The sequence below is a fragment of the Canis lupus genome, chromosome 20, assembly GCF_048164855.1.
Source record: "Canis lupus baileyi chromosome 20, mCanLup2.hap1, whole genome shotgun sequence".
In the NCBI taxonomy this organism is placed as follows: domain Eukaryota; kingdom Metazoa; phylum Chordata; class Mammalia; order Carnivora; family Canidae; genus Canis; species Canis lupus.
In genome coordinates, this window is record NC_132857.1 from 15,304,613 (window position 1) to 15,376,701 (window position 72,089).

General features: G+C 37.2%; 1 long non-coding RNA gene across 1 annotated transcript; it reads left to right on the top strand.

Annotated features, from left to right (window-relative positions):
• The first annotated feature begins 6,261 nt into the window (after positions 1 to 6,261).
• LOC140611696 (uncharacterized) lies at positions 6,262 to 35,237 on the top strand. Its single transcript, XR_012012841.1, has 3 exons — positions 6,262 to 6,662; positions 19,464 to 19,573; positions 34,191 to 35,237. It is a non-coding gene; the product is annotated as an uncharacterized lncRNA (long non-coding RNA).
• Positions 35,238 to 72,089: the final 36,852 nt, after the last annotated feature.

Consider the following 72,089-nt stretch of genomic DNA (forward strand, 5'->3'; position numbering starts at 1 on the left):
ATTTGGATTAAAAGAGTGCGGTTTTATATGCCAGTCAGAGGATTGAAATGATTCAGTGGGAATGAATCAGTGGTTTCCCACACTGTCAGCACATAAGAATCACCTGGATCTCATCCTCAGGTGATCTGGATTGGAAAAAGAGGGAGGCTAGTAGTTTGTCTCTGATTAGTCTAGGTGATTCTGAGAATCAAGCAGATATGGGAACCTCTGGAGGGATGGTAAGTTTTTTTCTCCTCCTACATCTAAAATTCCACGACTATTCTCCATTTATTATTTCCATATCATAAATATTTAGAGCTAGAAAGTATCTTAGAGCACATTTGGCTTGAATTTCTCATTAAAAATAAAATATTTTTATCCATTCCCACCAACCTCTCCTCTGGTAACCATCAGTTTGTTCTCAACAGTTAGGAGTCTGTTTCTTGGTTTGTCTTTCTCTCTTTTGTTCCTTTTGCTCATTTGTTTTGCTTTTTAAATTCCACATATGAGTGAAATTATATGGCATTTGTGTTTGATTGCCTTATTTTGCTTAGCATTATACTCTAACTCCATTTATGTCATTGCAAATGGCAAGATTTCATTCTTTTTTATGGCTGAGTAGTATTCCAGTGTGTGTGTGTGTGTGTGTGTGTGTGTGTGTGCATCACATCTTCTTTATCTGTTCATCTATCAGTGACACTTGGGCTGCTTCCATAATTTGGCTATTATAAATAATGCTGCACTAGACATATGGGTGCATGTATCCTTTTGAATTAGTATTTTTGTATTTTTTGGGTAAATATCCAGTGGAGTGATTACTGGATTGTAGGGTACTACTTTTTGTAACTTCTTGAGGAATTGCTGTACTGTTTTCCACAGTGGCTGCACCAGTTTGGATTCAAACCAACGGTACAAGAGGGTTCCTTTTTCTCCACATCTTCACCAACACTTGTTGCTTCTTGTGTTGATTTTAGCCATTCTGACAGGTATGAGGTGATATCTCATTGTAGTTTTGATTTGCATTTCTCTGAGCGGGTGAAATAGGTAATGGAGATTAAGGAATGCACTTTTTTGTTTTTTAAAGTAGGTTCCATGCCTAATGTGGATCTTGACCTCATGACTCTGAGACCAAGAGTTCCGTGCTCTACCTACTGACTGAGCCAGCCAGGTGCCCCAGGAGTGCACTTGTTGCAATGAGCACTGGGTGATGTATGGGATTGTTGAATCACTGTATTTTACACCTGAAAATAATATAACACTCTATGTTAACTAAACTGGAATTAAAATAGCAAGTGCAAACATGGAAAAGTAGTGGTCAAAAGCAAAAGTTTAAAAGTCAAAACTTTCCAACTTTAAAATAAAAATTTGAAGGGTGTCTGGGTGGCTCAGTTGGTTAACTGTCTCCTTTTAGCTCAGGTCATGATCCCAGGGTCCTGGGATCAAGCCCTGCATTAGGCTCCCTGCTCAGCAGGGAGTCGGCTTCTTCCTCTGTGACCTCTCTTGCTCTTACTCTCTCTCAAATAAATAAACAAAAATCTTTAAAAAAAGTTTTTGCAAAAGTAAAAAAATACAATCTTTTTTTAAAAGTCAATCTTAATTTCTTAGAAATATAAAATATTTTTAGAATTATTTATAGAAAATTTGGAAAATGGACATAAAAAAGAAAAGAGAATAAAAATCATTACCCCTACTCTGACCACTTACTCTCTACACATTAGTATTATAATTTTTAAATTTGAGTATCATTGACATATAATGTTATATTAGTGTCAGGTGTAAAACAGAATGATTCAGTTTTTCTATACATTATGTTATGCTTACAACATAATTATTATTTACACATTTTCAATTTTCCTTCCTTTCTCTTAAATATAAATTTCTTTAAAAATGGGAGTATACATTTATGAATGTATGCAAGGTCTCTAACTTGCTATTTTTGCTTAATATATTTGGGAACATTTTCCATATCATTAATTCTTTATGATTACAGAATCAATGGTTTGGCTTTAACAATCATTTCAATGAATGCCTTAATTTTGGTTACGTAGGTTATTTTCCATTTTTTTTCCTATTATAAATGATGCTGATATTAACACCCTCATTGAAAATTCTTTGCATACATACTTGATGATTTTCTTAGGATAAATTCCCAGAAGATGAAGTTCTGGAATATAGGATAATAGTTCGCAGCATGGGCTTTGAATCATACAGCCTGGATTTGTATCCAATTATTGATTTTGTAAACTTGGGCAAATTTTAGTGTCTCAGTTCCCTGACATGTAAAATGGGATTAATTCTTAGTACAACTTTATAGAATTTTTTCTGAGGATTAAATGAGCAATATACTAGGAGCACTTAAAAGAGTGTGTGGGACAGAGTATGACTTCAATATTGGCCATTATTCTGGCACTAAGGCGATGTACATTTGGAAACTCCTAGTTTTTGAGAGTTATTGCCAGTGTACTTAGGAAATTGTTAGAAAGTTATTGCCATTTTTCCCTCGAGAAAGGCTGTAGAATCATTGCTCCTCCTAGAAGTGTTTAGAGTCCATTTCCCTGCATCTGCACCAATCCTTTCTTCATTTAAGAGGAAGAAAAATGAGGTTCTAGTGAGATCAAATTCCTCAACACTGGTCTCATTGTCAGGCTTTGACAGATTTGGGACAACAGTACAGCTTCATAAACCTGTCCCTATCAGAATTATAAATTAAGAATCTTACATTTGTATATATTAACGTATCTTGTTTTGTAGGATTGATTGGAATGAAGCCTTTTTTCCCCCTCCAGATACAATGTAACTGTGGGAGCACTGGATATAAAAGGGTCATTCTCCAGTGTGATATGTGGCTAATTGATTGTAATATATACTTTCCTCAATAAGAAATAGAGATTGGTGATTATAAATATGTATGGGGAAAAAAACCTCCCTGAAAACATTTAAGACTCATTTATACTTTTTGTTTTCTGATATTATAATAAAAGCCAGGCTTATCAATAGGTCACTAGAGGGCACTGTGACTCTTCAAGTTTTCAAGTTGTACTGTTTGGAAAAGAAATTCTGTTCTAAAGGATATTTTTGACTTCCGTGAAGATTTTTGCTGGCATCCAAAAAAGTGAAATCAAATATGAAGAGTGTGATAAGTGCATAGAAATTGATACAAGACTGTGTATGAGTTGATCAGGAGGTTACCTTTTTTGGTTACAGGAAAATCCAAGTTTTAGGAGCTTTTAAATTATGGAAATGGTGTGTTTTGATCTACCTTCCTTTCAGTGTAAGACAGTGTTTTGGTCTAGAGATTTCTCATTGTTTTCCCCCTCTGGAAACATTTTATGTTACAGCTGTAGTTGTGAGTGTTAACTTGATTCACCAAATGGCATAAACCGATATTTATGAAATAAAAATTTATGTTGTAGTTATTTTAAAGCATTATATAATATTCCGCCCCCCCAACTGATGTGAGCCTTTAGTAGGTACTTTAGAATTTACCTAAGATCCTTTCATTGGCATCCTTATTTTTACTTCATTAAATACTGTGCTGAAGAGAAAGCTCTTCTTTCACTTCATTTTTCCCACTATATGGCTAAGCCTGGGATTATGTTAACAATATCAGCCAGCAGCATTGCTTTGCCCTTCACAGTGACCTTCCTGAAGGACTTCCTAGTGAGTAGTGTGCATCAAGCAGCATCTTTGTTAACAGTTAACTATGATTTCCATTCACACAACATAAAAACCCAGAACATTTGAAATGGTAGTAGCCGGTTTTAATTTGATAAACTTGCAAATGGTTCACCAATTTCTTTTCTATGTTTGTCATCTTGTAGTAGGTTGTTTAGAAAAAAAAAAATCCACACATCATTAAGTTTGAGTTTGTCCTAGCCTTACTAAAGGGACTTGGTTTATTTATTTATTTTTAAAGGGACTTGTTTAAAATAAGGAGTGGTTTTGTACGGTCTTCAACAACCAGGTGCTGGGCTCCTTCCTTTTTTATAAACAAACAAACAAACAAACAAACAAATTCAATAAAAAGACTCTAAGTAGTATAGTTAAAATACAAGATATTAATATTATTTCTAAAATATATTTTTAAAAAGGCTCTATTATTGTCTCTTCCTGGAAGACAATATATCAAAACTTATTTGTTCAAATTGATTTTTTTATGTTTCTTAACCAACCTCACCTTCCTTTTTTAAAAGAATATTTTATTTAAATTCAATTTGCCAACATATAGTATAACACCCAGTGCTCATCCCATCAAGTGACCTCCCTAGCCCATCACCCAGTCACCCTACTCCCCTAACTTCCTCCCCTTCTGCAACTCTTGGTTTCCCAGAGTTGGGAGTCTTTCATTGTTTGTCTTCCTCTCTAATTTTTCCCACTCGGTTTCGCTCCTTTCCCTTATAGTCCTCTTCACTATTTCTTATATTACACATATGAGTGAAACCATATGATGATTGTCTTTCTCTGATTGACTTATTTCACCTAGCATAATACCCTCTGGTTCCATCCACATCAGTGTAAATGGTAGGTATTCATCCTTTCTGGTGGCTAATAGTCCATTGGGTGTGTGTGTGTATAAAATATATGCTTTATCCATTGAAGGACATCATGGCTCCTTCCACAGTTTGGCTATTGTGGACATTGCTGTTTTGAACATTGGTTGCACCAACTTCACCTTCCAAAACAGTTTACCAGTCTCATCCCCTCCACATTTCCCCCTCATCTCCTCAATTCAGAGTTTATGCTAAAATTCTTTAATCCCTTCTCTTCCTCTCTTTCCTTCTCTCAATAATCTAACAGGCTGCAGGACTCTATCTCCAATAATATATATATATATATATATATATATATATATATATATATATATATATATATATATTTTTTTTTTTTTTTTTTTTTCATTTTCTAGAGTGGCGTTTTCTGAAAGTAGCCAAACCTTGTCATATAGCATCTTACTATACCTTAGGTTTAAATCAAATCATTTTTCTGTGTATGGTTCCTTCCTTTCACTGTAAAGTAGAACATTTTAAGTAGCAGTGGCAAGCCCCCCTCTCCCCCCAACAGTATTAGAGTTTCCTTTATGGAAAGCGAGATCAACAGTGAGTGTGTGTTGTATGAGAGCACATGAAATTGGCAGTGAGGGACCCCTGGGTGGCTCAGCGGTTGAGCGCTTGCCATTGACCCAGGGCGTGATCCCGTGATCCCGGGGTCCTGGGATCGAGTCCCACATCAGAAGCTGCAGGGAGCCTGCTTCTCCCTCTGCCTATGTCTCTGCCTCTCTCTGTGTGCTTCTCATGCATAAATAAATAAAATCTTAAAAAAAGAAAAAAAAAAGGAAATTGGCAGTGAAACTAATGGCCAGGTTAATGTTATATTGGTATGGGGCTCACTACTTCAAGGATCAGTTCTTTCCCTACTGTGGCATCTGATCAAATCTGTTTCTGCTTCCTTGCGCAGCGTGGTAATCACAGCTAGGATTGCTGAATACCAATGTATCTGGCAGGCTAAACCCTTCGTTTAGGTATTTAGGGCGCACCCTATAGGGCTCATCACGCTCTCTTGGCCTAGGCAGGATGGGCAACGTGTTCCTTTGGAATTCAGGATGGAGCCTACTTCCGGAAAGGTTATCTTGTTGGCGGTCACTGAGAATTACCGGGCTGCCTGGGACTTTCAGAACCACCCTAGGGCTCCCATAAAAACACTTTAAAAATAATATTTTTAGGAAAAGATGATGGAAGTAGAAACCACGTGATGAAGAATCTTAAATCTATTAAACTGTTGTTTTTTCAATCCCCCTCCCCTCCCCCCCTCCCCCAACTAACGTGTCCCTGCAGCCATTTCACCACTACGGTTGTTGAGCAGGGGGTAATTGCTGCCTTGGGAAGAGGAAGATGGATGGAAGGGAAGTCTAAGTCAGGCCAAGTAAACACAAAATCAGGCGGGGGCTGAGGAAGGGACGGTCAGACAGGCGTGTCGGAGTGTATCCCGCGGTGGGCGGGGATGGTTAGAAGCAAGGGAAGCCCGGCTCTCGCTCCCAGGAAGCCTGCGGGGGGCATGGGAACCGAGCAGCGCCTCGTCGGGCCTCAAAGGCAGTGATGGCGGCGCACGCAGGGCGTGCCAGGGCTCACGGGCCAGGGCAGCACTGCGCAGGCCCGAGCCACGTGGCCGCCTCGAGAGAGAGCAGGGGACGCCGGGAGGGCTGCCGTCTGCGCATGCCTGCGGCGGAGGCGGGGCTGCGCGGCGGGGGTGCGCAGTGGGTCAGGAGAGCCCGGAAGCGGCGGCATGAGGTGCGGGGGAGCCGGCGGGATCACGCCCTGGCGCCGTCGCGTCGCTCCCTGGTCGCCCACGTGCCGCCGAGCCGGCTAGTCAGACAGGGAGGCCTGGAGGTAGCCCGCGGTGAGGCGCCGTTTGCTGAGCTTCTCAGCTCCCTTTTGGAGAGCGGGACGGAAGAGAAAGCTTCGTCGCTCTGCCGTTACCCCCGGAGAGGCCTAGACGACCTGGAAGACCCCCGTCTTCCCTGAGACTGTTTTACAACCGGAAGTGAAGGAGCAGCCTCCGTCGCCAGGTTCGCTTCCCGACTCCGCTGACAGTGGGAACTTGAGCGCCGCGTTGTGTCCGTGAAATGGAAAAGGAGGCCACGTTTTCACGAGACGCGAGCGTAGCGTGTACTTTTTCAAGCCTACAAGGTACAGTTTGTGTGACAGTTAGAAAAGTGGGATGAAAACATTAAAAAAAAAAAAAAAAAAAGAAAGAAAGCTTGATCTCCAAGCTCAATATTTGGTTTTCTTCAAGAAAACACACAATTGTATCACAAGATGGGGGTCCTACTGCGTAATTCCGTGCCCCAATTTTTTATACGTCATGCTTTATTTTGAGTGTTTTCCCGGTTCTTCAAATATTTAATGGCTGTAACTTGATTGCACTCTTCTTCACCTTCCTCTTCCGTTTTCTTAAATGTTTGTCCTGGCCCCATTTACTGCCACAACTGTCTCCTTTATACCTCTCCTGGGTGCATCAGGCTTCCTCTTTTTCAGTCATGCCTGTATTTTGAGGAGCTTTTTTTTTTTTCTTTTTTTAAAGATTATTTATTTATTCATGAGAAACAGAGGAAGACGGAGAAGCAGGCTCCATGCAGGGAGCCCGACGTGGGACTCCATCCCGGGTCCTCGGGATCACGCCCTGGGCCGAAGGCAGGCGCTAGACCGCTGAGCCACCCGGTCACGGGCTTGCTTGCTTGCTTGCTTGCTTATTTATTTATTTATTTATTTATTTATTTATTTATTTATTTATTTATTTATTTAATTATTTTAATTCATGAAAGACACACAGAGAGATAGAGGCAGAGACACAGGCCGAGGGAGAAGCAGGCTCCTTGCAGGGAGCCTGATGTGGGACTCGATCCCGGGTCTCCAGGATCACGCTCTGAGCCGAAGGCAGGCGCTAAACTGCTGAGCCACCCGGGGTCCTCGTGGAGTTTTTTAAATCATGCAGCCATCATTAAGTACTCCAAGACTTTGTTGTGTTGTACATGCTCTGCTCCATTTCTGAATTAGTGCCTTATTCCCGAGTTCCATATATTGGGAGCATATTTGAGAACTAATGTGAGGAGTCTTACCAGTCAAAATGCCCTTAACCACCACAAACTGTATTCTCTAATCTTCCAGCCAAGTCAGATACTTGATAGGGAGGATGGCTTAATTGGGATTAAAAAATCATGACTAAGGAAAATGTCCCCACAACTGTAGGAGCATGCTCCTGTGAGAATTGTTTTTTTTTTCCCCACATGTATGCAGAAGGCAGTTCCTTTTACATGTGGGAAGTTTATTATTGCCATCTTTTTGGAAAATGTGGGTCTATTCTTATTTTCTCTTCTTTGCTTAAGCCACCTGCAATTTCGTTCTCTTTAGCTATGACTGGCGTATATATCTGTAGTTGTTATTTTGTAATCTTGGAATTTATTTTATTTTTTTTTTACCAAGGTAACTTTCTATCTTGACCTTAATCTATGTGAAGAAATGGGTTTAGAGTAAATGACTAGCCACTTTTAGGGGCAATTACTTAAGAAGAGCTCCAGTTATTTTTATATTTGAATGCATAAAGATACCTGTTTTTTTTTTAAGATTTTTTTAATTTATTTATTCATGAGAGGCAGAGAGAGAGAGAGGCAGAGACACAGGCAGAGGGAGAAGCAGACACCATGCAGGGAGCCTGATGTGGGACTCGATCCTAGGACTCCAGGATCACACCCTGTGCTGAAGGCAGGCGCTAAATCGCTGAGCCACCCAGGGATCCCCCGAAATTACTTTTTGAAGAATGAAGCAGGCACTGAAAAGGGAAACATATTGTTCCCCTTCCACCAATGTCAAAGTATACCCTCCCTGTAACCCAGTAGAATCCAAATTTGTCAATTTCTCTAAAATTAAAGGGAAATAATTTTGGATCTGAAATCTTGAACAATGATTACTTGCTGGGCATATGAAAATAGAAGAATAACTTTAGAGTAACTAGAAGGGAAAGTTTATTTTAGAAACATTTTAAGCTTAGGCATACTAACATAATATACAATATACATAATGTATATTGTTATAATTATAATATTAGGCCGATTATTATACAATACTATTAAACAGTATTATTATTATTGCCTTTTTACTTCTTTGGCAAGGGTGGAGATGCTATTGTGATATCTCTTAGGTTCAATTAAAATATGTAAAATTATTTTCAGACTTGGGGCTTTCGTATTACAAATTACATTGTAGAGGTCATCTGTTAGAGCCATATTATCAGGCTTAGCTCCAGGAAAGAAAATTATTTTTATAGCAATTAGGAGTTTAGAACCATGGTACCCAGGCCTCACATTGGATAAAAAGAACTGGAAGAGTATTAATTCAGTTTAGGGTGAGGCGACTCTTAGGATAAACAGCCTCTGGCTATGCCAGTTTAAGTTTTATATATTAGGGAAAAAGTACACGTGTTTTACCTGAATTCAGTACTAAACATGATTGCTTAAAGAGCAGATATAATGTCACATCCGTCAAACATAGATTAAGGGTGTGCTCCGTCCGGGGTTCTCCTGTACTAAGGTATAATTTTTACTTTATGATACTAGCTGGGTTATGAGAAGAAACTGGAAGAAAAAAGAGGCTGTTCTATAAATAATATTGATATAGTACTAAATAGAAAAAATTCTGCAATATATTGTAGATATAAAGAAACCATATGTAGAGAAAACTCCACAAAAAATTGTACCATAATAATGTGAGAAGGGAAGGTAAGATTAAAAGGGGAAGTTAAGGTTAATAGTAACTTTCACCCTGAGGCCAACACAGTCCCTTTTCTTGTATATTATTGGGTTTCTGTACATGTGTTTGAAGAGAGATGTTTGGATCTAGGTTACATAATCCATTGCTGTTTGCTCCAGAACATTGTATAGCATCTTTGGAGCTTTCCTGTCAGCTTCTCTATAAAAAGAATTGTTCTTAAATCTCTGCTGCCTGGAGCTATGCTTCAGCTAGTGTAATTTTTCCATATTAACTTTGCTGATAAGCAGAGCCTACATTATAAATGTAAGTTTGACACAAATTGGGAAGAAAAGGAAATAATATGAGGTTTATTCAGTCTTGTAGAAGTTTTGCCTGAGGAAAAAATGATACAAATGTTTATTATTTAATTAATTTTTAGGCTTGCTCTCACTCTCTCTGTCTCTCCATTTGTGGAAAGTATTTACTCCATCAGTGTACTGAAAGTCTGTTCAACAGACCAAAGGCTAGCCAATATACAGCATTTCTCTTTATTATTTATATATTATTTATATTGTTAAGGTTGAAAAAAAATGAGGTGAAAGGAAACATTTGTGGAATATAGAATTTGAAGAGCATATGGCTATTAGGGATTAATAGATTAGCTGTGCAAATAGAAAATATTCTAAAGCCTTTGAACTTTCTATTTAGTAGTTGGCATTTGCATTCATCAATCTCTTCTAAACCTTTCTTTTACCTTACAACAATTTTGAGTAACAGCCATGTCTCCCATTTTCTGACATCAACTTTACTTACCGTTAACTGATTTCTTATAAAAGATATAATTCAGGAACAGCCAGATGGAGAGCTGCATAGGGCAAGATATAGGTGAGGGGCATGTGGAGCTTGCATGTCACCCTCCTAGTACCTCGATGTTTTCACTAAACCAGAAGCTTTCTGAACCTTATCATTAGGAGTTTTTATGGCGGTTTCATTGGTTGATTAAATAAATCATGGACTGTTGGTGATGAACTTAATCTCTGGCCCCTCTCGCCTCCCTAGATGTCAGTGGGTGGGGCTGAAAATTCCAGTACTCTAATCTTGCCTTGGTCTTTCTGGTGATGAGCACCCATCTTGAAGCTATCTAGGGACCTACCAAGAGTGGCCTCAATTAAAGAAAAGATGCTTTTATTACCCAGGAAATTCCAAGGGACAAAGGAACCAGGGATAAAGACCAAATATTCCAAGTTGCTTCTATCATCCCTTTCATTCAGGAAATTATAGAGGTTTTAGGAGCTCTGTTTAAGGAACTGTGGGAAAAGACCAAAATATATGTTGTTTTTAAATCACATTCTCCCTTTCTAATTTATGATCATAGGAGAAATACTGTCCTTCCTCTTTTTCCCATCACATGTATCAATTATATTTAAGTATCTGGCATATCCCATTAGAGCTTCTTCACTAAAAAAATATTTTCATGAAAATCCCAACAAAAGGAGTAGAAAGGAGAAACTTCCTCATATAGGTTATGTTCTTTTTTCCCCTTGTAATCTTGGCACGTACTGTTTTATGAAGGGTATGATAATGTCCACAAAAGTCTTGTGGTTAGATATAAATATCATAGGTTACAAATAAATTTCCTTTGTCAAACAGGAAGTATGGCAAATGGGAAATAATTATCTTAGAATGTTTTTTGTTTACTTTTCTGCCTGGTTTTAAAAATGTTGCTATTTCTTATTTTGCCTTTGCTCCTTTCTATCCTCCATAGTACATGTCTCTTGATTACAGTCAGTCATACATTTTTTTTCAGAGACTACCTATATACTAGTGACTTCCAGATCTGTATTTCCCAGATCCTAAGTTCCTGATACATAAGGGAGAAATCTTTCAGTTTTCCTACAGGCATTTTAAGCATTCGTTTATTCATTCAGTGCATTTAAAAAATGTTATTTCTTTCATTTCTTGAAATACCATTAACATACAGTGTTATATTAGTTTCAGCTGTATAATGTAATGATTTAACAGTTCTACACATTACTCAGTGCTCATTACAATAAATGTACCTTTTTTTTTTTTTAAGAGTGCAATAAGTGTACTCTTAATCCCCTTTATCTGTTTCACCTATCCCCACACTTTCCTCCCCTCTGGCAACCACCAGGTTGTTCTCTGTATTTTTTTTTTTTTAAGATTTTATTTATTTATTGAGAGAGAGAGAGAGAGAGAGAGAGACAGGCAGAGGGAGAAGCAGGCTCCATGCCAAGATCCCGAAATGGGACTCGATCCCTGGTCTCCAGGATCACACCCCTGGTGCTAAACTGCCACCAGGGCTGCCCAGTTCTCTGTATTCAAGAGTCTTTTTATTGGTTTCTTCTTTACTTTGTTCGTTTGTTGTTTATTAAGTGCGTTTTTTTCTTTTTTCCTCAGTGCATTTTTATTAAGGGCCTGTTATGTGCTAGCACTTAACCTGTCCAGAACTTTTCATTTCTATTTCTCTCCATAAGTAAATACTTGTCTCCAGATAACAAAGAAACCTGGGGACTGTTTTTCCCTTTTCCTTTGATGATAATGATAAAAAGAACTGGTCTAATACTGTGATAGGCATTTGGCATACTTCATTACCTTGTTGTATTCCCATAACAATTTTGTGAGTTAGGAACTAGTATTTTAAAGTCAAGGAGAAGTTTGAATTGAGAATTCTGTAAATTATTTGAGATCAATATGGCTATTGGGTGGGAGAGGCAGGTCTAAACTAAGGTCCTATGCAGTAACAGATTGATTTTCCTTCGTTAATATTACGTATGTAAAGCTCCCTCTTCTCCATTCTCACTGTTCCAAGTGTAGTTCATTCCTTCATCAACTTGGCCTGGGTTTCTTTTCTTTCTTTCTTTCTTTCTTTCTTTCTTTCTTTCTTTCTTTCTTTCTTTCTTTCTTTCTTTCTTTCTTTCTTTCTTTTCTTTCTTTCTTTCTTTCTTTCTTTCTTTCTTTTTTTTTTTAAAGATTTATTTATTCATTCAGAGAGAGCGAAGAGAGAGGCAGAGACACAGGCAGAGGGAGAAGCAGGCTCCATGCAGGAAGCCGATGTGGGACTCTAGGATCACACCCTGGGCTGCAGGCGGCGCTAAACCGCTGCACCACGGGGCTGCCCTTGGCCTGGGTTTCTTAAACTGGTTTCTGTTAGGTTGGTTCATATGTCTCCATTTCATCTTCAGTACTGCTACCAGATAAATCTAAGATCTGATCATGTTACTTGTCAATTAAAAACCCTTCTATGGCTTCTTCATTAACTACATGACTCGGTACATACTTCTCTCTGACTGTTCCTCACACTCTCCTACTGTCTCCCCTCCACTTAGATTCTTTGTTAACAGAACAAAGGTTCTTTGTTTGTAGTGGAGTAGGAATGTGCCCACTCTAGTGGCTGGTTAAAACTGGTCTAAGCCAGTGTTTCTTGATGGAGGTGTTTTGGTGTTTTGAACAGTACAAATCTCCATTGTAGGGGATTGTTTCCAGCATTTCAGTGTTTTTAGCATTTTTGGCCTCTAGGCATGAGATGCCAGTCATGCCACGTGCTTCTTTCCATCATTGTGATGATCAAAATGTCTTCACACTTACTAAAACATTCCGTTTGGGGCCTGGATGGCTCAATTGGTTAAGTGTCTGACTCTTGGTTTTGGCTCAGGTCATGATCTCACAGTTGGGGATCCAGCCCTGCATCAGGCTCTGGGCTCGGCGTGTAGTCTGCTTCATATTCTTTCCCACTTTCTGTCTCAAATAAATAAAATCTTAAAAAAACAAAACAAAACATTCCCTTGGGGTTGAGGTACAACCACAGATCTAAGTTAATCATGGTATTCCTTCCCCCTGCTCGTAGATTCACTCCTAGCTAGTTGTAGTCGTGTGATCCTCTTAGGGACCCTGAGACCTAAGGGAAGTTAGCTGCCGGATCTTCAGGGAAAGCTTTTCATTTTCTTAATTGAAAGGACAGATATAGCTGTTGATGTTCCTCTTTCTTCTGCCTGTCCTGAATGAGGAGTAGAGCAGAGCTGTAGAATCCATTTTGCAACAAGCCAATGTTCCAAGGGTAGTGGAATAGAAAGAAGGGCCTGAATGTTAGCACCAGCACTGGCCTCTATCTCGTTGCAATTCATTTCTTTTAAAAAGATTTTATTTATTTATTCATTCATGAGAGAGAGAGAGAGAGCGCGAGCGAGAGGCAGACACAGGCAGAGGGAGAAGCAGGCTCCATGCAGGGAGCCAGACGTGGGACTCGATCTCCGGTCTCCAGAATTACACCCTGGGCTGAAGGTGGCGCTAAACCGCTGAGCCACCCGGGCTGCCCTGCAATTCATTTTTAAATCCTGTACATACTGAAATGCTCACTATGATGTTACCATTTATTGCCATACAAAGTTATTACAATATTATTGACTATATTCCCTATGCTGTACCTTTCTTCCCCATGACTCATTCATTCAGTGACTGGAAGTTTGCACTGCCAAATCCCTTCACCCATCTTGCCCATCTCTCCCCTACATCCCCTCTAACAACTACCAGTTTGCTTTAAGTAGATTTTGAGAGGAAGAATTATTTTACTTTGAATTATGAATTCTGTCATACTTGGTATCTAATACAGAATGTGTCAGTCCAGAACAAATTAAAACATTGGAATAATTCTTGCTTGAGGATAGCATTCCTGTAGACTCATATTTCTGGCTCATTGTATCTTTCAGTTGTAACTACAAGGGGACTACAAGGTTCATGTCTATAGCCAATTAAACATGTCACCTCCTCAGTTACTTGGCTATCAGCAACTTCATGTCCATTCTGTTTCTTCACCTTTTTCTATAGCTGTACCTGAACTTTGTCTTACCTAATATTTCTTCCTTAGACATAATAAGCCATCCTTCCTACTCTTGCATTAGTCCTTTTTTACTAGGTTTTCTTTCTTTTTGTCTTTTTCTTTTTTGTACATGGGAACTAGTCCTTGACTTATTAGCATTCTCTCTATTGGTTAATTCCTGTCTTTCTATAATTCCCATGGTTCATCATTTCAACCATCTGTAAGCAGTTCCCTAAATTTCCTTACATTTTGCATATCTTTGCCATTTTGAAAATGTTATTTTTTCATTCTCCGTAGAAGTTCTTTCAAAACTTGTCCATTCTTGGGGTGTCTGAGTAGCTTAGTCAGTTAAGCATCTGCTTTCTTTTTTTTTTTAAGCATCTGCTTTCAGCTCAGATCGTTATTTTGGGGTCCTGGAGTCTGGCTCCCTCCTCATCAGGGAGTCTGCTTCCCTTTCTCTCCCCCATTTTATATGTGCACTTGCTCTCTCTCTCTCTCTCAAATAAATAATTAAAATCCTAAAAGAACCAAACAACAACAAAAAACTTGTTCATTCTCCTTGAACTCCAGCTACTTATACCCTCCCCCCAACTGCTCCCTTCTTAAGAGATAAACATTTTGCCATAAAGAAAATCTGTACTATCCCCACCTTCTACTCAATCCCTCCTACTTATAATTCAGAGAGGACCCTTTCTTTTGTTTAGGTATAATCTATGTGAGTTCTAGATCTCATACCCTGCCATCATCTCACGGACCTTGCTCAGTGGATTTTTTTCCCTTCTCCTCTTGTTATGTTCCGTTAGAATTTATATACGGCATAAGTTGCTCCTGTTTTGTAAATATACTTAGATCTCGCATCCATTTGTGGATCCTTGCTCTTTTTCCAATCCCTTTTAGTCACATATTTTGAGAGTTGTATTTTGTGCTTCCACTCCTACTTCCTGTTACTTTCTCAACTAGTTCTATTCCTTCAGTCCACAGGTTCCTTGGCTTGAATGAAACTCCTCTCTCTAGAGTCACTAGTAATCTTGCTAAAGCCAAGAGGCATGGCTCAATCCTTACATTATTTGACTTCTTTCTTTTATTTGATACTTTTGATCCTGACACACTTTCTTCCTTTGACCTCCATGATATTCTAGGTAAAATTTTCCTTTTACTTTTCTGGTTCTTTCTTACACATCTTTGCAAAATTCTTTGCCTGAGGAGTCTTTCCTGCAGTCTTCTCTTTTCATTCTATAGTTCTTTTCTTAGATCATCTGTTTCTAGGACTTAAAATACCAACCATATACTGATGATTCCCAAGTTATTGATTCCCTCTCAACAGTTCTTAACTTCAAACCAGTATATACAGTTGCCTGTTAGATGTTTTCACTTGGCTATCATATAGGTATTTCAAAACAACACATCTTATCTCTTCGCACATGCTTGCTTATCCTTTGTTGTTTCTAATCTCATTAAATGGCATCATCAAAGGAGAAACTTGAAAATGATCTTTAACTTGTCTTTCTCCGTTATGTTCCATATCTAAAGATAATTGGATCCTATTTCTTCCACCTTGTAAATATTTCTCTGATCTGCCAACTTTTCTCTATTTCTGTTGCTATTTTCCTAGTTCAAATTGACATTTAGCTGTCATCTGGGTAAATGCAAGAGCCTTCTATTTCATCTCCATGCTTTAATCTTTCCTTTTTAAAATCTATTCAAATGCACGTATTGTTCACCTGGCTAAAATCCCTCAGGAACTTCTGTTTGCTCTTCTGGCCTAAACTTTTAAGCATAGCTTATCAGGTTCTACTTCTTTACACTCGCCAATAACCACTTAACCCTTTTTATTCTAAGCACTACACATATTAAAGTTCTTCCTATTCATTTTTCACTGTTATATGCTCTTGATTTCATGATTTGGCATATGCTTTCTTCTTCCTACTTCAATTTGTTTAACTCTTACTCATTTTCTTTTTAAAAGATTTTATTTATTTATTCATGAGAGACACAGAGAGATAATGACCTAGGCAGAGAGGGAGAAGCAGGCTTCGTGTGATGAGCCCAATGTGGTACTCGATTCCAGGACCCTGGGATCATGCCCTGAGCCCAAGGTAGATGCTCAACCACTGAGCCACCCAGGCATCCCAACTCTTATCATTTTCTAGATTTCATCTTAGATATCCCTTCCATTAGAAAGCATTTTTTCTTTTTTAAGAGTTTATGTATTTGAAAGAGACAGTAAGAGCACAAGGGTGGAGTGGGGAGGGGGAGAGAGGGAGAGGGAGAAGCCAACTCCTTGTTGAGCAGGGAGCCCCATGGGGCTCAATCCCAGAACCCTAGGATCATGACCTGAGCTGAAGGCAGATGCTCAACTGACTGAGCCACCCAGGTACCCTTAGAAAGCCTTCCTATTTCCACATCTCCACCTCAAGTCTGGGTAGGTCCTAGGGCACTTTGTATCTATATTATCATGACATTTATAACAGTGTATTGTATTTACTTGTTTATTTGTCTATGTCATGGATTAGACTCGGTTTTCTGGAACTGAGTCTGATTAGGTCAGCATGGCATGCTAGGGTCTGGCACATTACATGGTAATAAATGGAGACTTAACACATGATTGAATAAATAAGTAAACGAGTGGGTTACTTGTAACTGATTAAATGTATAGAATGAGTGAAAGTTTAGGACAAAAAACCCTAAAATATGGGTTTGAAGTCTAGGTTGGCTGATGTTGCCAGTCATTGGGAAAAGGAATCCAGAAAGCAGAGTCATTTTGGAAGTGAGATCCTGAAACATTTATGTGGAGCTATCTGATGAGCAACAGAATTTTATAGGAATGGTTTCAGGAGAGGGAAATAAACTAGAAACATTGATTGGAGGTCATCAGCCTATTGAGTATGAGAGAGCCTGGGAGAGGCTGTATAGTGGGAAGAGAAGAGAGCAAATTGTCAGAGTACTTAGGAACACTGGCATTTATGAGGTGAGCAGAACAGCAAGGAACCCACAAAGGCATCTGAGAGAAAGCAACCCACTTGGTGTCATGTAAGCAAAGGGAAGGGGGAGTTTCAAGGAGAGATAATTGACAGCGTCCGATTAATTAGGTGTTTTGTTTTGTTTTGTGTGTTTTGTGTTTTTTTTGGTCATTCAACAAATTGAGTTTCACAAAGGATATTGTGTCAGGTGTTATTCGTCCACCTTGCTTCACTACAAGTTTCTTGAGTGCAGAGATATTTGTACTTTTAATCCCAGGATTTATCCCAGTATCTGACACCCAGTAGAATTTGATAAACAGGTGTTACACATTTGCTCTGGTTAGGTGATGGACTCAAAATGTATGGCAACATAGGCATAAATGATTTCTCTTTATTCTATAAAAATTTTCTTCTAGATCACATTTGGATTTCAGAGACGTCTGGAAAGTAGAATATAGTTGGGTACTTCCCATTGTATAATTTAAAAATGAGTCTGCCTTAGTGAATCTTTTCAATTTTAACATCCTTGACTTTTCTGTTTATTTTTAAACTACCTAGTTTCTTTATCTTACAGACATCTCTAGTTCTGTGTCTTGTTCTGGGGAATACAAAAAGAGATGTGATAAAAATAGGTAATATTAAATAGTATTGATTTAAAATGTTAGAAAGTCCCATCATCAAAAAATAAGACAAAGTATAGAGCTTACCATCAGTAGGGTAGAAGTAGTGGTAGTGGAGATGATAGAACAGGGTCTCTATGTTCTCAAATACAGAGCTTGCCTAACAGTCCTGTGGAGAGAGCACTGGTCCTCAAATAACATCTGTTTTGAATCCTTACTCTTCACTTACTAGGTGGGTGCCTTTGAATTTATCCCAGACTTTCTGAGCTTTACATTCTTCATCTGTAAAAGGATCATAAGAACTTCCCTGTGAACCTCCTGGGTTAGCCAGAGGATCAAATGAGATTGAATATATGCAGCTAGTTTGCACAGGAAAGACTATTATTCTTTGCAAGCACTCATGAAAGTGTCTGATACTTGCATTGTGTTTCTAGTCTTAGATTTCAACCATTTGGTTTGCTATTTGAATACACCAGAGCTGCAGAAAAGTTTGTTATAGTCTAATTGTAACATTATATAATACAATGTAGTTATTTAGAGGTAGAAATGCTACAGTTTAACATAGGTATTTGGAGGTAGAAATACTATAGGAATGCATATACTTTAAGCCTCCTCTAAGCTTCTTAAAAAAATATAAACCAATAGCCTAGGACACAAAAACAGTCTTCCCAGTTTATTCTTCCTGGAGACACCCAAACTCTTTAGAGAGCTGATTGGTGTTCTTACTTCCCACACAGCTGTAGTTGAACCTGTGCAGTTACCTCCAGGGAATTATTTTGGCTTTAGTGTGTTGGATAATTGCCTATTTGGACAACTTTGCCTTGGATAATTTCCCTTTGACCAATCATGGGAGTCATAAATCCATGCACAGGGGGACATATTTCAGAAGATAATATTTGGCCATAGATAGTTGCAATTTCAAGACCCTTTCAAAGGGTGATAATGACATATTTTTACTGGACAATGTAAGTTTTCAAACTTTGAAGATATATTCTGGGATCCAGATCATTTATGCACCAGTATAGAAAATGCATTGCTTATCCATCAACCTGTTTTAAAATGTTAAGGTCATGAATAAGAATGTTCCACAGCCCATAAAATACTTTTCTTGGAGTAATACCTAACCAGGGGGAATATTTTTAAGTATGTAGGAGTTCTACTTTGGTATTCAACTGAGATATAAAATGAGAGAGAAAAAGACCCATTTCTTTCAAAGTATGTTTTCCTTATAATATTAAATGTTTAGAAAAGAAAATGCACAGAAAGATTTGTTTTTTTTATAATCCTTTTTTCATCTCTGAATTTATTTAGTTTTGATTTCATCATGGAAATTTTAATGAATGGCTCGAGTGGTTATCTCATCTGTAAAATCTGTTGGGTATAGTTATAGTTATGTTTTCCAGAAAATACTATGCTAAATGTGGGTCAGGAGTATTTAGAAAAAGGATACAGCTGTATACTATTCCTATGAAAAAATAAACAATGTCAGGAGTCATCAGAGATACTTAGAGATGCTTTCTGCAGGATTTCCAGATTTCAACAAAATTGTTTTGCCCTGAATAATGGTAGGTTTAATCCTAGCCAAAATGCAACTGGGCAATCTGTTACTTCCCATATGGAAAGCAACTGTTCAAGTAAATTATATAATTGTACATTACAACTTTGCTTCTGTCATACATTATAAATTCAATTCTATCCCAAACTGAGACCATTGCATGATTGAGCCAAGTTTAGTGTTGCTTTAACCAGCCTTTCTTGTCGTAGTTGCATCCAGCAAAAAAACAGTGAATTCTCTTTATATTTCTCTTACTTGGCTTCTTGGAAATAGAGATTTGCTTGGACCTGTCACTGGATGTCACTTTTATCCTGATTGGGAGAATCGATCAAGATGATTTTCTAGAGTAGCCTGTTGTGAAGTGAAGAGCCTAATAGGAAAAGGTAATTGTTCATTTTGGATTTTTATTTTCTTCTGAATGAGATGGTTAGTACTAAAATTTATAGAGCATCTGTAAAACCTAAAAATTATTATTACATGGACCTTTTTATTTGCTCATGATGGTGTTCTGCCATGGGAGAGCTGAGCTCATGGTCTCACTGGGCTGGTGCTCGTGAGGCATTGTAGAGCGTTCTCTGTTTTGTCATGTTGGCAAAGGAAATTACACCAGTACCATGATTGTCAGAATGATGCAGCACCTCTGAGGAAAGGGATTACTGCCTTATTAAAGATAGGTTGGGGTGAGCTATGCCAAATGTTGAGTGGGATTTATTGAGTACCCTACAAACACAGTGTGAAATTTCTGTACATTTTAGTTGTGAGAAAACAAGTGTTGGTAAGAAAATAACAAAATTGCAAGTGAGAAAATAATCATTTTCTGGGTCCTTTCATGAGGCAAAGGGATGAAATCTAAAAGGAACTGTCAGGAAAACATTAAGTGAGGCAAGTAAGTAATATTAGTCATGCTTTATAGTAAATTGAAGAGCTGAGATGTGATACTTCTTACAATGTGTGTCTGACTCTTTACCAGTGGTTTTGTTTCCTTTTACTCAGTTTGTGAGGATGTGTTATGAGTGCACAATTATATTCACTTTCTCTAAAATTCCAATGTTTAAAACATTCCAGGACTTCTCAGATTAAAATGATACCTTTCAAGTTATAGGCCATTGTATTAAAATAATAAACTTTAAAATTTTATTATTCATTGCATGAGTGATTTGTTGTTTAGGTCTTTTTAATGTAACTTCCTTTTTTTTAGAGTATAAAATGACCCATGTTTGGAATTGTCAGGTTGTTCACCTTGCAGCAGACTTACAAAGTAAAGTAAGCTCATTAATGCACTCTGCCTACCTTTAAAAGTGGCTCATGTAGAAGAAGAAAAAGCTTACTTTATTTTTTTAATGGAACAGTGTGTTATCTTTCTACAAATATTAGCATTGGGCTATGCAAACAGCTTAATGAATACTTGAGAAACCCTGAAAACTATTACTTTTTGTTATTAATCAATAATTGTCTTCATATATCTTGTGTTATTTATCTCTATTTTTATAGAGCCTTAGAGAATTAAAAGGAAGCAACAAAAGATAATTTAAATTATAGCAATAAATAAGGGTAACTTTGCACTGCCTAAAAACTTAAGAATAATGAATTATGAAAATTTCAAAATAAAGCTACTATGCAATTTTTAATTAGGCAAGTTTACTCATCTTTCATATTTGTTGCCACCACTGACCATAATTTATGAGGATGTCATTATCAATTAACTTCTAGTGAATAAATGATACATAAATTATCATTTGATAAATAATGGTTTATAGGTTGGCAGTTTGATACATTTATTTAAAGGACTGATAAAGTTACTATAAAATGATACAAGATTGATGACTTTTGGAATATTAGTACTTCAGGAAGTAGATAGATGGGTGTGCATAAGTCATTTAAGCATACTCAAAGACATTATGACATCATATTTTTTTTTTAAGATTTTATTTATTCATGAGAGACAGAGAGAAGAGAGGCAGAGACACAGGCAGAGGGAGAAGCAGGCCCCATGCAGAGAGCCCGATGCGGGACTCTATCCAGGGTCTCCAGGATCACGCCCCGGGCTGCAGGCGGCGCTAAACCGTTGCGCCACCGGGGCTGCCCTATGACATCATATTTTAAATTGTGAAGCCAGAACTACATCTGTTAAATGCTAAGCACACTGGAAAATTGGATTTATTCTTGAATGCCTTTTACTTATTTCACCAAAAACCAGCATTCTGAAAATTGGCAAGATGTCCCTTAGATTAACCGTATCTTTAGCCTCAACTTGTGTAGTTCCTTCTCCATCTATTATTTCTTTGAGCCATCTCTTCTAATTGCCTGTTTGTTGAGACATGAACAAGAAGATACCCTTAATAACTTTGAAGATTGTTGCTTTTGTTTTGTTAATATATATAGTTCATAGAAATATATTTTCAGATTGCTTGTTTTGAAGGAGAAATAGGCAAGTGCAAGTGATACATCTTTTTAGTGGACAAAGGCAGATATAAATAAATAAAGAAGTTAGTAAAGCTTAAGTCCATTTTTCTTATTGGGAGGACTGAGAAACTTGTGCAAAAAGGAAGTTACACTTCAATTTTTCTTCTAACCAATAAGCAAAGCAGACAACTGTTTCCAGTTTCTTTTACCTCCCTCACTGTTAACATGGCAGTTTGGTACCTCGTTTTATATTTGGAAGTATTTGCTTTCCCTGTGTTTATGACACAGCAGCAGAAGTGTACAAAGATCTACCACCAGTGGTAATGGTACTTTTGGGGAATATAAAGAGTTTTCTAGTGGATAGCAAGATGTAAAATGAGCTCCAATAATGATGTTACTTTCTCCTCTAATTGAAGGGATTTCCTTAATTTTGAGGGAAGATGAAAAGAGTTAAACATAAAAAAAAAAAAGAATGCATTTCATTATTTTTGAATTAAATGTTAGTTGAAAGCATTTCCCTCTTGAATAATGTAAAGGAGAAGTCACATGAGATTAGCACAAACGTGAGACAATTATGGCCATAAATTAGAATTTTCAGAAGCTCTGACTGATTACTGATTGTAGGATTTATTTTGAAGACCTTTTGGTAACCTCAGCTGTAATGTTTGCTTGCACGGAAGTCTCCGTGAGTTGGGGAAGGAGTCCACATGGTCCCTTTATGTCATAGCCTGCATTTAAAACTGATTTCCAACTTGGGGCTCACACTTTTGTTCCAAACTTGATCTTTTTGGCATCAGAGCTCATGGTCTTATGGCCAATTTGGATTTTTAAGCAAAGAAACTAATTTAAAACGTCTTTTGGATAACAAGTGACTTTTAAAAAATAACATTTTAATGATTTAAATGGAAACAACCAGAAGAAGCTGGATTAAATTTCTCTTAAAGTATACATGTTTAGCGATTAAGAGAAGAAAGTGGCTGAAAAAATGCTGTCTGTTATTTTTCTTCAAAACCCCAAATAGTTGAACAATTGAGTAGCTGAAAAGACTTGAATTGGGATATCTTTGTGGAAAATATTTTTGGTAATTAAAGTACTGCTAGTAAAAGAATGAGAGATAATAAACTTTAACTGAGTTTTTAATCTGTATGGTTTTTACAGATCAATCTTAGTGATAAAAACTATTTGATTGAAGATTGTTTAGAAGAAGGTCAGCCTCATTCAGGAATTTCAGGGACAGAAAAAAAAAGTAGATATTTAGGGAAAAATGGTTTTGAATAAAAGGTTTTTCCTAGATGAGACTTGCTGTTATTGTGCTTTCTTAAGCTTTTATTTTTTTTATTTTATTTTTATTATTATTTTTAAAATTTATTTATGATAGTTACAGAGAGAGAGAGAGAGAGAGAGAGGCAGAGACACAGGCAGAGGGAGAAGCAGGCTCCATGCACCGGGAGCCTGACGTGGGATTCAATCCGGGGTCTCCAGGATCGCGCCGTGGGCCAAAGGCAGGCACCAAACCGCTGCGCCATCCCCTTTCTTAAGCTTTTAATACCTGTTTCTAAATTCTACATTTTTCTTAGCTACCATAGATTTTGCATATGATTGTGAGAGGGTAGGAAGACTAGATTTTTAAAAAAATGTGGGCTTGATTTAGATGGTCAAAAGTTTTCTTGAAGGATGTGTGTGATGGGGAAAGAAATCTAGATTAGTGGAAAATATAAGTTAGTAGACAGGCAGAATTATGGTAGATATTTGGGTTTGCAATGATTAGGTCAATGATGTCCCTCATTTTTAATGTTTTGAGTGAACTGAGAAATGATACAGGAAGGATGGGAGATCAAAGCACCACCTTTATTTTTCATAAAGTGATGTTAGTAGTTGTGGTTTAGCTGTAGGGACAGTGATCTTCCTTGAAACAGATTCCAGAGCTAGGCAGTCTTCCCTACCCAGTCCCAGAGAGCGTAGAATAGACAGGTACTGCCCCACAGTGTCAGAGCTGCCCTAGATAACCATCAGCCTGGGGAGGTAGCACTGACTGTTAGCTTGCCGCAGTCAGATGGTTTCAAAGAGAAGAGGAAGGGGAAAGAGTTGAATATGCCATTACATTTTTCTTAAATTTGCAATCAGTAAGTCTGTGTGCCTCTTTTGGGGAGGAGAGAGTAAAGTTTTGGCAAGAGCCCAAGAATGTTACTTTAATGGGGCTCCCTTCACATTGGAAGGAAACCTCAAGAACAGGAAAGGAGTTAACTTTTTGAAATTCTTATTCTTTTAACCTAGTGGTTCTAAACCAGGATTATCTTCCCCTAGGGGAAGTTTTGTTTTAACAGTGATTATGGAATACTGATGGTGTTGTAATGGAGTATAGTGGGGAGGGGGCGTGTAGGGATGCTAAATATCCTGCATTGCACTGAACAGTCCCTTCTAATGAAGAATGCCCCCCCGCCCAAATCCCCTAGAGACACCCTGAACTGAACTTACTGCGTTATGTCTGCTCCTTGGGAAGTGATCAGCACTGTGTCAAGAGCATTCCTGCTACACTTTCCTGAGATGGGTCTCTCAAGGCAATTCATTGCTTCTTTTGGGTCCTCTTTGAGCTATTGGTGGCAACGTAGATTTTATCACAGGTTCTGAAATGGGTCAAAACTGCACATTATTTAAGTGGACTCCAAAACTCCTTTGTACACAAGACAGAAACTTGACATCCTAATCTAGTTCCAGTAAAAACTATGATGCCCATATTGTCCAATGTAGCTTAGAAATTATAAAATGAAATCAAATTATGAAATAAAATGAAACTACATTAGATTGTACCTGAAACAAAATATAAAAGGAATGCCCTAAATTTGAAGATAAACATTTTCCCATTATAAATTTCTTGGGGAAAAAAACCAGATATTCAAAGATTCAGCTTTTTTTAAGTTAAGAGTCCAGGGGAATTAAGGTTAAATATCAAGTTCTTTTGGAGCTTTGAATTAAAATTCAAAGAAATTGAAGTTTTGTATTGACCTCAAATTCTTATGCTCAGTCTCAGCTAGAAGGTTCTTGATGTCTTGAGTAGAGTTGTTTTTCTTTCCATAGTCATAGCCTATACTATTTTTCAATGAAATTTCTTCAAGGTCTCAAAGGTTTTATTGATTCTGAATCAAATCTCTGAGAGACCTGATTTTTAAAAAAGATTCTAAAGGGCCAACAGAACATCTAACATTATCACACCACTGATTCCTCTCTCAAGTGGATCTTAAGTCCTGAAAACTATCACCTAGGCCAAGTTATTTTCCCTAAAACTTTGTACTTAGTGTTTCCTGAAGGTCTATGCCAGAAACTCAGTGGTATGTTTATTAGCCAGAGGCCCTGTAGGAAATAGGTGGCACACTTCTACTTCGGATGATTTGAGGGGAATTTAATAAGATTGTGGGCAGTGAGAAGACACAGGAAATAGTATATGCCCCTGAGGCTGGTAATCAGGAAGCTGTTACCACCCCTAGAGCTGAAGGGGGAAATGAGAGATTATTGGAATCCTGAAGAGAAGAGAGCTGTGGGAGAGGGAGAGAAACTGGGGAGTATATAGTCCAGTGTCACCCTCGTTCCTTCCTCCAGTCTCATGCTGTTACTTCTAAATGACTGAAGTAGCCAGAATCCAGAGGCCACAGGAGCCCATTAATGGGGGTGCAAAGTGAAGATAGCAGGCATAGTAACTGAAAAATGAAAGTGAAAAGAAGAAAGTCTTGTTTCACTTTGATCTGGGTGCCAGTGGAGCCAGACTTCCATTGTCTATGACCAATGAGTTAAACTTGATTGAAAGAAACCCCTTACCAAGAGCTTAATTTTGGCAATGTGGATTAACTATGTCTGGAGGAAGGAAATATCTATGCATAATTTCTCCCTCTCAGAATGCGGCTGTAGAGACTTCTTTTGTTTTTTTGCTAAGTTTAAAAATTGCAGTGTTGGCAGACCTAATTATAATAACCAAGTCTCACCTGAGGTATTTTTTTTTCCCCCACCTCAGTGAAAACCTGTTAATGTACTATCAAACCCTTTTTATTTCCATATCCCCCTTTAAACCCATGTTCCTGGTATCCTGTGGTGAATCTTGTGTAGTCTCTGTCTAGTGACAGAGCTTCTAAGATACCTGAAAGAGGGTATTTTCAGTCTTTTTTTTTTTTTTAAGACTTTATTTATTTATTCATGGGAGACTCAAAGAGAGGCAGAGAAATAGGCAGCAGGGAGCCAGACACGAGACTTGATTCCAGGACTCTGGGATCACAGCCTGAGCCAAGAGCAGATACTCAATCACTGAGCCACCCAGGTGCTCCAGTATTTTCATTCAGTCTTAAGCCACAGTTGTGTTCTGTGGAATTGTTTAAGGCTGTGAGCTGTGTCTTTAAGGGAGGGTCTACTAGTCAGGCCCATGTTGGTGTTGGTTGGATATCTGGTCCAGATACTTGCTTTTATTTTTATTTTTTAAAAAGATTTATGTATGTATGTATGTATGTATGTATGTATGTATTTATTTATTTATTTGAGAGTGAGCCTGTGAGCACATGCGGGGGGGAGGGGCAGAGGGAGAAGGGAGAGGGAAAACAGACTAGTTGCTGAGCCGGGAGCCAGACTGATCCTAGGACTCCAAGATCATGACCTGTGTTGAAGGTAGATGCTTAACTAACTATAAAAGCCACTTGCTTTTATAACAGTTTTCTTACAGTATAAGGCTAGAAGTCAGTAGTGTTTTGAATTGGAACTCTTCAGGTAAAAGCAGTAAATACTCACCCAAAGGGGATATGGAAATTTCTAAGAAGTTTTTTTGTCTAATTTTAACATAATCTATACCTGTGTAGTTCAAGATCATGCTGCAAGACCCAGTTCTCTGAGTCTCCACCATTGGTCTGTGGCCTCTTTGACTGAAGTATATCATCCATATAGTACTGGCATGATGAATACACTATGGACAAGGTACCATGGGCTCCTGTGGGAATCCATGTGGCAAAGCTTATCCAACTGTTACTTATTTTTATTTTTTTTAATTCTACACTTTATTTATTTAGAACAGTATTAGGTGAGCAAGAAAGTACAGAGAGTTCCTGTGTACAACCTCACCATCCCCATCCCAGACCAATTTCCTGTATTATTAGCAGCTTGCATTAGTGTGGTATATTTGTAACAATTGATGTACCAATATTGATACATTATTTTTAGCTTAAGTTTATATTAGGGTTCATTCTTTGTGTAGTAAGTTGTATAGGTTTTAACAAATGTTAATGACGTGGATCCACTATCATGATACAGAACAGAGTAGTTTCACTGCCCTAAAAATTCCCTGCTCTGTTTATCCTTTTCTCTCTTCTCCAGAACCCTTGGCTCCCACTGATCTTTTTAGTTTCCATAGTTTTGCCTTTTTCAGAGTATCCCATAGTTGTAATCATATAATATGTAGCCTTTTCAGATTAGATTCTCAGAGCTGTTACTTTATTTATTTATTTATTTGTATTTTTTTATTGGAGTTCGATTTGCCAACATATAGCATAACACCCAGTGCTCATCCCGTCAAGTGCCACCCTCAGTGCCCGTCACCCAGGCACCCCATCCCCCCGCCCACCTCCCCTTCCACTTCTCCTTGTTTGTTTCCCAAAGTTAGGAGTCTTTCATGTTCTGTCACCCTCTCTGATACTTCCCACTCACTTTCTCTCCTTCCAAATGAATGAAACCATGTAATGTTTGTCCTTCTCTGATTGACTTACCTCACTCAGCATAATACCCTCCAGTTCCACCCACGTGGAAGCAAATGGTGGGTATTTGTCGTTACCGATGGCTGGAGTAATATTCCATTGTATACATAGACCACATCTTCTTTATCCATTCATCTTTCGATGGACACGAAGGCTCCTTCCACAGTTTGGCTATTGTGGACATTGCTGCTATAAACATTGGGGTGCAGGTGTCTCGGTTTTTCACTGCATCTGTATCTTTGGGGTAAATCTCTAGTAATCCAATTGTTGGGTGGTAGGGTTCAGAGCTGTTACTTTAGTCTGTAAATTTCACCTGCTAGTTGTTTCTCAAGGGTATTCCACTTCTACTAAGAAAGTAGATATCCTAGTTTGCTGGTATAACATTAATTTTAAAGATTTTAAGCATAATCCACAATTAATCTGCTTCTTTATTAGATAAAAACTAAATACTTAATCTACCCACCTACTGCTACAGGATATGGCCTTCAGATTAATGGTAGTATGGGGTGATCATTGTGTAGAAATCTAGTGTTGTTGTAGCACTGAAAGTCTTCACTAACTTTCTACAAAGGTAATGTGGTTATGTGAGGACTCTGAAAGTTTGAACAGTAATAAGGGTATTTACTCTTCTTCAAGAACCAGAACACTATTAAAAGAGCTAAATATCAAATCTTTCACAGATTAGTTGTCTTGTTGGATGAGATGTTGAGATTTTCCAGGGAAACAACATACAAAGGAAATAAGGTCCTTTTTGAAAGGGTTTACTTGATGGTTCAGAATTTGACTTTCTGAATTTGTGTTGGTGGTTTCGATACAGGAGAGCTTGGTTCTTGTCTCCCGGAGTCGAAGAATCAATCTCGCGGACAACAGAGAGTGAGCAAAGCAATAGAAGTTTATTAAGCAGAGATACAGAGAAAGCTCTCAAAACTGAGAGGGGTCCCCACAGGTTAGCCACTGAGGTCTTTTATGGTCTGTCCTTTATAGGAAACTGACCAGGGAACTTGGTAAATTTCTTATGAATAAGAAATTGAGTATCAATTTCAATGATACTGAAATATCAGTTTCAACACCAATGAAATTTCTTATCAATCAGGGTGGATATTTAGAACAAACATGCTGGACTTAAAATAACAAGCTAGATGTTTTTTGCAAATACCATGTGCCCAAACAAGGTGTTCCCTTCTTTCAGGTTAATATCTCCTCCATAACATTTCTCTATATCTGGGATTTCTGTGATTACTTAGTAGCCATTAAAATGGAATACTCCCTAACATTTTGGAGCTAGGGAGCCAGGTTTATTTTTTTCTATTATTATGGTCTTATCTCTGCTTTCTTGGGTTGGGTAGGAGTCTGACTCTGGGCCTCTCTCTTATCTTTTCCTGCCTACCCCTAACTCATTCCTACATCAGTTTGGTTTGGAAATATTTATTTATTTATTCATTCATTCATTCATTCATTCATTCATGATTTTATTTATTTATTCATGAGAGAGACACAGAGAGAGAGGGGCAGAAACAAGAAACATAGGCAGAGGTGGAAGCAGGCTCTCTCCAGGGAGCCTGATGTGTGAGACTCAATCCCTGGATCCCAGAATCATGCCCTGAGCTGAAGGCAGACTGTCAATCGCTGAGCCACCCAGGCATCCCTGGTGTTGGGAATTTATAGTCTTAGTATAATGGAACCATAAATTCTATATTTTTAGTATACTGAAAAGTCTTAGAAATGATTCAAAGTGACAGTCCTTGTTGGTGCGTAAATTTTGGAATTGTGTGCTGGACATGCTAGAGTGGCAGTGGGGTTAAAGTCATGACCAAAAAACTTCAGAGCATCTCAAATACAAAGAGTATGTGATTTAAAGCCAGACAGAACATGCCCATTGAATATTTTCAAATTTAGATGTCTGATAAGATTTTGCTTCTTCTCTGAAATAGCTTCCTCATCTGTGAAATAGGATAATGCCTTCTGAATAGGGGGTTGTTGTAAGGAGTAAATGGGACTCTTATCTATCTACCTATCATCTATCATGCCTGAGTATGTAACATATGGAAGCTAGGGTAGCATGGGTACCAACCCAAGTCTAACTGGGCTTTAGCCATGTCTTTTGAGCTGATTCAAAAGGATTGACAGAACTTTATTCACGAAGACACCAAGAAGCCTCTTGGTAAACATTTCTTTGATTATTTAAGTAAAATGGAAATCCTGATTTTTGAGTAGTATCTTGCAGTTTGATTTTTTTCTGGACCAGTATTTCATATCATGAGCCACCTGGGCTGCCCCAGGTTTGCTTTCCTTATTTTTTATTTTAAATACCTTTCTTTTTCAAGGTTGCTTTGGCTATTCTGAGTCTTTTGTGGTTCCATATAAATTTTAAGATTGTGGGATCCCTGGGTGGCGCAGCGGTTTAGTGCCTGCCTTTGGCCCAGGGCGTGATCCTGGAGACCCGGGATCAAATACCACGTCGGGCTCCCGGTGCATGGAGCCTGCTTCTCCCTCTGCCTGTGTTTCTGCCTCTCTCTCTCTCTCTGTGTGACTATCATAAATAAATAAAAATTTAAAAAAAATTTAGGATTGTTTGTTCTTGCTCTGTGAAAAATGCTGTTGGTATTTTGATAGGGATTGTATTAAGTGTTTAGATTGCATGGGGTAGTATAGACATTTTAACAATATTTGTTCTTCCTGTCTATGAGCATGGAATGTATTTGTGTCCTCTTCTATTTCTTTAATCAGTGTTTTGTAGTTTGCAGAGTACAGATCTTTCATGTCTTTGGTTAGATTTTTTCCTAGGTATCTTATTGTTTTTGTGTAATTGTAAATGGATTAATTCCTTGATTTCTCTTTTCTCTGCTTCATTATTTTTTTAAGATTGTTTATTTATTCATGAGACACACAGAGAGAGGCAGAGACACACACAGGCAGAGGAAGAAGCAGAGCCTGATGTGGGACTCGATCCTAGGACCCTGGGATCATGACCTGAGCCAAAGGCAGATGCTCAGTCATGGGGAGCCACTCAGGTGCTCCCTGGTGCTTCATTATTGATGTAGAGAAATGCAACAGATTTTTACATACTGATTTTGTATCCTGTATTTTTACTGAATTTGTCATTTCTGGCAGTTTTTTGGTGGAGTCTCTCGGTTTTCTATACAGGGTATCATGTCATCTGCAAATAGTGAAAGTTTGACTTCTTCTTTGTCAATTTGGATGCCTTTTATTTCTTTTTGTTGTGTGATTGTTGAGGCTATGACTTCCGGTACTGTGTTAGTGTCAAGAGTGGATATTCCTGTCTTGTTCCTTATGATGAAGGGAAAGCTCTCAGTTCTTTCCCATTAAGGGTGATATTAGTTGTGGGTTTTTCATATATTTGTATTATGTTGAGGTGTGTTTCCTCTAAACCCACTTTTTGAGAGTTTTCCCTTGAATGGATTTTGTACTGTGTCAGATGCTCTCTGCATCTATTGAAGAGATCATATGGTTCTTACCCTTTGTTTTATTAATGTGATGTATCACATTGATTTTTGAATATTGAACCATACTTGCAACCCAGGAATAAATCCCACTTATCATGGTGATTTTTAAAATGTATTATTAAATACAGTGTGCTAGTATTTAATGAATAATTTTTGCATCTATGTTCACCAGAGATATGGGCCTATAGTTCTCTATTTTAGTGGAATCTTTTTATTTGTTTATTTATGTATGTATGTATGTATGTGGAATCTTTATCTGGTTTTGGTATCAGGGTAATGCTGGCCTTCTAGAATGACTTTGGGAGTTTTCCTTCCTTTTATTTTTTGGAATAGTTTCAGGAGAATAGGTATTAATTTTTCTTTAAATATTTGTGGGATGTGGGGCGCCTAGCTAGCTGAGTCAGTAGAGCATGCAGTTCTTGATCTCAGGGTTGTGAGTTTGAGCTTCATGTTGAGTGTAGAGATTACTTAACAAAATCTAAAAAAAAAAAAAAAATTTGGTAGAACTTTTGTTTGTTGGGAGTTTTTTGATTACTGATTTAATTTCTTTGCTGATTATTGGTCTCTTCAAGTTTTCTATTTCTTCCTGTTTCAGTTTTGGTCATTTATGTTTATAGGAATTTATCTATTTTTTCTAGGTTGTTCAATTTGTTGGCATATTTTCATAATGCTCTTTTTATTCTTTCTTTTCAAGTAAGTGTTTGAATTTCTATGGTGTTATTATTTCCCCTCTCTCATTTTTTTTTCCCTCTCTCATTTGTGGTTTTATTTGTTTGAGTCCTTTGTCTTTTTGATAAGACTGGCTAGAGATTTATCAACTTTATTATTTTTTTCAAAGAACCATCTTCTGGTTCTATTGATCTATTGTATTTTTAGTTTCTGTATTGTGCATTTCTACTCTGATTTTTATTATTTCCTTCTTTCTGCTTGCTTTAGGCTTTGCTTGTTATAACATTTTAAATGAGACCTGCATGGCAGTAATGAGCCAGCCACACAAATCTATAGCATTTTATGTAGGGGAAATCAGGAGTGCAAATGTGTAAGAGGGAACAATTTGGTATATTTGAGGATCAGAAGGATCAGAACTGAAGTGTTCTGTGTGAAAGGGAGACTAGATGGAGATCAGGACAGACACACAGACAGGTACAGGTTATATAGAACCTGTTAGGCATCCATGGTAAGAAATTTGGATTTTATTCCAAATGGAAACAATCAGAAGGATTTAAGCAGGGGACTGACGTGATATGTTTTATGTTTTAAAAGATTACTTTGGATCTTGTGTGAAAAACAGATTGTACGAAGTCATGAGGGGAAGGTGTGTCTCATAGTAGCAATCTGGGTGAGAGAAGGTAGTGTCTGGACCAGGGTTATGATGTAAATAGAAGTGGATGCATTTATGTTGTGTCGGGTGATAGAGTCATTCTGCCAGTGGGCTGTATGTGAGTTGGGAAAAGAGAGGAATTAAGAGATGAATCTGAGGTTTTTGACAGCTTGGTAGATGGCATGATAATTCATGATAATTATTTCTTTGCATGGTTGGTGTCTCCACTACCAGGCTAAGAGCTTGCTGATGGCATTAAAAGCATCTTATTCATGTATTTCAAGTACCTAGTAAATACTGGATTAGTGTGGACAAGAAAAATCAATGATAATACTATGGGATAAATAAGAGAACATGGAAGGACATCCAACTCACCTTGGGCAATCTGAAAATGCTTTTTTTTTTTTTAAAAAAAAAGATTTATTTATTTTAGAGAGAGAATATGCACATGTGAGCGAGCAAGTGCAGGGGGAAAGGGCAGAGAGAGAGAGAGGGAATCTTCAAGAAGATTCCACACTGACCATGGACCCTGACACACAAGCTTGATCCCCAGGACCGAGATCATGACCTGACAAGAGTTGGCAGCTTAACTGACTGAGCCACCCAGGCACCCCCAGAAAATGCTTCTAAGAAAGAGCATTAGAGCTGACTTATGAAGGAAGGCAGGGGTTAGGAAGAGGGCAAATTTGTGATTAAATGCAAAATATTCTGTTATAGTGTCTAAATGGAAATGAACTACTTTGTCTTATAAAATCAAATCCCTCCTTCATGGTCATTGAAGACATGCTGTCTTGAAAGAAAGCATGACACTAGTCAGAGTTTTGTATCCTATGAGGTCAAATGAGATGGTACAATGTACAGAGTTTTAAGGTTTGTGTGATTAAAAAAGTGATGGTTAGAACAAAAGCTTAATTTATCGTTTAAATTTATAGGACAGCCTGGGTGGCTCAGTGGTTTGGCACTGCCTTCGGCTTGGGGTCTGGTCTTGGAGACCCGGGATCGAGTCCTGCATCGGGCTCCCTATGTGGAGCCTGCTTCTCCCTCTGCCTATGTCTCTGCCTCTCTCTCTCTGTGTCTCTCATGAATAAATAAATAAAATCTTAAAAAAAATTTAGGTGTTATTTCTATTTAAATGTTTTTTTATGTTTATCAATAGTATTTGCCTTAGATTATGTTTTTTTTTTGATTATGTGTTCTTAAAAGCCAGACACGACGTTAGTTTTTTGTTAGACTACCTATACAGTGTACTGTATTTAGATGCTAAATAAATTTGCTTTTGTAGTGATGTTTTCCTGCTTAGTTCTGCTTTGTCTCTCTGAAGAGATGCTATTTTCTAATAATGTTGGATCAAGATAGCTTGTCCTCCACCTTAGCTTTTTATTTATAAAAATTAAAAACCTACAGAAAATTTGGCATAATAGTGCGGTGAATGCCCATAGCACCACATTTAGAGTTACCGATTTTTAATTTTTTGGAACATGTGCTTTATCTCTTTATACATACGCACACACTTAATAAATACATGTGAAAGTAAGTTGCAGATATTTTACCCCCAGATACTTTGGCATGAATCTTTAAGGAACAAGGACATTCTCCTACCTAAGTTTAAAACATTGTTAAACTGAAAAATTTAGCTTAAACTCAGTAATATTAATTTAATATAGATTTTTGTTTAAATTTATTCAATTTTAACAACTTTTTAAAATATCCTTTAACTGATTCATATTTTTGGATACAGGAGCCAATGAGTGAGAATACACTGCATCTAATTGAGAGGTATCTTTTATTATGGTATGCATTGTGTCTTCAATCTGTTGTATACCTTGTTTGCTCTTATAGAGTTGTTTGCATTATTTAAAGGTAATATTTTGACTCTTTCAAGAAAAGTGCATGACGTTTATTAACTATATAATAAAATAAGCTGCTTTTCCAGCTGCTGCATAGCCCTGAAGCTTAAGTATGAAAATGACTTTTCCAGTAACTGAGTGAGCTGAATTGTTGCTTTTAAAAACGTTTTTTAGTGCTTCTTTTCCAGCCTTTGAACTTTTCACTAAGCATTAGTCATTTTTAATAAAAATACATTTGTTTATAGGTCTTAATAGCATTTTGTCCTCATAAAAATGGAAAACTTCACCAGATTCAATCTGTTGCAGCTCTTAAAAAAAAAAAAGGTAAGATTTGAAATGAAACACTAAACTACCTGCCCCCCAAGTTAATAAATTACATAATGATTAAATTCTCTCTGACTGACTTTGGAATTTCCTAATTTTAAAAACTAATGCCAGGGAAGAAATGTTAAAATACTTTGAAATTAGATTTACTGAAAAGCATCCCCTGCCTAATTATGCTACTCTAAGTACTGTGGTGACATTAACCAAACATTTTCTCCATCAATATAGAGAATTTGGAGTTATTTATTCTTTTGACTGGCTTATTCATGTTCATTGCTGCATTTTTTTCTAGATGAAGCAGTATTATCCAATGTTACCTCCCAAAAGGCTACTTTTATTTTGATTATTTCATGGTTTCCAAATGTGTAGTTTATTGTTTATGGTTATAGTATGAATGAGAGAAGGCACTATTAGGTCATTAGTGGCTACAAGGTATTTATATCTTGATGTTATTTATTAGTCTAGTAAAAATTTTTGACATAATTTAAGCCAAATTGGAAATGGTTATTCTTTTGTGTCTTCCTCGCCTCCATTTTTTTTCTCTCTTAAGTTTTCCAGTGATCTTTGAAGCTGTATAATTTTGTTTTTATTAATGAGAGACACACACAGACACACACACACACACACACACACACACACAGGCAGAGGGAGAAGCAGGCTCCATGCAGGGAGCCCGATGTGGGACTCGATCCTGGGTCTCCAGGATTAGGCCCTGGGCTGAAGATGGCACTAAACCGCTGAGCCACCCAGGCTGCCCTGAAGCTGTATAAATTGTTAAAACATTTTCCTTACTATTTTTCCCAAAGTATATATTTTTTTGTGAGTCACATACTTAAAAAATATATATGTATGTATAAAAACATATACAGTTATAAATTTATTCTTGTCTTTCAGCTTGTCTCCAGGCCATTTTATTATTTGTATTCATGGAAATTTTCCATTCTCAGATCTCTTCAGGCATGTCACCCTCTTTCAAGCTTTTTTTTTTTTCTTTCAGAATCCTTTATTTATGGAGATGTTGAAATTTATCTCAAGTTCTGTTGTATTGATTTAAATTGCTCATCTGTTGAAAAATCCTTGATCAATGAAAATGATCCTATTCTACTTCTTCAACTTAGTGGGTCTGGCTGTCCTTGATGTCTCTAACTCTTGTCTTTACTCCACCTTAATCCTTATCTGAGTGACTATCCTCTAGACCTCATCATTCATTACAAGTAGATTTTCATCTCTGAGGTCTCCCAGATTTGTGGAATTGACAATCTTGCCAAGCCTGAGTTGTATTCTCAGTGAAACACTCAATTTCTCAACCCCTTTACATCCTCTTTATTCAATTTTTTCTGCTTAACATCTAAAACTAACCCTGTTAAGTCTCACTTGCACTTTTTGGAAACCATGTTTCTATCTGTCTACAAGTTTATCCACTAGGTTATCCTGGCAATAACTTGAATTCAGTGTGTCCCAGTAGAACTCATTGTTAATTATCCCAAATGAGAATGGGAACTGTGTTTATTTTGCTTACTGCTGTGTACTGTGCATGAAGTACATTTTTGTTGGATAATTGGACAAATAATTATATTTCCCTCAACCAACCTGGAGATTCTTTCTAACTTCTCCTTTTCCTTCTTGACATTATCCCTTATTTACTGGCAGAGAAGATGTCAAAATCTTTTTTGTTTCAGGGTTTTAGGTCCAGTGAAAAGGATGAAGCTTAGAATTATGCTTCAAAAAAGGGAGGAGGTGGAACCTTGGCTGGTGTTGAGATAGGTAGAAGGGTTCTAATCCTGAACAGATATGGGTTATTTGGGGGAATTTCCTCAAGGTTGAGGAAGGTGATAGTTTTTTGGGAAGCGGTTTTTTTTATGTGGTGGATATGTGTGTCCATTCTCATACCAAGCCCTAAAGAGGTGGCTGAGGGGAGTGTGTGTGTCTGTATCATTGAACATTAGAAGTCTTGGCCTCTACTTTTTTTCTCTTCATGGTCTTGGAGCTGCAGTAGTATCACCACAAAATGGCACAGAAACATATTTTGATGATGGTATATATGCAGTTTTATATTATAATTCCATTAGATAACAATAATTTTCATTGTCCCCTATAGATTTTATGATGAAAATTTGTGAAAATTTGAGGGAATATTTTATAATTTTGAATAATTCCTCTATTAATGTGCATATATGTCATTTTCATTTTTTCTATTTTAAAATAAAACTGTGATTAATGTCTTAATATATAAGGTTTTTCTTCTTATGCATTATTTTTCAGTACTTACGTAATCGTATTTCCTAAAAAACAATACCATTTATAATTGCATCAGAAAGAATAAAATACCTAAGAGTAAACTTAACCAAAGGGATCAAAGACCTTTACTCTGAAAGGTTATAAAACCCTGATGGAAGAAATTGAAGATGATGCAAACAAATGGAAAGATATTCCATGCTCATGGATTGGAAGAATTAATATTTTAAGATATTCACACTCTCCAAAGCAATCTACGGATTCAATGCAATCCCTATCAAAATGCCAACAGCATTTTTCACAATAGTAGAACAAATAATACTAAAATTTGTGTAGAACCACAGAAGACCCCATGTAGCCAAAACAATCCTGAGAAGGAACAAAGCTGGAGGTATGACAATACTAGATTACAAAATATACTAAAGCTGTAATAAAGCAATATTGCACTGGCACAAAAATAGACACACAGATCAATGGAACAGAATAGAGATCACAGAAATAAGCCTATATATGTTTAATTAGTATGACAAGGGAGGCAAGAATTTACAATGCGGAAAAGACAGTTTTTTTGCCATAAGTGGTGCTGAGTAAAAGAATGAAACTGGACCACTTTCTAATGCCCCACACAAAAAGAAACTCAAAATGGGTTAAAGACTTCATGTGAAACCTGAAACCATAGAAACTCTAGAAGAGAATACAGGCAGTAATTTCTCTGACACTGACCATCATAGCATTTTTCTAGATATGTCTCAAGGCAAGGAAAACAAAAGCAAATATAAACTGTTGAGATTACACCAAAATAAAAAGCTTTGCATAGTAAAGGAAACCAACAAAACAAAAAGTCTACTGAGTGGGAGAAGATATTTGCAAATTATGTATCTGATAAGAGGTTAATATCCAAAATATATGAAGAACCTCTATAACTCAACACCAAAAAGCCAAACAAACCAGTTAGAAAATGGGGAGAGAACCTGAAAAGATGTTTTCCAAAGACATACAGATGGACAACAGACACATGGAAAGATGTTCAAGATCACTAATCATCAGGGAAATTCAAATCAAAACCACAATGAGTTATCACCTTACCCCATTTAGAATGGCTAAAATAAAAAAGACAAATGTGTTGGCAAGGATGTGGAGAAAAAGGAACCTTCATACACTTTTGGTGGGAATGTAAATTGGTACAGCTACTATGGAAAAAATATGGGGGTTCCTCAAAATATTAAAAATAGAAATAGTATATCATCCAGTCATTTTACTGTTAGGTCTTTACTCAAAGAAAGTGAAAATACTACTTCAAAAAGATAAATACACTCCTGTGTTTATTGCAGCATTATTTAAAGTGCACCATTATTTAAAGATACAGAAGCAAGTAAGTGTCCATCAATAGACAAATCGTTAAGGAAAATGTGGTATATGTACTATGCAATATTATATGGCCATAAAATGGATGAGTTTGTGCCATTTGAGACAGCATTGATGGACCTAGAGAGTTTTATGCTGAATGAAATAAGACTGAGAAAGTCAACTATCATATGATTCCATTCATGAGTGGAATCTAAAAAAATCCCCAAATAAACAAAAAGCAGAATCAGACCTATAAATACAGAGAACAAACTGATGATTTCTGGAGTAGGGGTGGGGGTTGGTCAAAATGGGTGAAATGGAGAGGGAAACACAGCCTTCCAGTTATGTAATGAATAAGCTAATGGAATAAAAGATATGGTAATAGCATTGTAATGGAACAGATAATAGCTACACTTGTGGTGAACATAGCATAATGTATAAACTTATCAAATCACAGAGTTGTACGCCTGAAACTAATGTAGCATTGTGTAACAACAATATTCAAAGTAAAATTTTAAGTCTGAATAATTTTTTCTTTTCCTGAGAATTTTGTCATGTTGTCACTGCTTTGAAAGGTTAATATCCCTTCTTCCAAGTATCTAACATTCTGAAATGTTTTTTTAATATCCCCTGACTGTGGATTCAATAATTTTACATTTTTAGATATTTATTTGAATACTAATGTTGAATAAAGAGTCAGATATAATCCATCAACATCAGCTTTATATTTTGTTTTGGATAGCTGTTTGTTTTTTCTCTGGAGATCTTAGTATTTCTTGTTAATTATAAGATTTTAATTAATTTTAATTTTCATATGTAGTTTTAATTTTTCACTAAATATGCTACCTTTGTATAGTCCATGTATGAGATAGGTAGCAAATCTCACCATGTTATGTTTGCTATGTAGATTTTAAATTTTATTGTTTTAGTATTTGTCTAAAAAATTTTAATTTAATTTATATTTTTATTTTTTGCAAAAGCAATACATACATATAATGGAAAATACCAACACTACAAAAGAATATACAGTTAAAAATAATTAGAAGCAACAATGACCAGTTTTTGTGTATCCTTTCAGAGATATTTTATATATACTCTAACCTTTATCATATTTACTTTAGCTAAAATTGAAGTGTTCTTTTTTTTTTTTTTTTTTTTTTTTAAGATTTATTTATTGGGCAGCCCCAGTGGCCTAGCGGTTTAGCGCTGCCTTCAGCCCAGGGTGTGATCCTGGGGACCTGGGATCGAGTCCCACGTCAGGCTCCCTGCATAGAGCCTGCTTCTCCCTCTGCCTGTGTCTCTGCCTCTCTCTTTCTCTCTCTGTGTCTGTCATGAATAAATAAATAAAATATTAAAAAAGATACATTTATTCATGAGAGACACAGATTGAGAGGAGAGGCAGAGACATAGGCAGAGGGAGAAGCAGGCTCCTCTCAGGGAACCCTATGCAGGACTCGATCCTGGATCCGGGGATCACTACCTGAGTCAAAGGCAGGCACCCAATCACTGAGCCACCCAGGCATCCCAATTGTAGTGTTCTTGAAAGGGGAACATCTTGTTTTAATTTATATATTTTTTGCCGTTTTGTTTTGTTTTATTTTAATTTAATTTTTTTTAAAGACTTTATTTATTCATAGAGACAGAGAGAGAGAGAGAGAGAGAGGCAGAGACACAGGCAGAGGGAGAAGCAGGCTCCATGCAGGGAGCCCGACGTGGGACTTGATCCCGGGCCTCCAGGATCACACCCCAGGCTGCAGGCAGCGCTAAACTGCTGTGCCACAGGGGCTGCCCTATTTTTTGCCATTTTAATACTGTATACCATACAGGCTTATTGTAGTTTTGATTGGTTATATTTGGCTTTTTTTAAACTGTAAAATAAAAATCTGAGTAGGATTGATTCAAATAGTCATGAACCATTTTGAGAACTAAAATTAGGAGAATAGAAAGGAATTATCCAAAAGGTATGGGAACTAAGTAAGCCTGGAGGGAAGGGGAAAGTAGGAGGCAGGACTGTTGTGTGTATTATTTGAGGAGCATTCTCTATAAATACCTTTCTTCTCCTCTTTAGCACATGTATGTACTTCTCTTATCCATACTGTTGGGTAAGTTATTAAATTCTGTATAACTGATTTCTAAGCGATGCTCTGAGAATTTAGTATCTGACAAGATGTTAATATGTAAGTGATGAAACAATTTTGTGGTAAAAAATGTTTGGGACACGTGGTATGGCATTGATAGTAAAGTTTTTAAGTGAAATTAGTTATTTCTTTTGAGGTATAAGGTGCTAAATATATCCATCTGAGCTGCTAAAATACTTTAAACATATTTAGAATGAAAAGGAAATCTATTACAGAACTCTATCATTTTCTTAACTCTTTAACTGTTAGATACCATCTTTGTATTTGGCAGAAGTATTATTGTTCTTCTTTTCTAGTGTTTGTAGAGTGCAATTTTGGCAGTTCCTGAGGGGAATAGAATTTATTGAGGCAGTTTGTATTTTTAAAATGCAATCACTTGTTATGTCAGAAGCGACTTTGAAATGCCAGAAGAAAATATTTCCTCTTTCTTTGCCTTTCTTCCTTTATAATTGTCATAAACAATGCAAGTTGTATACATAAACTGTGTAATTATTTACTTTTAACGTTTGATTGAATGGCTTTTAAAAAGTCAGACATACTGCCAAATAGTAAAATGTTTATTTATTTATTTCTCTTTGAGTTAAGGGAATGTGGGAGGATAGTGCTGACCTGGTGTGAAAGAGCCTGGTTTGGGGAAGGACAGGAAAAGGAGCAGCCATATTAACACTACTTCCCCTTCTGCCCACACCCTTTGACTAGTAAAATCTTGGATTAAACTATTGAGGAATTTTGCCTCAAATGCTTTTGTGAAATTTGTTGAGTGGGAAGTAGATAAATAAAAAATAAGTGAATAAGAACTGTACATTTACACCTTCCTTGATAGAAATTCTCTGTGACTTAGGTAGGTATGCACCTACACATTTTGAAACTGCTGAACAACCTCTTCCCAAGGATTGAGACTATATTATTTAATGGTTATCTATGTTATATTATTATGTTATATATGTTATGTTGTTATTTAAGGTATCTGTGTATCTGGGAATAAATATTACCATTGTCTTAGCTTTATTTAAAAGTTTTTGTTCCCTCCAGTTTTAGTCTTGATTTTGGAATTGCTGTATTGATCTATAAAGTCCATAAAAAACAGTCATTTTAGTTGATATTTAAGAGTAAAACTTTCATTTATAATGCCTTTACCTTCTTGAAAATGAGAATGTTCTTTTTAAACAATGAGGACACCTCAAGGTTGTAGAACTGTTGATGTTTTTACTTGTCCTGATAATAGAGGAACCAGGGTAAAAGTGATGATTTTGTAATTTTCACCCCTTCCCCATTCATAACATAAACAAACATAAAAAATATAAATTAAGAAGTGTAAGAAACTTCACCTGGACCTAAATGACTCACAAAATCTTGTTCAGGGTGAGGGTATATATATTTCAGGAAATATTCATATTTATATATAAAAGACATTTTCAATATGTTACTTGAAATATTTTTGTTAATGTATATTCATATTAATGTATTTTACACAGTATATATACATTAAAAATGTATTATGTTTACATATTCATACATATATAAATATAAATAAAATTCAAAATATAAGTGATACATAGATCTATGAAAATATTTCTAAGTATTTGTGGTTATATATTTATATACAATGAATATAATGTGAATGTACATACATATATATATATGTTGGGGATGTTTCATATGATAGTCTAGCAAATCCTTAAACCCAAAGAAAATACATTCTTGGCTGATAATATATAAGCATACCTAGAAGTTAGAGAAGGTAATAGTGCTTTATTAATTTTTTTTAAGGAGTATATAAATAAGTTCTGAGAGGCTGAGGGGTGTAGTGAACAGATTTTTTCCAGTAAGATATCATACTTCTTTCCTCTATTTGCCCAAGTCTTGTTACATTAGTATACTCTACAAATCAGGGCATTGGGGGTGGGTGCATGGTAGTGGACTTAATTGTGTTGGTGATGAAAGGCATTACAACATCGGCGGGGAGGGGGTCCCTTGGCACAGGAGAGGGAAGGAGAATAAAAAGAGTTAAGAAGTCAGTGATTTGGGCTGTTTATTAACATTGCCTTTCTTTGGAAAAGATTCTTCACCCTGTCATTGGGCATGGAACTGGCAGCTGGAGTGTTGTCTCTGACCCCTGAAAACCAGCAAATGAGACTGTTGAAGGATGGGGTTGATTGTGCTCCAGCTGCCACATGCCCTGAATAAAAGTCACAAAGAGACTCATACACATCACTGAGCAGGATTGCAAGGAGGAGCTAGGGGATTTTAACTGCTGGTTTGTTCACTGTTTCCAGTGGACTAATTATTAAGAAGCACTTAAGGGCCATAGTGATGGAAATAATTAGTATTTAAAAATTACTAAGAAAACTGCTTGGAAAGATGTTGGGTAGAGTTTTCTTTTAGAGGTATGGTCATTAACCATAGGCTAAGGTTGAAACCCAAGGCTATCAAAGTTTTGCTTTCCCCAGATTGCTCTTTGGCTGTGGGTTTATTAGCATTTAGCTCTATCCCCAGGGTACCTCTTCAGGGCTTGAAGTTCTGTTACACAGTTGCTGTGCCTGGTGTGGGAGGGATATAAGACAGCAACTCAGGCTATTTGGCTAGATATTTCCTGGTTATACCAGATTAAGAACTGGGTGAGTGGTTGCTGAGACATACTCAGGCATTGCTTTACCTCCTTTCTATTTGGATCCAGGCCTTTGGATAGAAGATAAAGAATTATGTCAGAATTTACTTAGTGGTAGTGAAACAACCCAATTTAGTTGTCTTCTAAATCTGCTTCAGCTGACATGAACCACTAGGGTCAAAAGAAAAAGCAATGCCTTGGAACATGAAAGTGATAGAAGGAAACACACTATTTATCTTTCCCACTTCTTAAGACATAAACTCTGTGGAAGTTGTGCTTGGGTGCTCAACATTTTGCAGGGCAACTCTGATCTTCCTCTGACACTTCTACTCCAGTCTGCAAAAGTCCCAATTCCCTCAAGAGTTTCTCATCATCATCTTCAAATACCTATTGAGTGTTTCTCTATGATGGTTCTTTCCTGAAGCGTCTGCCAGGTGGTTTGAAGCATCTGGTAGTTTATAGTCCTTTTAGGGAATTTTGGGATGATTTAATATTTGAAGAGTAACCCTTTTATGGGAATTGCATATCACTTTTTAAAAAGACTTACTGATTATTCTAGAGAAGGCGGGAGAGAGAGAGAGAGAATGCATGCAAGTCCAGGGAGGAGCAGAGGGAGAGGGAGAGAGAAACCCCAGCAGACTCCTCCATGAGTTCAGAGCCCAAAGTGGGTCCAGATCCCAAGACCCTGAGATCTAGATGTGACCCAAAACCAAGAATCTGACGCCTAACCAACTGCACTACTTTTTTTTTTTTTTAAAATTTATTTATTTATTTATGACAGTCACACACAGAGAGAGAGAGAGAGAGGCAGAGACACAGGCAGAGGGAGAAGCAGGCTCCATGCACCGGGAGCCCGACGTGGGATTCGATCCCGGGTCTCCAGGATCGCGCCCTGGGCCAAAGGCAGGCGCCAAACCACTGCGCCACCCAGGGATCCCCAACTGCACTACTTAAGGACCGCTTCATAGCAGTTTTGAGGCTTTCCTTGTCTGTTAATTCAAGTGATTAGTATTACCTGGCACTTATGGTGTGAACTGCATGATGGATCTCAAGGAACTTAGGGGATCACATTGATTTAGCATATATTAAGTAATTAGAGAACATTACAAGACATTATAAACTTAAGGACTTGTGTGATATAAATTATTTATTTTAACTTAGAAAGGGGAGGGTAGAAGGGCAGAGGGAGAGGGAAAGGAAGAGAGAGAATTCCAAGCAGGCTCCTTTGCCCAGTGTGGAGCCCAAGGTACAGCTTGATCTCACAACCCTGAGGTCATGATCTGAGTCTCAGTTGAAGCTCAGATGCTTAACTAAGTGAGCCATTTAGGTGTCCCATGATACAAGCTCTTAAGTGTAGGATGGATCAGCATAACTGAGTGCAAACCCTGATTTCCACCACCTTGAATAAATCACAAGCTCTCTAATCCTCGTGTATCTAATAGGGATACTATTAACTGTCTCTAGAATTGTTGAAAGGATTAAATAACGTACATAAAAGGTGCCAAGCATGTTGCTGATACTCTACATGTCAGATCCACGTAGGATGGGGAAGACTTAAAGGAAATAGGAAAATGTGACTTGGAAGATGAAGAATGGGAGAGGTGTGATTAGCAGAGGGATGATGAGTGAGTATATTTATAAGGAGATGGGAAGGGAAGGTGAGTTAACATAGGCAGATGGGATAATTTAGGTGTGAACCTGGGCCTGACTGGAATGAAAGGTTATACGGAGAACTAGTGAGGTAAAAAAGAATGACTGGCATGACCAGCTAAGAAGTTTGATTAGATTCAACAAGCAGCTGAATGTATATGAATACAAGTGGTGTTTTGGAAAGATTTTTGCAGTGTATAAAATACACACTGATACAGTACCCCTCTGAGGAAGGTACTATTCTTATCCCCATTTTCCAGGGTAGAAATAGTGTTTGGAAGAGGTTTTAAAAAAACTTTACAATTGTATATTTACTATATGAAAATAACAACAGCAATGCTAATGGCAAAATGAAAGAAAAATTAGTTCATGATCTAGCCATCCAAACAAATCAGACTGTTTTCTTTTTCTCATATTCCCAATTGGTTTTAGTTTTTCTTCCAAGAAATGCAAGAAGTGTTATGAATATTATTTGAGTTAATTTTTGCTAATGCTTTAAACAGTGCGTGGCACATTGTGAGCACATACTACATGTCAGCTATTATTTTTACCTTAATACAGACTAAGAAATTATAGAGCAGACAGGAAAGTCCATGTTAATAGACAGTTTAAGATCATTTTGCCAGGTAAATTTTGGGACCTTCTATTTTCATTCAAAACTTCATAATGGTTTCATGTGTAAACTAAATAAAAAGAGAAGTCTCAATCCTTTTTAGAACAGAACTGGGTATGACCAATATACAACTATCTTATCTGCCATTTAAAGCTAAATTTTTTGGTGGCCTGTCAGAGGTTTGCTCTCATTTACCTGCAAATGGTAGGAGAGATAGAACAAATAATATTTTTTTTTGCAAAAATTTATGTCGTATTCATTGGGTAATCTGTGGTTAGGATTTATTGTTGGCTTAAAATATAGATCTAATTATGATATTTTCCTAGAAAAAAGAAGAATTTATTTTTTGATTGTTACCTTCTTGACACTTTTATTTTATAGGATGAATACTCCAAATTTCAGTGTGCCCTAAGAGTGAGTCAGGCAGTTATTGTCAAATGTTCTCATTCTTAAATTTTCCTGGTGGATTATGGAGAAGTTAGCAAATGACATGTTATATCAGTCAGGTTGTAATTATTTCTGGACTAATAAAACTGTGAACTCTTCTCTAACTGCTAACCTGAGTTATTTTTCTAAAGACTTTCTGTTCTTTGTAAAATCTTAGCTGTTGATACCACTTGGATAGACTCATCATTTTTCAAGTGTTGAGGTCTAAGTTGTTGAATAAGCAAGACTAACCTTTGACATGAAAGAAAATTTAGAGGAAAGAAGGATTTCATTTGCTTTTTATTGTCAAGGCCATGTATTACAATGTGAATTTATCAAAAGCATGACTCACATTTTTCACACCTCTGTGTGTGTCCTTTGGGACACAAACATTTAGGGAGATCCACAGGCACAAAGACTGCTTTGTGCTGGGGAAAATAATAAAAAAAAATTAAGAATTTGGAATTGAAAATAAAACTCCTTTGTGCATTTTTTACATAAGTCAGTAAGCTTTGTGGGCTTTTGGGTCTTCTCAGATCTCCTGGAAGGCATTTATGGAACAATTATAGTGACTGGAGTTGCTATTACACCCTTTCTGGGGAGCTTGGGAGGAAAGAAGGTTCATTTACAATGTAGTCTGGTAAGTGGGTTACAATTCTGCTGAGAGGATTGTATCTTTTTCACCTGTAAGCAACAGCACAGAAAATCAGCTGGTAAGTGGATATGGGATTTTTTTTTTAAATTTTTATTTATTTATGATAGTCACACAGAGAGAGGGAGAGAGAGGCAGAGAGACAGGCAGAGGGAGAAGCAGGCTCCATGCACCGGGAGCCTGACGTGGGATTCGATCCTGGGTCTCCAGGATCGTGCCCTGGGCCAAAGGCAGGCGCCAAACCGCTGCGCCACCCAGGGATCCCGGATATGGGATTTAGAACTTACTTGTAAGTTCTATGGAGACATGAATAAAAACTATTGTGTAGATGTTCAAAGCGTTTAGGGTGCTTTATGCTTGTTCCTTCCTTCTTTCATTCGTTCATTTTTAAAAGCAGTATTTTATAACATTTCATAAATTGGTAATTTTATACTTGGTGCATAGAGAGTTATCAAGTGCTTTTGGAGAAGAGACTCAAACCAGGAGGATAGGTAAAGATAAGAAAACTTAAATTTTGTTGTTGTTGTTGTTGCTCTGAATTCACTGGGGATAAACTGAAGAGCTTTTTGAAGCATTACTTTTTTGAACAATGGCACTGTCACTGGCTTTCATTTCACTCATGACTTGTTGAGGAAATGATTTTACCCTAGAGTTGTGTATAACACAAGTCATTTTTGTTGCTCTTTTCCTCTTCCTTTTCTTTCCTTCCTTCTATCCCTACCCCCCTTTCTTCCCTTCCTCTTACCCTCCTTCCCTTCCTCCTTCTTTCTTCCATGTGTTTTCCTTTTTCTTTAATCACCTCAGTATCCACATCTCAGCCAAAGTAGTAAGCAGAGTACAGACTTTGTGACATTTGATTTGGAATATTCTAATTTGCTACCTGGGAGCAGTTAGTACTGTCTTGCTTCATTCTGCTTTGCTGTATACTGCTGTTGGAAAGATTGATTTTGGAGGATTTGCTAGCAGAGTAGCAGTCACTTTTACTATACTTGGAAATGCAAGGAAAATTGAGTATCTTTTTTTTTTCTTTTGCTGACAGTCTCAATGGGTAGTTAAGAAAAAATTAACCGTGCTGTGCAATTTATAATCTTTTGTACTCTTCGAGTTTCATCTCTCTTTTTTTAAAAGTTTTTATTTAAATTCCAGTTTTAGTTTACAGTGTAATGTTAATTTCAGGTGTACAACACCCAGTGCTCATCACAAGTGCACTCCTTAATTCCCATCACCTATTTCACCTACCCTCTCATCCACCTCCCCTCTGGTAACCATCAGTTTCTTTTCTATAGTTAAGAGTCTGTTTTCTGGTTTGCTTCTCTCTTTTCCTATTCTCACTTGTTTTGTTTCTTAAATTCCACATGAATGAAATCATATGGTAGTTATCTTTTTCTGACTTATTTTGCATAGCATCATATTTTCTAGCTCCATCTATGTTATTACAAATGGCAAGATTTAGGATTTCATTCATTTTATGGCTGAGTAATATTCCATCACCCCCCCTCCCCCATTTTCTTTTTTTTTCTTTCATCTTTATTCATTCATCAGCTGGTGGACACTTGAGCTGTTTCCACAGTTTGGCTATTGTAGATAATGCTGCTCTAAACACAGGGGTGCATGTATCTATTTGAATTAATGTTTTTATTCTTTGAGTAAATCCCTGCTAGTGCAATTACTAGATTGCAAGGTAGTTCTGTTTTTAGCTTTTTGAGGAACCTCCATATTGTTTTCCAGAGTGATTTGCATTCCCACCAATAGTGCAAGAGGGTTCCCTTCTCTACATCTACAAGATGTTGCTTTCTACAAGAAACAGCACCTCTTGTTTCTTATGTTGTTGATTTTAGCTCTTCTGACAGATGTGAGGTGATATCTCATTATGGTTTTGATTTTCATTTCCCTGATGATGAGTGATATTGAGCATCTTTTCATGTGTCTGTTGGCCATCTATATGTCTTCTTTGGAAAAATTTCCATGTCTTCTGCCCATTTTTAATTGGATTATTTGTTTTTTGAGTGTTGAATTTTCTAAGTTCTTTATATATTTTGGATACTAACTCTTCATCAGATGTCTTTTTGCTGACTCAGTGTCTTTTGTGTTAAATTCATAGCCCTTTAGGTTTGTATCCCTTTTCCATTCTTTTCTTCAGGATGGAGTATGAGAATGATTTCATGGTTGGGGGGCAGAATTGGAAACCTCTGTCCACATAGTGCCCTCTGGATACTGCCAGCATTTGGAGTAATACAGTCCATGATAAAGTTATGATGTTCATTACAAAAGTCTCCTTTTTGCCAAGCATAAGGTTTGTCCTCTCTTCTTTGTCTTGGTTATTGTATACTTAAGGGCTTAGCCAAAAACAACAACAACAAACAAAACAAAACAAAACAAAACACCTACATAGGTCTTTTCAGTTGGTTGATCTGGTCATTTATTAGGATAGCCCCCAAATTATTGTGAAATGGTTGTGAATGACCTTTTATCTGCATTTCAGGCAGCCACTGTTTCAGAGAAGGGAGGCCTATTAAACAATTGAAAGCAAACTATTTGATCCCAGCTTCTGATTTTAAAATTCATGGTAGAAATAGTAGTTAAAAGAAATGATTGGAAAATTGGCAAGAATTCATGATAATATAAGAGCATTTTTTCTTTCTAGACTTGATAAAGATTCTTTGGGCTATGGAGAAATAATTGGAGAGGAATGGCATTAGAAACTCTTGGAGGTCTTTGGCACAGAGCCACGTGCTTTTCCCTACACCTATCTCAGCAACAGTTTTGTCCCAGGACTGGGTAAACTCAGAGAGGCCGCATGCCCTACTCCTTGGCTGGTTTTCAGGGGTGCTGCGGTCCTTATCCATGGGACGGCAGAGTAGCTGGAGATACTACAGTGTTGCTTGGAGAACGGTCTTACAGAGAATCTCCTTCTGCTCATATGTAGTGTAAGGAGTAGCCAAATCTTTTGCTGTATAGCTAAGAGTAATGTGGGTGTGTACCTGATAGACACTTGTGGAGCAGCCCTGTATTTGTAACAAGGGACCACCACTGGAAAGCAGCACAGATAGATGTCCTCAGGAGATGCCAGCATGGAGATATGATGCCTTCCATGAGTCAGATGGAATGAGGTGCATATCAGCAGAACTCAGCATGGACTGAGGAACATGTGCCTTTCCCTGATGCCATGGAGTAAGCCAAGTAGAACTTAAATTAAGAAGGAGAGAGAACCCTAAATTGAGTTTACACTGATTTGACTAAGAAAGTACCCAAATTAACTGAGTTTAACCTGCATTAGTGGGTATAAGTTTTCTGCTGCCAAATGGAGTAGGGAGTAATTTGAACTTCAGAAAAAAATTACACTTATTTCTGACCCATTGCATAGAGTTCCCAGCAAGTATTAACAGTCAAGGTGATAAAAGCAAAGAACAGGTGCATATCAAGCAGTCTTAAATATGATCCAGTTTGTCTTAGATAGCTTCCATTAAAGTGGAACAGAGCTGGTCTAGAAAAGCAGTATAGTGTTGCTCCATTAGTTATTATACAGGAATGATTCTTACTGAAGAGCACAGAGTGGCATATTAAATGATAAGACATTCAGTAAGTTATCTTTCACCAGTATGATCTGGAATCTTAAGAGTTCCTACAACTTCTTCAGCTAGAGCATATATATGGGTGATGAGATTTACTGGTAGAAGCTTTGGGAGAATTAAATAAATCTCATTCACCCACTTCACCAATTATGGGCAGGTGTTATGCTTTACTATGTTTGAAACACAACAATGAATAGGTCTTTGTCCTGAAGGACTTGACAGTTTAGTTGTGGGTATGGGCAGTATGTTGGCTATTGCTCTACTGTGTGGTAAGTGCCAGAAAAGGGGTGAGAACTGGATGCACTCTTGGGCAGTAGTGAAAGATTTCTTAGACATTTTCTAAATCATGAGGATTACATGATGCAGTGTAGGTGAAGTTCTTGTTATATCACAGGATGTCAATAAACACTAGTTTCTTTTACCTTTTTTATGGGTTCACTCCTTGGGGGTTGGGAGTGCAGGTCAATTATGTAAGCCTTTGTATTCCCAATACTTAGGACAGTACCTGCTGCATGATAAGAACTAAAAGAAATGACTTGCAGAATGATTCATGAACTATTGAATAATTTCTGATATCTGTCTGATGATAACTAGAACTACTTTCAGAAATTATGTATCTGAAAGTTTGTGTTTTCCAAGAAAATGGAATTGTGAATATTGTAGTACAAATTTGAGCCATGGAAAATCCTTTGTGAATACTGCACTAGTCCACTTTCTAGTTACTGCCAGATTGTCACCAAAACACAGCTCTAATCATAACCAACATCATCACCCTAGGAATATACTATGGTTAAAAAAAACCTTTCTATATATTATCTTATTTCATTTTTATAATAAACTTTATTTTTTAGAAGAGTTTTAGATTTACAGAAAAATTGTGAAGGTAGTATATATAGAGAGGTCCCATATACATTCCATACCTACTTTTTCCTATTATTAACATATTAGTACAGTAACTTGTTATAATTAATAAAGCAATATTGACATATTATTAATTATTTTATAATTCTAATTTTATTATTTTTTATCTAAATGTCCTTTTTCTCTTCTAGGATCCCCTGTGGGATACCACATTACAGTTAGTCATTACATCTTGATTTCTCTTGGCTGTGATAGGCTTTTCTTGTTTTTGATAATCCTTGACAGTTTTGAGGAGTACTGGTCAGGGATTTTGTAGAATGTCCCTCATTTGGCATTTGTCTGATATTTTTCTTATAATTAGACTGGGTTTATGAGTTTTGGGGAGGAAAATCACAGAGATAAAGTGCTATTTTCAGAACATCAAGAGTACATACTATTAACATGTCTCATCACTCTTGGTATTAACCTTTCTAACCTTGCTTAAGTAGTGTTTGTCAGGTTTCTCCACAAAGTTACTCCTTTTTTTCCCTTTCCACACTGTACTTTTCTACCTCATTTAGTCTTCAAATCGTGAGAGGCCCTACCTTATTAACCCCCATAAGCAATGGTGGTGATATGAACAGAGATGAGCAAATTGAATAAATCATAGGTTTGTTACAAAGATCAAATAGGTAACACTTCTAATGTGCTTTGAAATCTGTTGAGCACATAAGCTAATTATTTACTGATAGTTCAGAAAATTAAATCTTCAAGAAATTTGATGACTTGGTACAGGATAGTGGGAGAGAAACTCTGGACAAATCTAATCCATCTTAAAACTGCATCTTTTCAAGCAAGCGGGTCACCTACTCCCTTTAAGTACAAAGCCAAAGTGATATGTCCTTATGGTGGACACTTGTCAGCTATGATTTCTGATGCAGAAATTTTAAGCAGAAGCAGGAAAATGGTCTAGTTTTACTCCTCTTCTCATTCCCTTTAACTGAGACTAGAAATATGAGAGAGGATAAATATGAAGGGAAAAAAAGGGAGCGGTAGGGAGCAGACCGGAAGATTTAGCCTGGGAGTGGCAGCTCCTGAGTGATTTATTATGGGCCAGGGAAAGCTTAGCATTTCTTCCATATTTTTCAGGAAGGATGTGATGAGTTGCAACAACAATCTGGTGACTATTGCAGACTTTTGAATAAGTCGTTCTTTATTCCTGCTTTCTTTTAAACTCAAGTTATGTACCTACCTCAGGTTAAATGGCTAATCAGTTTTCTTCTGCCTCCAAGAAGAAATGTCTCTGAGGAGCTTTACAATTTTACTAGTTTGAGAACATCAACATTTCTCCAGGTTCAAGTCTGGAGAGGCAAAGCAATGGCAGTAGTTGCTCTTTGTTAAAATAACTTCTCTCTTTGGGCTTTAAATCATGTCTTTTTCTTTTCCGCCACTGGTTTTCTCCTTTGCAAGAGAGTGTTTTCTGATTATTTTCCCACTACTCCTCTAAGAATTCCTGCATCTTTGGGTAAAATCAAAATGATATCTAATTTTCTTTCATTGTATTGTAGAGGAGTGTGCATCCCAAATACTTTCTTCATGTCAGTTAACAGAAGCATTAGGTATTATGCACAATTGATGAATTATTGAATACTACATCTGAAACTGATGATGTACTATATGTTGGCTAATTGAATTTAAATTAAAAAAAGAAATATTTGGTGAAATTCTGAGGCATCAAGTTAGATTTTAACTTTGTTGATTTCATATCCAGAGACGCTGCTCTCGGGGGCTGTCATGGAGAGAGAGTTTTTAGTGTTAGAATAGGCAGTAGAACATAATGTTTCAGGCCGTGAGATTTAGAGCAAGATTACTTAGGTTCCAATCTGGGCTTTACCACTTACTAGCTGTATGACCTTGAGCAAGATACTTAACTTTCCTGTGTCTCAGTTTCTTTATCTGTAAAAGGGCTAATACCAGTTCTAACTCATAAGATCATTGTGAAGATTAAATGATTCAATATATGTAAAACACTCAGACCAGTGTTTGGCATTGTAAATCCTTTGTGTTTACTACTTATTAGTATTTATAATAATAATAAAAATTCATTGGTCTATATACAGATATTCTGTATTTGTCCGTCTTCCCCCTCCCTTACTTTACACCCTCACAGTTGACTGCTGACTATGAAGAGCATTACCTGGGTTCCTCCCCTCTTTTAAAATATTTTATTTATCTCTTAATGAGAGACACACAGAGAGAGGCAGAGACATAGGCAGAGGGAAAAGTAGGCTCCCTGTGGGGAACCTGATGTGGGACTTGATCTCAGGACCCCAGGATCATGACCTGAGCCAGAGGCTGATACTCAACCACTGAGCCATCCAGGTGCCCCTAGGTTCCCCTTTCTAGCTGATTTATATTTTCTAGCTGATTTATATTTGGGTTCAGCCAGCGGAGGCTTTGGGAGGACACAGAGCCACAGCTCTCTTTTTCTTGCATCCTCCCTGCTTCCATGCATCAGTTTCTCCTATAGTAGATGTGCTCTTCCATGATTTCGATCCCCTTGGGTAGACCCTTCCACAGCTTTAGCTCTTACTGGGCTCCTTTAACATTTTTTCTTCTTGCCCCTTCAGCCTTAAGAGTGGTGATGTCCTTGCATGAATGGGTTTCTGGATGCCTCATCATGCCTTGTTTATTAGCTCAGTTCTTCCCACACCTTTGTTTTTGATCCCTATATTAGCGTGTTTTCATTTGAATCATCTGGAGGAAAATTCTGTTTTCTAAGGGGGACTAGTACAAAATTCGACAACTTCCTATTTGGATTTGACAGTTTTGGAATGTTTCAACTATGAATTGTTCTTATTAATGTTCTAGGAAAGTTTCATTAAGAAATTATGATTTTTTAAAAAAATATTTTTTTTTAATTCATGAGAGAGACAGAGAGAGGGAGAGAGAGAGAGAGGCAGAGACACAGGGAGAGGGAGAAACAGGCTCCATGCAGGGAGCCTGGTGTGGGACCTGATCCCGGACTTCAGGATCACGCTGTGGGCCAAAGGCAGGCGCTAAACCGCTGAGCTACCCAGGGATCCCAGAAATTATGATTATTACTTGTAAACATTTTGCCTCTTCATTGTTACATTAAGTTTCTTGAGACAGGAATTACTGTTTTCGATGTGTGTGTGTGTGTGTGTGGGTGTGTGTGTGTGTAGTCCTTGTAGTTTCTAACACAGTTCCAGATATATAGCAGGTGGTAAAAAATAACCCCATAGTATTGAAGGACATTTCTGTTCAGAACAGTGAACATGATGGTTTACTCCAGTGACACATTAAAAGCTTTGCAACTATAGCAGCTTTAGTTTCAATCTCTACAATTACTTATTCGGCTTTAAAGGATTTATTGCTTGTGAAAGGTGCCAAAATAATAGCACTGAGGAAGAAAATCCCATAGTCTCACAACAGACTGTGACTGTCCAAGCTTCTGCCTCTTGCCAAAGAGCCCAATGGAGCTGATTGAAAGATTAGCTCATTTTCAACTAAAGTTTTGATGTTCTGGGAAACTGGGCAGTTTACCTCCCCCTCAGGAAATTCTGTGAGAGAACTAGATTAAGTGTTTTATTTTTCGGAGTCTCTCATATAGTCTTTCTGCTTCATCCCTGAATAGACTTGGCCTTTTTGAGAAGGAACAGTTAATTAATTTCATGTCTATACTTTTGTCTGCAAAGGAAGATGCTTGTCAAGCAGTCAACCTGGTCAACTGCTGAAATAGTTTGTGACCTGGGTAATTGTAAACAAGATCTTGATACAGCTTGTTAGCATATAGCATACAAAGTACTTAAATGCAACTCTAGACATAAATATTTAATTTTCATGAGGGCAACCCTGTTAGTGTCTCTGTGTGAGTTACTGGGCAAGTAGCTTTTGGAACTCCATTTTCTTTATCAGTAAAGCAAATGGTAATACCACCTACCTTTTGTGTTTAAAATTTTTTATTTTATTTTATTTATTTATGATAGTCACAGAGAGAGAGAGAGAGGCAGAGACACAGGCAGAGGGAGAAGCAGGCTCCATGCACCGGGAGCCCGATGTGGGACTCGATCCCGGGTCTCCAGGATCGTGCCCTGGGCCAAAGGCAGGCGCCAAACCACTGGGCCACCCAGGGATCCCCCCTTTTGTGTTTAAAAATTACAGACATTTACAAAGCACCTAGAGTGTAGTACCTCAACAAATGATAACAAGGAGTAATTACAAAAGCTAGATTATAATATTCTTTTAACTGAAAATGAGTAGAAATAATTAGTTTATTTACTTGGACCAGTGGTATTTTTCTGTTATATCGTGCTTATTTGCAAGTAGGCCAGATAGGAGTGGAGTGAGAAACAGAAGAAGAAGATCTCATGAGTTTTACCAAGTCAGCCCAAGTTAGGGTAGAATTATTATATTTAGTGTTTCAAATTAAAGCTTAAATATTTTAAAGCTTTTCTTAGAGTTTTGGCATTTTATCTTAGATATTATCCTTGAGAGTATTTTAATAATAAAGTCTGAAAACGTTTGTTGGTATTCTAGTGTTATTAGCTTATCAGAAGTATTTTGATCAATTGAGGTAATTGGGTCCTGCACATTATTTTATGCACAATGAGATTATACTCTGTTCCTATCACTTATGTAGGGTATCATGGCAAAAGACCTTCATGGGTACTAGTCTTATTGTTCCACTTTCACACAAGAATACGTGACTAAATTTTTGTTCACAGGAAAAATTAAAATAACTTTGAGATAAGCACTATGGAAAGAGGTTATGTAAGAAATTCAACCAGAGAGGAGATGAAGGAGAAGTATCATCAGATAGTAGCATAAGTACTGGAACTGAAACTGAGATTCTGCCAGTGACTAGCTGTGTTACTGTAATATCCAGAATTCTCCAGAAAAACAGAGCTAACAGTATATATCTATATCTAGAAAGATATGTATTATAGGGTATTTGCTCATGAGTTTAGATCCATTGTGAAGGCTAAGCTCCATGATCACCTGTCTGCAAGTTACAGATTGAGGGAAGCTGGGGGTGTAATTTGAAGCCCTGAGAACTAGAGAGCAGAAGGTGTAGGTTCCAGTCTGAGGTGAAAGCCTGAGAACCAGGAGCACTGAGGGCAGGAAAAGATCCATGTCCTTGCTTAAGCAGTCAGGCAGAGCAAAACCAGCCCTCCTCTGCCTTTTTGTTCTATTGAGGCCCTCAGTGGATTGGATGGTGACCACCATGTTTGCAGTGGGCATCTCTTTACCAGGATCAGCAATTCAAATGCTCATCTCTTCTGGAAACACCCTCATGAACACATTCAGAAATAATATTTAAGAAGCTGTCTGGGCATTCCATGGCTCAGTCAAATGGATACATAAAAATAACCATCACTCTTAATTCAGGTAAGTCACTTAAATTCTCTGAGCCTTGGCCACCTTGTCTATAATAAAGGGATATTGCTGCTGACCCGTTTGAAAACTTGGCTACTGATTCATTCTGCGTGGCTGGTATATAAATCAAGGTTAACATTTATTTGTTAATTTGTTTAGTTTCAAAAGTGCTTACTCAGGGGCACCTGGGTGGCTCAGTGGTTGAGTCCTGCATTGGGCTCCCTATAGGAAGCCTGCTTCTCCCTCTGCCTGTGTCTCTGCCTCTCTCTGTGTCTCTCATCAATAAAAAATAAAACCTTTTTTAAAAAGTGCTTGCTCAGTGCAGAAAATGTGAAAAACAAGAAAACATTACACTTTTCTCCCTTTCATCTCTACCCTTTAGAGGTAATCATTGCCAATATTTTGGTGTATGTTCTTCAAGTTATATTCTGAGCATACTATACTTTGACATTTAAATTCTTAGTTGATAATTAGATTAAAAATTTGTTAATTTGAAAAAATTCTAAGAATTACAATTTTCCCTCGTAGCTATTACATACATTTAAGATCACATTCTGTTGGAAACAGTGATACATTCTTCAATGTCAAGCTTTCCCAAAAGTGAATCTAATGTTGGAATTTCTAAACAGATCAAATGTTGGCGGTTGCTGTAGGAAGCAATATTTTTGGGAAGAAGGTTCTTGGGAGAAGACTACTTACCCACTCACAAGGGGACTTTTTATTTTAAGATTTTATTTATTCATTCATGAGAGGCACAGAGACAGAGAGAGAGGCAGAGGGAGAAGCAGGCTCCATGCATTTCAGGGAGCCGCACGTGGGACTCAATCCAGGGTCTCCAGGATTACATCCTGGATAAAGGGGGTGCTAAACCGCTGAGCCACTCGGGCTGCCCACAAGGGGACTTTCTTGATAGGGTTAGATTGCAACATGTTCACCAAAGGATAAATTAAGCTCCGCTAGGTGGTAGCATTGCTATATGGCCCAGCAAGGCAAACTGCAAGAAACTGGCTGAGGATTATGTGAATATTAAAGACAGAAGTTTGGATATGAATACCAAAACTGCTAAGGGCCAAGCAATAGGACTTTTGACTTATCTGCTTTAGAGCCAGCTGAGGGCTGGTCTGGAGGACTGTGACATCTATCTCATGTATGCTTTAAGGTATATTTATAAACACACACACACACACACACACACACGACCCACGGAATTATGCCATCTGGGAACCAAACTAGAAGAGCAAATTTCCCTCAAGGAGGTAAAAAAATATAATATGATAATTACATAGTGCACACAAGATGTGTTTTGAACTTTACGGAAATAAACCTTTCAGGCTCAAGTTCTGGTGCCAAATAATAATAATAGCCAGAAGAGAACTATGTCTTGTGGTTTTCTTATAATCCCTTCCAGTTCCTCACACACACCAAATTATGCTGAAGAAAGTGGGGACAACACATACTTTTCAGGGGAAGTTCAGTAAATTGAACTCTTTGGATCAAAACACTAGCAAAACAACATTGAAAAATCACAATATTTAACTTCCCTTTTGAGTACACATAAACATTAGGAAAGAATGAAGATACCTCACTTAAAAATTATTGTAAAAGTTCCATGTTTGAATAACGGAGCTTGGTTTTTCTCAGACTTTGTGGATTTTACTTTCAGACAAGTGGTTTTTAAGGGTTATTCAATGCTTTAGTGTATTCTTTATTCTTTACATATCAAAGAAATTTTGTTTTTTCTTTCTCATCATGTCTTTCCCCATAATGATATTTATTTTTCCTTTGTACAGGAAATAAGATAGGTGGAAAGGGAGGAGACTCTTTATGATTCCATTTTACCATATTTCTTTTTTTTAAATTATTTATTTATTTATTTATTTATTTATTTATTTTTTATTTATAATAGTCACAGAGAGAGAGAGAGAGAGAGAGAGAGGCAGAGACACAGGCAGAGAGAGAAGCAGGCTCTATGCATTGGGAGCCCTATGTGGGACTCGATCCCAGGTCTTCAGGATCGCGCCCTGGGCCAAAGGCAGGCGCTAAACCACTGCACCACCCAGGGATCCCATTTTACCACATTTCTTTGAGTTAAGAAGGTAACCATGGAATTCATTCACACTGCTCAAAGTGGAATTAAAACTTGCCACATATGTCCAACTGACATTATACATTGACACCTAGAAAGTGTGCAGCTAGGTGGTGGTTAGCTTTAGAATAAGAGCCTTTAGGGATCCCTGGGTGGCGCAGCGGTTTGGCGCCTGCCTTTGGCCCAGGGCGCGATTCTGGAGACCCCGGATCGAATCCCACGTCGGGCTCCCGGTGCATGGAGCCTGCTTCTCCCTCTGCCTGTGTCTCTGCCTCTCTCTCTGTGACTATCATAAATAAATAAATAAAAATTAAAAAAAAAATAGAATAAGAGCCTTTAATTTTCCTCTTCCAGCCTTTTTTCCTTGGTTTCTCTTGATGTAATAATATGCCCCTATGGTGGATGCTTCCTGGAATTTGCGCTAATATTTGTGATTTCTCGTAAACTGTTTAGATTTGTGACCAGTAGATTTTTGACTTGCATTTGCCTTGGCTAACTAACCCTGGGACATTCCCATTCAAAGGAGGCCCTGGAATTTAGGTAGTGGCAGCACTGACTCCAGAATTCTAGGTTTGCTTTGAGGAGGGGAAAAAAAATCCCAGGAGTAATGACTTATCAAAAATGTGGTGATCACTTTGGAAGCAAGCAGCTATGAGCATAAATATTTTCTCTTCCAGATTAAGGCAGGCATAAATTGGCCAGCCACACCTTCATGTGATCAGTTTTGGATGATAGGAATGGTTTTCCAAGAGCTGAACTATAGTGGCCCCAACTCTCAGTAAAGTGTGTGTGTAAATGTGAGAAGGAAGGTTTAATCAAGAAGCCAGGATTGTGGTAGTAACTTCCTTTGAGTCTTCATTTAAAATTGATTTTAAATGTGATAAACTTTTGAGGAAAGGTAAGGAAGACAGGGAGTAAAATGTTAATTGCTGGGAGTAGATACATTCAAAGATAGCTTTGTTATAGGACACTTGAGAGTCAAATTTAGATCCAGATGAGATTTGAGGTACCTTTTTGGCCATTTTACTTTTTTTTTATTTATTTATTTATTTATTTATTTATTTATTTATTTATTTATTATTATTATTTTTATTTTTTTTTATTTTTTTTTTTTAAAATTTTTTTTTTAATTTTTATTTATTTATGAGAGTCACAGAGAGAGAGAGAGAGAGAGAGAGGCAGAGGGAGAAGCAGGCTCCACGCAGGGATCCGGTCATGGGACTCAATCCTGGGTCTCCAGGATCAGGCCCTGGGCTAAAGGCGGCGCTAAACTGCTGAGCCACCAGGGCTGCCCCGTTTTACTTTGTAAATTGAGAACTTTTTAAAGTTACAGTTTGGATCTTGCTTCTGTAGAAGTTTGAAAAAATTCCCAACTCTGATTAACCTTACCAAAGGTGTTTGAAGGCTACTTGAGGTAGCATAAAGTTTTCTATGCTTCTTACTCTGAACTTCATATGTGCTGCCGAAGCGAGCACTTATTACTCTAAACTTTAAGAAAATTTTTTTTTAATCAAATAATCTCTATGCCCAACATGGGGCTTGAATTCAAGACCCTGAGATCAAGAGTCATGTGCTCTGTTCCACTGAATGAGTCAGATGCTGCACTCTAAACTTTTTGAACAAAACCAAATATAAATTAATAAGAAAACAAAGATATAAAATATTTCTGATCATATTTAACTTACTTGATTATCTAGCTAAGGAATTTTTTTTTAAGACGGGCAAATATTGTTTCATCCTGCCATAGTTTAGGAAGAATAACTGCAATATATCATTCACTCTTTTGTCCATAGACTTTCACATTTTTAAAAAAAATTTATTTTATTTTATTTTATTTATTTATGATAGGCACACAGTGAGAGAGAGAGAGGCAGAGACATAGGCAGAGGGAGAAGCAGGCTCCATGCACTGGGAGCCCGACGTGGGATTCGATCCCGGGTCTCCAGGATCGCGCCCTGGGCCAAAGGCAGGCGCTAAACTGCTGCGCCACCCAGGGATCCCCTATTTTCACATTTTTAAGAGAATGAGAGCACTATATAATATTTCTTTGCAATCATGGTGGTCTTTTTCTCTCCCTTTTTAAATTCTGAAGGATACTGTAGTTGCCAATGGTAAAATTTCTTTTGGGAGTAGAAATAGGCTTCCACATAGGATTACTTTGTAGTAAAATCAGAAATCTGAAGCACACGATTTAAATGGTTAAGCAGTGCTTGGAAGCCTTGATATCAGAGGAAATAACTGCTATTAAGTGAAAGCTGAACAGCGGTGTACAGGCGAAAAAAATTTCCTCATTTTCACCAGCTAATAATCAAAACAGTTTGATGCTAGCCAGAAAGAGCCAAAAAATATGGAAACAATTATTGAATTAAATGAAATATCACAAAATTATATGTTATTTTGCATTTTGAGTTTTTAAGGTAAGAGATTTTCATGAAGATTCTATTATGTATTGACCAAATAAAAGAAAAAGGTTAGGAGTGGTTTAAAGGCAAATGTAAGAAATGTGATATCTTAAGATACCAGTGGAAAAGTATATGGATTATTCTTACTTCTACATGCACAGTTCTACTTTAAATTCTACTGCTGACTGCCTTTATTATTAGGTTAGAATAATTAATTCTATGATGGGATGAAAATGGTTTCACTGACAAGAAAAAGATGCCTTACAAGTTTGTTTGGAGGTTTTATCAAATGCAAATAGTTTGTCTTAAAAAAGTGATGGTGATTGTCATTAAATCTCAAGTTCTGTTTTTACTTTTATGAGACTATTACACACCCTAACTGCATTAACACTACAATAACAAAATCACGTTTCCTGCTATTTCAAGAAATCTGAAATGGTGATGAAAGACATTTCCTACCAGTGATGTCAGTGGTTATTTAATTGCCATTAAGATGGCAATGAAACTGTTTCTTGTCACTTACCCATGATGAAGTGTTCTTGATCAGATTGTGTTAACAAAATGGCTGCCATCATATTAGATGTTCTTTCTGAAAACTAGGTTTTCATTACTCTAATAATGTTAGCAGAGCAATCTGCATTATGTTTGGCATTAGCTCTTGAATGACTGCCTTTAGGTAGTATGTTTTTAAAAAATTGGATTACCTTAGTTTTCCATATTAAATATAATGTGCATAATATTAATAAAAGCCCCACTTTTCATTATTTGAGATAAAAATCAATTGCCTATCCTAGGCCCCAAATTTGTTCTATTTGTTAATTTCAACTACTGGTGTGAGTTTTTTCTCTTTGAAATCAGACCTGTACTTAGGTCACATTCATAGGACATAAAGTGAATCAGAAACTTTTAGATCATTTTTTCTTTTGACTTGAGATATAAATAAAGGGTTATACAATGTTGCTGTCTTCCCTACCATTAGTCTTGATATTTTCCATTATTAGCTGCTCTCTTTATTTCCTTAAGTGCATCTATATTCTGAGGAAGATTGGGAGAAAATGAAAAGAAATGAAGAATATAGAACAAGAAAAAAATTATAGCATCAATTCAGAAGTGGAAAAGCAAACTTAACATTGGACTAAAAAATAATTGCCTATATCTTAAATCCTAAGCAAGGCTATTGGTAGCAAGTTGAAGTTTTTGCAGTTAGTTGAAAAAAACAGGTCACAGATATATCAAAGATGGTATACTTTATCATATCCTTGAATCTAGGCTTGATAGTATGACTTACCTTGGTTAGCAGAACATTGGGAAATACGATTCAAGCAGAGGTTTGAGGAAAATTGTATGTTGAAGCTTAATATATTACTATTTTTTTGGAACCCTGATTCTGCTGTGTAAAGAAACCCTGAATTTCCTTCTGGAGGATGAAATATCACATGAAGCCAGAGACAAAGTGTCCTAGCTTTGGTCTCCTTAGACCAACCAGCCTGCCAATCCTCAGACATGTAAGTAAGCCATCATAGATTATTAAGTGCCAGCTATGCTGGTGTAGACCAGCAGATCTTCTCAGCCAACTCACAGAATCATAAGAAATAAAAATGTTTGTTATATAAAGCATTAAGTTTTGGTGTAATTTGTATGCAAGGAAAAGTGAATTGATAAAAATATAAAAAATGGAACATTTGCTGTTAGATATAAAATATTATCCTAAACATTTTGTTGTTGCATGTAAATTTGTTTTTGAAAAAGGTGCTTCAATGGAAAACTTAGTTTTAACTTTGACAAACTCACTATAGCTTGGTTAGAACATTTTGTGCAGACTCAATGACTTGAATCACTCTAGTTTGAAACTGTACATTTCTCTTGAATTCCTAGATGCTTTAGATAGCTTTGTAAGAATTGGTTGCAATAGTTTGTCAAGATATCATCACGTTTTTTATGTCTTTTCATTTCAGTTTTGCCCTTATGCTTTTATACCATTATAAAAATGTATACTTGAGAACTTTTGGGAACCAAACACATTAGCTATTACTAATTTAATGTGACACATTGTAGATGTAAGCAATATTAACACTAACATATTTTTTTTTCACATTCCCATTGGATTTGTACTGAATCCTCAAAATTGTCCGAGAAGACTTTTGCTGTGTTTACTGTCAATAGGGATTATTTCTCAGGTACGTGTATAGAGTACATCTTCCTTCATCTGCTGGGGAATAGCCAGATGACAAAAATTCATTTATATTTGAATAAATGCTCTCTATTTTTATAACTGATTGATATAGGTTGTTCACTGGATGTGAGACTGTTGGAAAATTCAAGAAACTGCAGTGCTTAGAAATACTGTTATTCATCTTATGAATATATTATTCATCTTGTTATCTTATTCTATGGCTTTCTTACCTTTTGTTACAAATTTGTCTTGACATTTTGATCAAGTACATGGTTTTGGTTCCCTTTGAATAGGTTCATTTAAAAGCTCATATTTCAGGGATGGCCAGGATGACTTTTTTTTTTTTGTCCAAGATGTTCAGAGTTGCAATCTGTTCTTTTGGACACAGGTTTTACCAGATGATCCAGATCTTTGTAACCAACTGGCTCTATAATGCTCTTTGTTAGAGAATCAGTTTTGAAATTGCCATTTAAATCTGGAAGAGTTATTTATCCACATTAGTAACAACTTTGTGTTCCTAAGGACTGGGTATAATCCATGCTAGAAGTCATTATTTTGGGGAAAATAATATGGAGTGAGTAAAGTTGAGGATTCTTTCTCTGAAATAATAAGAAAACATAAAATTTCACATATCTAAAATATGGCTCCAGATTTAATTATTAAGAAGTAACTTCAAATTAAATCTGTTTGTTGTATATCAAGGCAACTGAGAGAACCAAACAGCACACTTAATAAGTATAATAGACTTGAATATAGGAACTCTTTAGGCAAGAAAGGAGGCAGGTTCACTTAGATCTGGTTTTATGTTAAAGACTTAATTTTTGTATTGTAACACGTTCCTGTCAGTTTTGTATAAAACAAGGTAATATTTGCTCTATAGTAGGTGTAGACTGATTCTGTTGCCTTTTTGCTAAAAAAGAAGCCATGATTTGTTTTTGGTGAAGGTGGTGGGATAGTGTTTGGTCATTCTTTTAATAAGAATGGATAAGAGTGAATCATTCACTAGTGAGTATACATCAAACACTTCCTCTAGTGCTGATAGAATAAATCCCAGAGAATTGTCCTTTGGAAAAAACAGAATTTAGAGTTAAGTAATTTAGACCTAACCTGCTGATTTGTTGAGTAGCCTTAAGCAAATTGCTTAACTTCAGTTATAACACACCTTAAAATACTTAGATAGAAGTCCCCATGTTTAAAACAGAATATCAGACTAGATTTTTATTTGATACAATGCTCAGGGGAAATTTTGAGAGCATTATATAGAATGAGAGTTTGGCACAATAGTATTATTATGGATATTGGAACTAAGTGAGCATATTCAGTATTTATGGTTCTCAACATTGCAGCAGCTCTGAATGATGGAAAAACATTCATTTTTCTACAGACCTTTTTGAGTGCTGGAGAGATGAGGTGCCATAGAGAGAAATGAATAAGGCTTCTTAGCAGTCCTCCAATTGAAGTAAAAAAGAATCCCTTATGTGGTAATACATTAGTTTGTATCCCCAGTGGGGGATTCAGAAATAGTAAAAAAGAAAAAAAAAAAAGTCTTTCATGGACATCCTGCTTTGGATGTATCTGATTCTGGGATAAATGCCAGGGGATGGCATTGAGATGGCACAGAACTTTACAGTGTCAGACTTCTCCAACCTGGATGTGGAGGAACCTGAGTGTTTCATGTAGGCCTTTGGAAAGACGGTCATTTTTGAGAGGTTTAACAGTCTCTTTTTGCCTGTTGTAAATCATCTCTCAGGTTCTCAAATCAAGGTGTGATGTTAGAATGGTATTAGGTTGTTGTAGATTGGACATTCAAATTGGCTGTAATTAGAAATGTGTTAAGTATAATCCTGAGACCTATGGCTGATACTGTACTGCTCATGGAATTAGCCTGGTGGTGGTTCTGGAAGCCTAGATAGAATTCATCTCAATCATGTGGAAGAAGCTTAGTAAAGGAAACGGAAAACGTTTCTGGTCCTTTGAGTTATTCCACAAATCTTTACTTTTCAACTACTATGCACCAGGCACTATGCCTGATTTGGAGATATAGTAGCCCAAAAGACAAATGCTTAATGACACTGCTGCTACAGTAGGCAGCTGCCCTTCTGAGTAGTTGTTATTGTTGTTGTTTTTAGTAAACCCAGTTCATGTGAAATGTAAACATTCTTTATATTGGGCTTCATGTTACAATACCAAGTAAGTTTCAACAACTATTGCAGTCTGAGGTGGACCTAAAATCAATGTATTTTATTTGTTCAGTAAGTATTCATTCAATTAAACTTTAGTTTGAGCCCATTTTTGAGTAGTAGGCACTTTCCCAGTGAATTCACATTGAGTTTGTCTTGGGCTTAGCATCTGTAACTGCTCTCTGAAAAGATTATTGCTGTAGTGAGACTGCTCCTGAGACTTGTGACCAGTCTGAAGTATTTGGTTTTACTTGTTCTTGCTGGTTTACTTATATCTTCCCTAACATCCAGCAGGTGATTTGGAACCATATAGTATTCAGTATTTTTTCCATACTCTATCCAACAGAGTCATCTTACTGTAGACAACAGACATTCATCAAGCATTTATTGTGTGCCTGAAATGCTTTTCCTGGGGAAATCCAGGTCCTACCTTTAAGGTCCTTGCAAGAAGGGGCAGATAGTTAGTATTTAAAATACAGCCTAATAAGTGGCACAACAGGTATAAATATAAACACTGGATATTGGAAAAACATAGAAAAGGATCACTAACTCAGACTTGTAGAATCATTAAGTTGGAAAGGATAAAACCTACTTGTATTAGTTAGCTATTACTGTGTAACAAATTGCTGTAAAACAAATGGCTTAAAACAACATGAGCATTTTTTTCTCTCTGGGTCAGAAATTTGGGAACATTTAGCTGGGCACTTCTTGCTCAGGTGTCTCTCTTGAGGTAGTAGTTGAGATGCCAGCCCGGGATGCTATTATTTGAAGACTTAGTTGGAGCTGGAGGATATGCTTTCAAGGTGGTTTACTCACATGGCGTATACATATGAGATGTTTATTGGTGGGAGACCTCAGTTCCTTCCTGTGGAGGCCTTACTGCAGGATTGCTTCAGTGTTTCCAGGACATAGAGGCTAGCTTCCCCCCAGCAATAGTGATCCAACAGAGACCAAATCTGTAAACCTAGTATTTTTTAGACTTAGCGAGGAAGTAATGCATTTCTCTAGTATTCTCTTGGCATCACAGGTGAGCCATGATAGAGTGTGGGAGGGAACTACACACAGTGTGAATACCAGGAGGTGAGGATTATTGGAGCCATCTTGGGGACTGGCTACCGCGTCAATCTTCAAGGATGGTTAGCATCTGTGATTTGATGCTAGTCCCTGGACCATTAACTCACTTGAGCTCTGCCAACTACCATTGATTATGTGGGTCTTTGAATTTCATGTTATACAGGTTTCTGTTAACAGTTACTGTTCCTGGAGTCATGTGGAGTAACAAGATGTTGGCAAAACACTGGATACAGATGCTTCTTAATTCAATACCACTGATGAATTAATCCTAGCGGTGTCACTGACAGTTAATAGGTTTCAGGCAACATCACAGAAAAAACATATTTGCTGTTAAACATGGGGATTACAAAATAATTGTTCTTTCTAATAGTGTTACTGAGACATTCTCATGAGGCTCCAACTGGCAGTCTCTTTCCCTGGAGGCTTGATAATTAGCCATTTGGATAGATTGGCCTATATTGTTTGTAGCTCTAATGTGAGTTTCAAGCATTTTAAGCAATGGGCCATTTAATACTCAATAATGTAAGCATCCTCCAGATTCTATCTCAGAAAAGTGATGAAGCCAGTAAGTATTTGGGACTTGAGGCCTAAAACTTTTCTTTGTTGAGTAGGGAAAATGTATGTTAATGAATAAAAGTTGATGCTCATTGTATTTGCCAATTAAGAGTATTTTGTTAATACTTTTCCATTTCTATGATTGTATCAAAAAGTGGTTTAGAAAGGGGCTATAAGTTTTCTTAATTTCAGTTAGACCCAAAGTCACTCACCTGAACAGTATCACTTAAGTACAACGTGCTTATTTGTATAAACTCCACTATAAGATTCTGGATTGAGTCTTTTAATCCCCTTGTATTTAAAAATCTTGACTGTCACTATTCCAGTCCAATCAGTTGTCTTTTGGTATTAGGTACTACTATTAGCTTCAGATTAACATAGCTCAGACTTTGTTGCTTGTTAGGTTTTGGCATCTGCATTATCCATGTGGGATCTGGCCCTTTTCTTCCAGTTTGTCATTATGAATGAGCACTGAGTTGGTGATGATTATAGAGCATTTTCTGACTATAGAGCATTTATGCAACACAAATTGGTTATTAGCCTGCCCATTTAAAGCGAGACTTTCCATAGCCATTCTGACATCCTAAGTCCACGATTTCAGAACCAAGCCTGCTAGAATCTAATGCACTATTATAGTATTTTCCATAGTTTGTAATTTGATGAAAGCAGAGTTATATTCATGCACAAAAGTCAAAGATATGGAGATTGTTGAGTATATATATTTAATCTTACTATAACTCATATTCTCTTAATCTGTGTAGGCATGTGCCAGTCAGTATCCCTCAGTCTGTACCAGCCTAGCATTATAGGTCTGAAGGCCACACTCTAATAGATTCGTTACTTAGCTCCATACCTTGCCATATCCAGATTCCTTCTGCTGGCAGAAGAGAGGGGAACCACTAGGAGTATCTCACACAAATTACTTTGTTTCCCAGTGGGCTGTTTACTCTTAAGTAGATCTGGGGCTCTTTCAGATTCTTCCAGTTACCTAGCCAAATTTCTGATTGAGTGTTGCTTAAATAACATTTCATGATTGTGGCTAGACCTTTCTTTGGCTATATCAGTCTCTCTTCAAACATTATCTCTCTATTTACAATAGCCAACTTATTTTCAATTTTTATTGAGATTTTTAGTACACGCTATTCTGCTTTTTCACCTCTACATCTCAGTTTCCTAATGCAAGGGGAAAATATCTTGAAATGATAAGGTTCAGTATCACAGCAAATGCCCTTTCTTTCCTTAGCTACATTCCAAACTGCCATACCTCTGGTCTGAACTCATACTGTCCCAGCTTTCAGGAATTCCCTAAAGGGCCCATTTCATCACTATGTCAACCTCTGTCAGTAACTTTCTTATAGAAAATTGTGATAATCAGAGGTTTACCCTCCCATATTCACCACTGCTCCCTTCTACCAATAATCACCCCCTTACCTGCATCTGTCTTGATGCTTTTCACTTGTTTCAGAGAAAGGGTCAGTGCTGTAGACAGCTTTGGCAATATGCAGACAAATTTTGAAACATGGCCCCGCAAATTCCTAGTAGAGGAACCATTGGTGAATTATTTATTGTCTGAAGTGTCTTCATGTGCAAAGTTGGGGTTAATATCAGTTTAATGGGGATGATTAAGAATATGTTCATATACCCAAGTGCTTAGAATCTATCAGACAATGAACAAATGTCAACCTCATTTCTCATTTCTCACCATCTCTCTAGCTCAGATTCCTATTTCTTCTGGGGTCTTGTTCCATCAATCCTAAAGCTTCAGGTCCCACCTCATATATACATTCTTTCATATTACAAACTTCTCTCCTTACCCTGGTTTTTCATTTAGCTTTTGCTCCAGTTCCCTTTTCTTCATATCCCTTTTCTTCATAGCTTATTGAAAAGGTTATCTAAACTCTGTCATGTCTCATTTATTACCACATAGATCAGTGATTGACTTTTACCTTCATCTAACCATTGAATTCGCTCATACTAAGTTTCTGGTACCTGCTAAATTATCAAATATAATGGATGCTTTTCAGTTCTTATCTTCCTTGATCTATTTATAGGATATTACAACATTGATCATTCCTTAAAATTCTTTCCTATTTATTTATTTAATTTATTTATTTTTATTTTATTTTTTTTTGTCTAGAATGGCCTTTTAAACATTTTTTAAAATAAATTTATTTTTTATTGCTGTTCAATTTGCCAACATATAGAATAACACTCAGTGCTCATCCCATCAAGTGCCCCTCTCAGTGCCCGTCACCCAGTCACCCCCAAACCCCGCTTCTCTATTTCTCTGAATGTTGCCGTATTATCCTTGTAAACTTTCTCTTACTGTTTACCACTTTAACATTACTATGTTAGTCTCTGCTTTTTTATCTTCTCTTCCTTTTTTTCTCTCCCTCTTCCACTCTCTTTAATTTACTTCTCTGTGGGTGTTTTCTTTCAACTCAACAAATGCAGTATACTAAACAAATGTGGAATGTCCACCAGATAGTAAATAAACTGTCATTGTTTAAAATTGTGTGGATGAATCTCAAACACATTGCTTTGAGCAGAAGAAGCCAGACACACAAAAAACTAAATACTGCATCATTTTATTTATGTGGAGTTTGTTAATGTGCAGAATTATAATATATGGTGTTAAACCATTAGCCAGCCTTATTAAAAAGAAAAAGAAGAGAGAGAAGACTCAAATTAATAAAATCATGAATGAGAAAGGAGAGATCACTACCAACACCAAGGAAATACAAACGATTTTAAAAACATATTATGAACAGCTATACGCCAATAAATTAGGCAATCTAGAAGAAATGGACGCATTTCTGGAAAACCACAAACTACCAAAACTGGAACAGGAAGAAATAGAAAACCTGAACAGGCCAATAACCAGGGAGGAAATTGAAGCAGTCATCAAAAACCTCCCAAGACACAAGAGTCCAGGGCCAGATGGCTTCCCAGGGGAATTCTATCAAACGTTTAAAGAAGAAATCATACCTATTCTACTAAAGCTGTTCGGAAAGAGAAAGGGATGGAGTACTTCCAAATTCGTTCTATGAGGCCAGCATCACCTTAATTCCAAAATCAGACAAAGACCCCACCAAACAGGAGAATTACAGACCAATATCCCTGATGAACATGGATGCAAAAATTCTCAACAAGATACTAGCCAATAGGATCCAACAGCACATTAAGAAAATTATTCACCATGACCAAGTAGGATTTATCCCCGGAACACAAGGCTGGTTCAACACTCGTAAAACAATCAACGTGATTCATCATATCAGCAAGAGAAAAAACAAGAACCATATGATCCTCTCATTAGATGCAGAGAAAGCATTTGACAAAATACAGCATCCATTCCTGATCAAAACTCTTCAGAGTGTAGGGATTTAGGGAACATTCCTCAACATCTTAAAAGCCATCTATGAAAAGCCCACAGCAAATATCATTCTCAATGGGGAAGCACTGGGAGCCTTTCCCCTAAGATCAGGAACAAGACAGGGATGTCCACTCTCACCACTGCTATTCAACATAGTACTAGAAGTATTAGAAGTCCTAGCCTCAGCAATCAGACAACAAAAAGACATTAAAGGGATTCAAATTGGCAAAGAAGAAGTCAAACTCTCCCAAATTGGCAAAGAAGAAGTCAAACTCTCCCTCTTCACTCATCCCTCTTCAGTAGACATGATACTCTACATAGAAAACCCAAAGGCTCCACCCCAAGATTGCTAGAACTCATACAGCAATTTGGCAGTGTGGCAGGATACAAAGTCAATGCCCAGAAGTCAGTGGCATTTCTATACACTAACAATGAGACTGAAGAAAGAGAAATTAAGGAGTCAATCCCATTTACAGTTGCACCCAAAGCATAAGATACCTAGGAATAAAGCTACCCAAAGAGATAAAGGATCTATACCCTCAAAACTATAGAACACTTCTGAAAGAAATTGAGGAAGACACAAAGAGATAGAAAAATATTCCATGCTCATGGATTGGCAGAATTAATATTGTGAAAATGTCAATGTTACCCAGGGCAATGTACACATTTAATGCAATCCCTATCAAAATACCATGGACTTTCTTCAGAGATTTGGAACAAATCATCTTAATATTTGTGTGGAATCAGAAAAGACCCCGAATAGCCAGGGGAATATTGAAAAAGAAAACCATATCTGGGGACATTACAATGCCAGATTTCAGGTTGTACTACAAAGCTGTGGTCATCAAGACAGTGTAGTACTGGCACATAAACAGACACATAGATGAATGGAACAGAATAGAGAATCCCGAAAGTGGACCCTCAACTCTATGGTCAACTAATACTCGACAAAGGAGGAAAGACTATCCACTGGAAAAAAGACAGTGTCTTCAATAAATGGTGCTGGGAAATTTGGGCATCCACATGCAGAAGAATGAAACTAGACCACTCTCTTGCACTATACACAAAGATAAACTCAAAATGGATGAAAGATCTAAATGTGAGACAAGATTCCATCAAAATCCTAGAGGAGAACACAGGCAACACCCTTTTTGAACTCGGCCACAGTAACTTCTTGCAAGATACATCCATGAAGGCAAGAGAAACAAAAGCAAAAATGAACTATTGGGACTTCATCAAGATAAGAAGCTTCTGCACAGCAAAAGAAACAGTCAACAAAACTCAAAGACAACCTATAGAATGGGAGAAGATATTTGCAAATGACGTATCCGATAAAGGGCTAGTTTCCAAGATCTATAAAGAACTTATTAAACTCAACACCAAAGAAACAAACAATCCAATCATGAAATGGGCAAAAGACATGAACAGTAATCTCACAGAGGAAGACGTATACAAGGCCCACAAGCACATGAGAAAATGCTCTGCATCACTTGCCATCAGGGAAATACAGATCAAAACCACAATGAGATACCACCTCACACCAGGGAGAATGGGGAAAATTAACAAGGCAGGAAAGAACAACTGTTGGAGAGGATGTGGAGAAAGGGGGACCCTCTTGCACTTTTGGTGAGCATGTGAACTGGTACAGCCACTCTGGAAAACTGTGTGGAGGTTCCTCAAAGAGTTAAAAATAGATCTGCCCTACGACCCAGCAATTGGACTGCTGGGGATTTACCCCAAAGATACAGATGCAATGAAATTCCAGGACACCTGCACCCCTATGTTTATAGCAGCAATGTCCACAATAGCCAAACTGTGGAAGGAGCCTCGGTGTCCATCGAATGATGAATGGGTAAAGATGTGGTATATGTATGCAATGGAATATTACTCAGCCCTTAGAAACGACAAATACCCACCATTTGCTTTGCCGTGGATGGAACTGGAGGGTATTATGCTGAGTGAAGTAAGTCAATCGGAGAAGGACAAACACTATATAGTCTCATTCATTTGGGGAATATAAAAAATAGTGAAAGAGAGTAAAGGGGAAAGGAGAAAGAATGAGTGGGAAATATCAGAAAGGCAGACAGAACATGAGAGACTCCTAACTCTGGGAAATGAACTAGGGGTGGTGGAAGGGGAGGTGGGCGGGAGGTGAGGGTGACCGGGTGATGGGCACTGAGGGGGGCACTTGATAGGATGAGCACTGGGTGTTATTCTATATGTTGGCAAATTGAACACCAATAAAAAATTAATTGATAAAAAAAATAGATCCCCCTACAACCCAGCAATTGCACTACTGGGTATCTACCCCAAAGATACAGATGCAGTGAAAGACTGAGACACCTGCACCCCAGTGTTTATGGCAGCAATGTCTACAATAGCCAAACTGTGGAAGGAGCCTCGGTGTCCATGGACAGATGATGGATAAAAATGTTTAGGTTTATATATACAATGGAATATACTCAGCCATTAGAAAGGACGAATACCCACCATTTG